At 37.5% G+C, this 72,089-nt stretch overlaps 3 protein-coding genes across 3 annotated transcripts in view; 2 read left to right on the forward strand and 1 right to left on the reverse strand.

Moving 5' to 3' along the window:
- The first annotated feature begins 13,350 nt into the window (after nt 1-13,350).
- LOC110606612 (bifunctional aspartokinase/homoserine dehydrogenase 1, chloroplastic) lies at nt 13,351-40,390 on the forward strand. Its single transcript, XM_021745502.2, has 18 exons — nt 13,351-13,539; nt 15,261-15,328; nt 15,439-15,813; nt 15,994-16,082; nt 16,174-16,477; nt 16,666-16,718; nt 16,812-17,026; nt 17,112-17,199; nt 17,291-17,404; nt 17,936-18,034; nt 18,180-18,374; nt 18,900-18,982; nt 28,993-29,218; nt 37,139-37,284; nt 37,443-37,578; nt 39,422-39,505; nt 39,595-39,687; nt 39,810-40,390. The coding sequence occupies exons 1-18, from the start codon at nt 13,400-13,402 to the stop codon at nt 40,053-40,055; spliced, it is 2,754 nt and encodes a 917-aa protein (XP_021601194.1). The 5' UTR covers nt 13,351-13,399; the 3' UTR covers nt 40,056-40,390.
- A 3,751-nt stretch (nt 40,391-44,141) lies between these two features.
- LOC110608768 (protein PARTING DANCERS) lies at nt 44,142-56,760 on the reverse strand. The gene is made up of 8 exons (XM_021748059.2): nt 56,619-56,760; nt 56,193-56,317; nt 55,754-55,842; nt 55,572-55,667; nt 55,372-55,466; nt 55,253-55,293; nt 55,065-55,145; nt 44,142-44,591 (listed from the first exon to the last, which is right to left on the reverse strand). Exons 1-8 carry the CDS (start codon nt 56,677-56,679, stop codon nt 44,442-44,444), a joined length of 738 nt encoding a protein of 245 aa, XP_021603751.1. The 5' UTR covers nt 56,680-56,760; the 3' UTR covers nt 44,142-44,441.
- Nucleotides 56,761-70,193: 13,433 nt separating this feature from the next.
- LOC110608525 overlaps nt 70,194-72,089 on the forward strand; it is a 2,715-nt gene continuing 819 nt past the window's right edge. Inside the window, exons 1-3 of the mRNA XM_021747771.2 lie at nt 70,194-70,333; nt 70,422-70,475; nt 70,550-70,601. Of these exons, the coding sequence (XP_021603463.1) occupies nt 70,245-70,333; nt 70,422-70,475; nt 70,550-70,601 (195 nt within the window). The 5' untranslated portion in view covers nt 70,194-70,244. The remainder of the gene's footprint in view (nt 70,334-70,421; nt 70,476-70,549; nt 70,602-72,089) is intronic.

Below are 72,089 nucleotides of genomic sequence, written 5' to 3' on the forward strand. Positions count from 1 at the left end.
GGTGTACCTCTCCTATCTCCTTTGAAGACACACTCCGACCCATCCTGGTCTCTGAGACTAACTATCTTGTCTCTGCAGTCCAAGGTAGCACCATATGTAGATAACCAATCCATCCCTAGAATGACGTCAAAATCTGTCAAATCTAGAACCACAAGGTCAGCTGGAAGGTATCTACCCTCTATAAACACTGGACTGAAACGACAGACTGACACTGCCACTGATGGGTCGCATTTGGGTCCACTGACCCAGAGAGGATACTCTAACTCAGAACTGATCAAACCCAATCTCTCTATGGCTCTCGAAGCAATAAAGGAATGAGAAGCACCGAGGTCCATCAAAGCATACACATCTGAACACCCAATGATGAGATTACCTGACACCACTGTGTTCGATGTATTAGCCTCCTCCTGAGTCACAGTGAAAATCCGTGCTGGGGCTACAGGATTTCCACCTCGGGAACCTGCTGCTGAAGTAGAGGCTGCCTCTCTCCCTCTACCTCTGCCACTACCCTGAGGCAACACCGAAGCTGCTGGCCGTACCACTGGCTGTGCCACACTGCCTGAACTCATTTGCTGGGATGGTGCAAAAGTCACCTGAGGACACTCTCTAGGAAAATGTCCTTCCTGTCCACATCTAAAACAAGCTGAAGATCCCAACTGACAAGCTCCTCTGTGTGATTTACCACATCTCCTACATGCTGGAATAGTTGTGCCAGAGCTTGAGCCACTACCCATTCCCAGACCAGACTTAACTTTACTCCAGAACCTATTCTTTGTTCCCTTCGCTCTATCCCACCTCTTACTACCTGAGGTTCCTGCACTAGGGGCCTTAGAACCTGAAGCCTGTGCCTTTGACTGTTTCTGAATGTTGGCACTAGCTTCCATCTTCCTGGCTGCATCCACAATAGAGTGAAAACTCTCCTTTTCTGCTGGAAGGATCAAAGAAGAATACCTGGGATGAAGTCTCATGGTATATCTCCTTGCCTTCTTCTGATCAGTATCATAGGCCTGACCCACGTACTGAAGCAAATCAGGAACTTATCCGTAAACTCATCAACACTCATTTCTTCTGTTTGTCTCAACTGTTCAAACTCTATTATCTTCATCTCCCTGGAGCTATCAGGAAAAGCCCATCCTGCAAACTCATTAGCAAACTCTCCCCACGACATACTAGCCATTCTAGGCTCTATATAGTTTTTAAACCATTCCCGAGCCTTCCTACACTTTAGTGTAAACCCCGCCATCTCAATGGCTCTACTTTCATCTGCACCCAACTCTTCAGTAATCATCTTCACAGTTCTCAAGTACTCAAATGGATCATCTCCTGTATTGAACTTAGGAGCATCCAATTTCAGGTATTCAGTCATCTTCACCTTACTTCCAGATGAACTAGGTTGCTGTGTTTGGGCAACAGGGGCTACTGGTTCTGTTTGTGGTGGTAGAGGTACTGGTTCATTTATTTCTGGGTGTGCTGCACTTGGATGAATAGGGGAGGATGGATACATGGGATATGGTGGGTAATAGTAAGGATAAGGCATATATGGCATGTATGAAGGATATGGGTCAACTCGAGAGTACTCCGACATACCCTCCATCGGATACTCTAGATACTGGGAAACAGCTGGATAGTCAAAACCTGAGGCCTGAATACCTCCCTGGGATTCTCCCATACCTTCATCCATAGATGGATCAGTCTCCATGGCCTCCCTCACTTCCTCTAATCTGCCTCCTCTAACTATCCCTCTTCTGCTCTCGTCTACAGACCTTCTAGGGTCTATTGACATGCCTTCCCTGCTAGATCTCTGAGACCTTGCCCTCAGCAATGCAGGAGGACGAGCAGCTAATTCCTCACTATCTGATGGGACTCCAGTCAATCGAGCTGATCGACGAGTTCCTCGCATCTTAACTCTCTGAAAAACAACACATACCATAGCATATCAGCACATAAACATATATCTCAATCATAATGCACAGACATATACATAATATCAAAAAGACAGGACTCCACATCCTATCCTAGTGGACATGATTTCCCATTGTGCTTGACCAACAGTAACCTCTATGAGCCCGACACTCTCTCTATAGGTCCGATCATATGAACCTTGGGCTCTGATACCAATCTGTAACGACCCCAAACGGACCGTCAGCGGCGCTAGGATTCAGGTCGGCTTAAGGCCGCCAGAACCCGTAGCAAGCCTGCTATACTCTCTGTGTACCTGTAAATCTCATACATGATCATACATTTTCTGTGAAAATAAAAACTCTTTTTTTCTGTACCAAGGCTTAACCTGTGCATGCACTGTCTCTGTACCCTGTACTCTGTGCCCCTGACTAGAGTTTGCTCTAGATGGGTTGTTTCATACCTGTTAAGCCTGGTTTTCACATATTCTATAAAACATATACATATACAGATCATGTACATAAACCAAAGATTTACAACACTAACATTACTAAGTCAAGCACAATTCTAACTTTAAACGCAACTGGTACATCTCTTTAATATTACATGTCCACTCTAAGCTATTACAAGTCTCTTTTCTCTTCCTGCACTCTTCTGGACTTCCCCTGTACACTGTACAATGAACCTGCAAGACTGGGGTTAAGGGAGTGGGATGAGCTTTATAGCCCAGTGAGTAGAATAGTAAAGTAATTTATTAAAATATGATCCGATGGTATGCATCATAACACAGACAATCCACATCAAGAGTAAACCTGTCACCACATAGTTCCAGTAACTCTGTGCCAGGGCGTAGAATCGAGCACCTGGTCTTCCTGTAATATATATATATGTGTATAACACCTCTGTACTTACCATTGCCAGGGCGTAGTCAAAGGCTCCTGGTCTTTACTATACTTGCCAGGGCGTAGTCAAAGGCTCCTGGACTTCCTGTCTGGAACTACTGGATCATTCAACATTTACTCACACCAACAATATAATTATGCAATGCAACATCTTTGTGTGTTCTAATGCAAACAACCTATTGCATAATTATGATGCATGAAAGATGCTAAAAGTAGTTAATGTCTTAATTAAAACGAGTAATCAGTTTAGTTCCACTCACCTCTGGCTGTCTGGACTGACTCTGCAGGTTCAGTAAACTCTAGAGCAGTACTCACTGCTGCTCTCTCTGGTTCCTCTGATCTGTGTAAGCACAGAAAGACTCAAATGAGGGACCAAACTTACTTAAGAATAACTCTATTAAACTCCCCAAGAATCCCCTTAAACTCCATCTAAAACTCATGCAAAACATGCAAAAGAAAAGCTGGACAGAACACTTTCGGCAGCAGGTTTGGCGGCCGAAAGTCCTCTCCAGAGACGAAACTCAAGCACCTTCGGCGGCCGAATCTTAATCTTCGACAGCCGAACCCTTTCGGGGGCAAGTTTCGGGGGCCAAAACACACTCCAGAGACGAAAGTCTCTAACCTTCGGCGGCACCTTCGGCGGCCGAATCCCCCAGACAGAGCCGAACCTCAAAACTCTCAGGGGTAAGCTGTGGCAGCCAAAGCCACCATGTAAGGGGTTCGGCGGCCGAATGCTTCTTCGGCGGCCGAATGCTTCTTCGGCTGCTGAACCTGAGTTCTTCAAGAACTCAGCCCCGATGATCACCTAGCTCCTCCTTCCCCTCAACTTCTCAAAACATGCATATATCAATTCCTCAACACACATATACTTAAGTATATGAACATAGGGGTCCAAAACTACCTAACAACCCCAACAAACAAATCAAACATAACACATAATCATGTTTACATGCATAAATCATCAAAAATATCCTTTATAACCTAAGCATGCATCTCTAACCAAACCTCCACAAAACTTCTATAAAACCTTAAAATAAGTTCAAGATCTTCACTTACCTCCTGTAAACAAGAAGATGAACGATCTGAACAAAGAAAATGGATAAACTCTTCTTCAAACTCATAAAACCTCAAAACTTGCTTTTAAACTTCAAAACCTTCAAAACCTTTGAAAAAGCAATAAACCATAGCATGAACAGCTAAAAGCTTCCAGATAAGTCATAGGAGACGTAGCCAACTTCTGGACATGATCTGGTGATAACACCTGTCCAAAATGCTGACTAAGGGTGCACAAAAGCTGGCTGAGCAACTCAGCTTTGGCTGCCGAATCGCATGCAAAACCATGCAACATTCGGGGGCCGAATCTGAACTTCGGAAGCCGAACATTGGGCACTTTCGGCGGCCAAACTTGGCTCATCTGCCTTGGTTCATTTTAACTCAAAATTCAGTTCCATTTAACTTTAACACATCATAACACTTTAGTAAAACATAAATCCTACCCTTTTATAGAATTTCGACACCCCGGATTCCACCAGACGACAGGAATTCCGGTGCCGGATTCTAGCCGGGTATTACACCTCTGTTGGGAACTTTAACGCTAGATATCTGATACTGGTGACGGCCTCGAAGTCAAACAGTGCAGGTCTCCCTAGGATTGCGTTGTAGCTCAACGGGAGTTTGACCACTAAGAACACCGCATAATGGGTGCGAGTTCTTGGCACTTCGCCTAAGGTGAGAGCCAGCTGCACTTTCCCCTCTACAGGCACTGGTATTCCTCCAATCCCCTTGACCGGTGCCTGATCCCGGACTAGCTATTCCTCGGGGATTCCCATCTGTTGGAAAACCCGGTAGGGTAATAGGTTCACCTTGCTCCCATCATCTACCAAAATCTTCTTAACTCGGTAGTTGTGAATGACAGCTTCAACCACAAGGGCGTCGTCATGGGGCATCTGAACACCCTGGGCGTCTTCCGGAGAGAAGGTGATGGCCATTGGAGAGTGCTTGACGACCTGCATGACCTCAGCGCTGCTGCTTTCCCCTTCTCGACTCCTTTTCTTCCCCCTACGGCTCATCCGACCTCTAATTCCCCCAACAATCATGTTGATGGTTCCGCTGGACCCATCATTCACTGGTCTAGCTCCCGCTCTTCCTAGCAAATGGGCTACCGGATTGGGCTGAGGCCTCTATCCCTCCGGTTTCTTCACGAAGTTCTTGAGGTGCCCTCTTTTTATCAGCCTCTCAATCTCCGTCATCAACTGGAAGCAGTTATTGGTGTCATGGCCGTGCGTGCGGTGGTACTGACAATATTTATCGGGATCTCGCTGGCTTGCCTCCGTTTTCATAGGCCTGGGCCATTGGAGGAACTCCTTGTCTTGGATAGCCATGAGCACTTCGGCTCTAGAGGCATTGAGTGAGGTCGGCTTCTCGGGGACCCACGGAGGGAGTGGCCTTTGGTCTCTTCGTTCCCAGGGTTGTCTGTAAGGCTCTGGCCTCTTGCCAGGCTTTTTCTCGTGCCTTTCCGACCTCCCTTCCTCTGGTGTTTTCCCCTTATCTGTCGCTCCCCTGGCGAACCTGCTTGTCACCAAAGTATCGTCCTGCCTTATGTATTTTTTAGCCCGTTTCATCAGCTCAGCCAGTGAGGTCGGAGGCTTCCTGCTCAATGAGCCAAAGAATTCGGTCGAGGTCGTCCCCTTCTGCATGGCTTCTACAGCCCTTCCCTCATCGAGCTAGGGAATTTGCAGGGCCTCCGTATTGAAACGAGTGACGTATTCCCTGAGCAATTCGTCTCTCCTCTACCTTATCGTCTCCAGGTAGCTCATCTTCCTATCTGCGGGGACTCCGGCGATAAACCGGCAAGGAAGCGAGTGGCCAGATCTCCAAAGCTGCTGATACTTCCGGCCTCGAGGTTGTTGAACCACGCCCGTGTTGGCCCCGAGAGCGTCGTAGGGAATACCTTGCACATCAAGGCATCAGAAAGAGTTTGCAGCTCCATGAAAGTCTTATAGTTCAAGACGTGCTCCCGGGGATTCCCAGCTCCGTCGTATGCGGCCATAGGCAACATCATAAATTTCTTGGGAACGGTCTCCTGTTGTACCCACTTTGAGAAGGGTGAAGAGGTGGGCAAGATAGTTTGGTTCTGATCCTTCGTCCCCAGCTCGGCCAAGAGCTGCTCTCTCATCTTTTGCAGCTTTTGGTCTACGCTCTCCTCCTCTTGCCTGAGTTTCTTCTCCTGACGGTACTCCTCCTCCCATGTCTCGCTCCCCATTCTTTCAGTTGTTCCAACAGAATAGCTGTCGGCCCCATCGTTCTCAATCACCTCTCTCATCCTCCTTCCATAAACCCTGGCCTCCGGTTCTTCCTCTTCCCCAGCTCTTCTCTCCCTTTATCCGGTTTCACGGCTAACTGTTTGGGGATGGTTGTGGGTAGGTTGAGGTTCATTGGTCTGGGGCTCTTCTACCACTGGCAATACGTTTGCTGGGATGCTAAGGCCCCGTTGTTGCATTATCTGCCCCAACCAGTGGGCGGTGTTTTGTAGTTGGAGAGCCATGGTTTGGAGGTCCTGGTTGGACAAGGTGGCGGCGGAAGCATTCCCTGCCAAGCTCGGCGAGGAGTTGAAAGGGATGGGTGTTTGGTTGTTTGGTGTTGTGGGGCTAGAAAAGGAGAACTGCTGCCCCTCTTGGGCAGAGCTCAGGTCATTTGGAGTGACGTTGTTTTCGTTGTGGTTAGCCATTGTGGATCTCAGTAGGTATTTGTGAGAGTGGAACTCCGGTGATGAAAAGATCTCCTTCGTTCCCACAGACGGCGCCAATTGATGATCTGAGATCCAGAAAATAGGGTTTTACAATGGGTTCTGTAAAACTGAGAAAAAGCCCCTTTCTAGAGGAGAATATTTCTCCTTTTATATGTTTCCTTTTATCCGCTAGTGACGTGTAACAGAACGTATATTTTTGGGCCACCTGTCCCTGCTATGTTGATACGGACGTACGAGGGAATCAGATCTCTGCCCAATGCGTAACGACCCCGGATTCTCCCCGGGCGCGCATGCGGATGGTCCCACAAAGCGAATGGGCTGAATTCCTTCTGGGTTCCGAGCTGGGCTGGAAGATAAGGTTAAGATTAGGCCCAGAGGGAATCTGTTTATTGGGTTAGAAGAGCTGGCCCGGCCTGTTTAAAGGAACTGATTGGAGCTCGGTCTTTGAGCTAAGTGGGCTGGACCAGTTCTTGGAGGAGACTTAGAAACTTTTAGATTATGGGTCGCCCTAATGGGCCTGACCTTAGACCGGGGCCAATAAATCCAGCGGTCATCAGTTTAAAATAAATTTAAAATGAAATATAAAATTTAATGATTTTAACGATTTAAAATTTGATTTTTATTTTTTTAAATTATTATTTAATTACTATAATATATAAAAATTTATTTATTAATCACTTAATTTTAAAAATATAATAAAATATTTTAAATTTTTAAAAAGTCTTAAAAGCCGTTACTCTTTGTATTTTATAATTTTTATTAAATTTTTTATTATACTAAAATTATTATTTAATTTTTTTAATATTATAATAATATATAAATCGATTATTATAATTTTATTTTATTTTATTTTATTTTATTTTAAAGAAATTTTTTTAATTTTTTTAATATTTTAATAAAATTTAATATATTTAATATAAATATAATTAAAAAATTAATAACAAAATTATATTTTTTTAATATGTAGGCTAAAATATCTCTATCTAAAAGAATAGTTGAAAAAAAAAAAATCTTCTTCGCCATAAACTTTCTTTGCGTTTTCTTCTTCGCCACGGCAACTCGTCCTCCTCCGGCGCCGGCCTTGGCAGGTCCGGAAATCCGATCTTACGCTGCGGTTTTGAAAGATGAAAATTTCACTCCTATTGATCGGTCTTTTGAATCGGTGAAATCCGTTTCACTAACTTCTAAAAAACCATCTCGGTTTAAAGGTGCTCCTTCAATTTCATTCTCTCCTGATGAGATTGATTTCTTGGTGGAAGATTTTAAATATGCTTTGATTGGTTATTTTGATTCTGGTCGTCCTAATATGAAAACCTTGCAAAAGTGTTTCGATTCTGTTGGTTTTTCAGGACCTTTTAAATTGGGTCTCTTGGATTCTAAACATATTCTTATTCACTTTGTTAGAGAAGATGATTATCATCGCTGTTGGCTTTGACAGACTTGGTATTTTTTGGGATTCTCGATGCGGGTCTCTAAATGGACTCCAAACTTTCGCCCTAATATGGATTGCCCAATAATTCCTATTTGGATTACTCTTGAGGGGCTTCCCATTCATTTCTTTAAGAAGGAAGCTTTGTTTCCTATAGCTAATCTTATTGGGAATCCTTTAAAGGTGGATGCTGCCACATCAACAAGATGTCGTCCTTCGGCGGCTCGAGTATGTGTTGAACTTGATTTGTCTAAAGATTTAGAACCCATAATTTGGATTGATGATTGTTATGGGGGTTTTTTCCAGCACATTCTATATGAAAACTTGCCGGATTATTGTTTGTCATGCTGTAGGTTGGGGCATAAAACACAATCTTATATTTCGGTGCATAATCATCCAGAGGACATCATAAAGGTCGATGAGGCTCAGGTTAAACCACCAGCAAAAATTTGGGTTCCTAAAGGAAAAATCAATGTTGAGTCTAATCCTGCAGAAAATGAACTGAAACATGCTGCAGTAGATACAACCGAGGGTAATATTGTGGACAATAAAGATGGTTCTCAGATTGCATCCCCATTACTTGTTGCGGGAATTAATTCATTGGCTTCTGTTCATAATGATCCTATTGTCATCTCTAATACTTTGAACACCTCTATGAAATATCGGACTGGTTTGACGAATGAAGCTCCTTTGCCTTCTAGCTCTGAGATTGACTCTTTAATTGCAGCGAGGAAAATGATTGCTGATTCTATAGAGACACTTTCTGATCATGCCGACTACACTTCGGAGGTTGAGTTGACTGCGTATCATTCGGATAACAATTTGCCCATCAGGTTTGAGAACCATAGCTGTGAAGAGTGGCAGGAGATTAGCAATAATTTAACTAAGAGGATTAACTTGCTAACTATTCCAACAAATTCAGAGAGACCCATAGAAGCGGGCTTCACCATTGTCCGTAAGAAGAAGTCTAAATAGAAAAAGCTTCCATCATCTGCTGGTCTTCGACGATCAACTCGCACTTCAACTGTCCCAAAAAAGTTTTCTCAATGAATGTTCTGAGTTGGAATTTGCGAGGTATAAATTCTTCCTTTTCTCGTCTTCATAAGCTGTGTATTAATAATGAAATTGTTATTCTTATTATCTTAGAGCCTATGGTTGATCAGAACACTAAGATTTCTTGGGCTTCAAAGTTGGGTTTTTCTGATGTTTTTTCCTCTTTGGATAATAAGATATGAATTATGTGGAGAGCTTCTTTTGTTTCTCTGTCTAGCTTTCATGATGTGTCACAAATGCTTACTTGCACTGTTCGCTACCTTTCGCTTTCCATCTCACTTATGCTGGTAGCTGTTTATGGTTACCACACTCGAGAGGCTCGCTTGTCTCTTTGGAGAAATCTTTGTGATTTGGCAGAGCAAATTTCTGGGCTTTGGTTGGTAGGCGGAGATTTTAATGTGATAAAAAATTTATCTGAATATAAAGGGAATGGTACTCCTAATTTAAATGGCATGCAAGATTTTAGTACCTGCTCTGATAATTGTGAACTGATTGATATTCCCTTTACTGGATGCTCTTTTACTTGGACTGGAGTTCGCAGAAATGGGCGTGTCTGGAAGAGGCTTGATCGTTTTCTTGCAAATGTTTCTTTTTATGACTTTTTTGATGACATTGCTTTGAGACATTTGGGAAAATCTACTTCAGACCATTCACCGTTATTATTAAAATGCAAGGCTACATCATTCAATGCGCCAAAAACTTTTAAATTTCAGCATATGTGGTTGTCACATGAGTCCTTTATTCCGCTAGTTAAGGATAACTGGTCTTCTTCTTTTCATGGAGGTGGCATGAGAGCTTTATTCATTAAATTAAAAAAATTAAAATCTGCCATTCGTACTTGGAACTCGGAGGTGTTTGGTAACATTTTTGATAACATCTCCAAGGCAGAAAAATATGCGGAGGAGGCTGAAAATGCTTTTCATAAGGATTCTTCATCGATAAATAGGACTACTTGGAATAAAAGACAAGCTGATTTAATTCAAAAATTGAATTTCGAGGAGACATTTTGGAGGCAAAAATCGCGTATTAAGTGGCTCAGCGAATGGGATGCTAGTACAAAATTTTTTCATAACTATGTGAAAGTCACTCGGAGGATGCATAGGATTGCTGAAATTAAAAATTCTCATGGGATCTGGATCTCTGAGCAAGCAAAAATTGGTCAAGAGGCAGTGAACTTTTACTCGGCTCTTTTTGATTGTGAACCTTCAAGGAATATTGATAGAATGACTGACTTTCTTCCAACACTTGTTTCCGTTGAGCAAAATTCTATGTTGGAGCAGGTTCCTACAGATTCTGAAATTAAGTCGGCAGTTTGGCAGCTAGATCCAAACAGCTCTCCAGGTCCGGACGGGTTTGATGGTGCTTTCTTTCGGGCATGTTGGGATATAGTAGGATGGGATGTTTGTAGTGCAATTAAAGAGTTTTATTTGGGTGTTCCTATTCCGAAGGCTCTTAGCAGTGCTCGTATTGTTCTTATCCCTAAGGTGGACAATCCGGATTCGTTCAGCAAATTTAGGCCAATTTGTCTTGCTACCTTCATTAGTAAGGTTTGTACCAGAATTCTAGCTAACAGGTTATCTTCTTTCTTAGGTGAGCTTATTTCGCCTGAACAAGCTGGATTTATGAAGGGAAGGTCCATTCATTCTCATATTCTTTTAGCTAATGAGATGGTTCATGAGATTGATAGGACGACAAGAGGTCACAATTTGGCGATTAAATTAGATATGGCAAAGGCATTTGATCGAGTCTCTTGGGAGTATATCAAAGCTGTGCTACTTAAATTCGGTTTCTCTAATCAGGTGGTGGAATTAATCATGTCTAATTTGGCAGCTACTCGGTTATCGGTAATGGTTAATGGCATCAATTATGGATTCTTTCAACCATTGCGCGGAGTGAAACAAGGTGACCCGCTTTCTCCTCTTCTCTTTATCCTAGCCTCAGAATGCTTTACTAGAGGTCTTAAACAGCTTATTCATCAAGGGAAAATATTGCCTTATAAGCTTGGTAGGAATAGTCCAATTGTGTCTCAGCTATCTTTTGCTGATGATCTTCTTATCTTTATAAATGGAGATGTCAAAAGCATTCGTAATTTCAGGAACTTTTTGCTTGATTATCAAACAGCTTCGGGCCAATTAATTAATTTTGAAAAGTGTTCCTTTTATTGTACCAAAAAGGCGACTCCAGCCACTGTTTCAAAATTTGAACAATTGTTGGGTATCAAGAGAAAATCGTTACCTTTAATATACCTTGGGGCTCCTATTTACCAAGGGATAAATCGGGCAATTTATTGCAAGGAGCTGCTTCAGAAAGTTGATGCTAAATTGATGGGGTGGACAAAAAAATTTCTTTCTCCTGGGGGTCGATTAATTTTGATCAAGCATGTTTTAAACTCTATCCCTATACACACCATGGGATCTATGCTCTTGCCGAAATCTATTAGGAACTCTCTGGAGGGCAAATTTGCAGATTTTTTCTGGAACTCAACATCGGCGCAACCAAAGCATCATTGGGTAAGGTACTCGGAATTCTGCCTGCCTAAGGAGGAGGGGGGTCTTGGATTACGCTCCCTACTCTCTCTACAAGAAGCTTATTCTCTGAAAATGTGGTGGTTGTACCTTTCGAAAGATTCTCTTTGGTCTGTTTATATGCACAGTAAGTATCATCGGCAAGGAGAGATGATATATAAATCACCGGATTCTTGTTCTTGGAAGTGCATCTGCCATGCAAGTTCAATTGGTGCTGAGTTAATTGAAATTGAAAATGGAACGGTGAGATGGAAAAATAGTCATATGGGTAATTTCACGTTAGCTGCAGCATATAGCGAAGTTCGACAGCGTCGAGGAGCTTCTTTATCTCATCGAATGATTTGGGACAATAGTATACCACTGAAGTTCTCAATCCTGGTTTGGAAAATATTGAGAAATGCCATTCCTTTGCCATCTCAACTGCAAAAACTTGGTATACAGACCGCATCAGCTTGCCCCTTTTGTCAATCGGCAGAAGCTTCGGTCAACCATGTTTTTTATCTCTGTAACCCTGTTCAGCAGATTTGGAAAGTGTTTGGTTCTTATGTGCTGCCTGATATATCGACTAAAGGTACCTTGAGCCAGGGGCTCATGACTTGGTGGCTATCTTTTTCACAAATTTCTTTTGCAGGCCGAATTTGTAGATTGGTACCAGTGGTAATTTTGTTCTATATTTGGCAAGCTTACTGCGACATAACCTGGGGAGATACTGCTATTTTCTTTCCAGCAATTAAGCATCAGATTGCCACTTTTATACTTAATTGGGGAATAGCTAATTCAACGAAGAAGTTTGCTCGACCATTTCCACAATTGTCAGATATTCTTCCTGATGGATTCGGTTTGCAGAATTTGAAGCCCATGCTGGTTTATTGGAAAAAACCAGCAACTGGTTTTTTGAAACTTAATATCGATGCTTCCTTCACTCCATCTTTCTCGTCAGGAGGTGCAATTATAAGAGATGAATTTGGTTCCTTTGTTGCAGCTATCTCCTTTCCTTTAGAGGCAACTAACGCTCTTGCTGCAGAGATGTGTGCTTTGAAAGTTAGTTTGGAGTGGTGTCATAGCCAACAATTATTTAATTTGCAAGTGGAAACGGACTCAATGGCCTTAATATCAGCTCTGAACTGCTCATCCTTAACAACGAACAAGACGATTGAAGATATTAAACTGCTTATTAATTCTTCTTCGGTTCATCATAATTTCAGAGAGGGCAACAAGGCGGCTCATTATTTGGCTCTTTTGAGCAGATTATCCAGGAGATCTATTTGTTTTTTTTCCTTTCAATCTCTGCCTCAGTTGTTGAAAGGTATTGTACTTTTTGACTGTATGGGTACGCCCTACATTCATTTCAAATAAATAAAAAATAATGGTGGTCTGCCCACCTTCACACAAAAAATATTTTTTAATATGTATAAAAATGAAGTGAATAAAAATTGTGTGATGAGGAAAATATATAAAAATAAAAATAATTTTAATATGAAGAAATTAATTAGTAAATATTTTTTTAAAATTAAATAATTAATCAATGAGTTTTTAATATTATAAAATTAAATAATAAAATATTTAATAATTAAAATTTTAAAAATAATTAATTAATATTTTCTTTAAAATTTTAATAACATTTTAATATATTTTTTAAAATCAATAAATCAATTAAGATTTCTCTGATAATCAAATAGTAAATTTTTATTTTAATATTATTTAACTAATTTTTTTTTTCATAATAATCAGTGCTTTTTTAATTGAACCGCTGCTGCACAACAGCAAACGAAAACCGCCAAATAAAAGGAGCTTTATATTAAACACAGTACGAAATCCACTGCAAAGAGTTCCTCTCTCTTTCATGGCGTTTGCTGCTTCGATTTGTAACACATTGCACATTCTCCCTTCAAACGCATTGCCTCGAGCCACCAAGCACAAGAAGAAGATCTCTCCTTCTCCATTCTCTGCTTTATCTTTACTTTCTCATTCTCCTCGTTTCAGGTATATGTTAGTTCGTAGTATTTTGTACTTTTGTTTTCTGTTTGCTTCCCGAGAAAATGGAGGATTCTATACGCAAAGGAAATGCATGAATTTTTGAACACTAGTGGATGTTTTATAAAGCAAAGAAAAATTAAACTAGAACTATGGAAGTCAATATATCAAAATTTTCATTTATCCTGTATTAAAATTTTCATTTTATGTTTGGAAGAGTATATGATTTTTTCAAAGTAATATTTTTATCATTAAAACCTTTAAATACCTTAAATTATTTTCTCTCTATTTCAAACCAAAAAAGAGTTGTGAAATATTAAAACATTGAGTTTTTAGAGTTTTTCAAATCTCCGACAATTTTACAAGAACCAAGTCTTAATAAAAAACTAGTTTGGGTCGACCGTACAGATCCTTTGTGGCTATTCAGCTCACCTCCAAAAAACTTCTAACTCCTTTAAAAAATAAAAATTAAAAACTTTGCTTCAGAATAATGTTACCTTACCTTCAAAAACTTCCTTCTAAAGCTAATGGAGATGGCCAATGCCAAAGGATGCTTACTTCAGCTCAGATTGGGTAGACGTGTAATTTGTTTTAGATTTGGTTTCTATGAAAATGGAAAAAAGGACCAATGGAACTACAATTTTGTTTCCAAATTTTAGATTAATATTTTGTTTAGCATTTTTCCATTAATAGCTTTTCTCAGTCATGGAAAGTGTAGACGGGGATTTCTATGTGGTGAGGGCGTTGCTGATAACCATGAATTGAAACCCGGAAAAGTTCATAACTCATAAAATTATTAAAATGTCCAAGGGAATATTGCGCCGAAGAAATGGAAGAGAAAAAGGAAATGAGGAAGAAATTAGAGTTGAATTGGCTACTACCAAAGCGATATTCATTGCTTGTTTATGTAAGAGTTCTTTTATAATTGATGGGTTTTGATATCCTTGTAATTAAAGTGATAATTCAAATGTATGTTTAAACTCGATATGCCGGTCAATGTTAAGTATAAAGCGAAATGCATGAAGATATGAACGATATATTGTTGTATTGAAATGCAGCAGCTTATTTATAGGATTAATACACTGCCATTTACCAACAAATTGGCAGTTTATTGAAACGTATCATTGTGATTGTCTATAGGAAAGTGGCAAAAATGGCTAGATGGTCATCAGATTGTTGGTTACAATGAAGCATTAATACCAGATGATGTTTAGAAATGTTTCAGTGTAGGTTGGTGGAAGAAGCTAATCTGTGGGGAAAAATTATAAAGCACTTGTTATTGTTTATAAATTTGGAAGGATGAACTTTAACTTTCTTTTTTTTATGCCATAGTAAATTCTCTGCATTATTTCTTCGAAATATAACTGGTCTCTTGTTAACATGGGAAGTTCTACTAGTCGTCATTTTTTTTAATACTTTATATTCTCTCTTTATGAGTCAAGGACCAGTCTAGAAGTGTGTGTTTTATTCTTTCTTGTCAAAGAAATCTTTTTGTTTATTGTAATTAGTTCTCCTCATTTTCCTGCACACTTTTTGGAGCTAATGGATAATGACATATTCCTTACCCTGAGCTCTTTTAAGTTTTAACAATACAATTATCAAGGGGCAATAATGCTGGCTTTGGAAAAATACGATATTCAGTTTTGAACTGTCCTCTTAAGGTAGAAGCTCAGTTCTTTTCTATTGTTAGGAACAAAGATTTTGAAGATTTTGTCTGGCAATTGTTTCAGGACAGGTTTTGTTTCCCATTGGGGAAGAAAGGAGCCAGCATTTGGTAATGTCTCTTCTTCAGTTAAAGGTACTTCACCTAATCTGTTTCTCTAGTTTAGTTTAAACTCATGTGCACAAGGTGGTAATTGATAACTGCAGAATAATTTTACGTGTATGAATTTCCTCCATTGTTTTCAGCTGTTTTACTGGATGAATCAAAGGAAAAGGTTCGCCTTCCAAAAGGCGATGTGTGGTCAATCCATAAGTTTGGCGGTACTTGTGTGGGAACCTCTGAGAGAATCAAGAATGTAGCTGAGATAATAATCAATGATGCTTCAGAGGCAAAGTTGGTGGTTGTGTCAGCAATGTCAAAAGTGACAGATATGATGTATGATCTCATCTACAAGGCACGGTCAAGGGATGATTCCTATGTTGCTGCCATTGATGCTGTTTTTGAAAAGCATAGATTAACAGCAAAGGATCTACTTGACGGGGATGATCTTGCAAGTTTTTTGTCCCGGTTATATCATGATGTTAATAATCTTAAAGCCATGCTGCGTGCAATATATATTGGTATCGGACCTCTCTCTCTTTCTTTCTATCTGCATTCATTGTTGGTTAAATGGATAAATATGCATGCTTATATAGGCAAGCATATGTGCATATGCATAAGCAGAGATTCAACATAAGTAGGTTCTTTTATTCTTGTCTTTTTGGGTTTTCTACTGCCTAACAACTTGTTATCTATTGCAGCTGGTCATGCAACAGAATCGTTTTCTGATTTTGTTGTAGGACATGGAGAGTTATGGTCTGCTCAAATGTTGTCATATGTTGTCGGAAAGGTCCATTGTGCATTTCTTTTAAATGAAGAGTACTTGTCGATTACAGCTTGTGCAAGTTATAGTAGTATTATTAAATCGTTTTCTCTTGCAGAGTGAGCTAGATTGCAAATGGATGGATACAAGAGAAGTGCTTATTGTTAACCCTAGCAGCTCTAATCAAGTCGATCCTGATTTTCTGCAATCTGAAAAAAGACTTGAAGAATGGTTCTCTAGGAATCCATGCAAGATAATAGTTGCAACTGGTTTCATTGCCAGTACACCTCAGAATATACCCACAACTTTGAAGCGGGATGGAAGCGATTTCTCTGCAACTATAATGGGTGCTCTGTTGAGGGCTCAACAAGTCACCATTTGGACAGATGTTGATGGGGTTTACAGTGCAGATCCAAGAAAAGGTTTATGCTAGGTCTTATGCAAGTTCTTTCTGAACATGGGACTCTTTGCATGTGCTGTTTGCAGAACTACTGCAATTCTAGATACTATGCTCTGAGCATTATTAAGAAAACACGATCTGAGTTTAGATGGAGTGCTAAAGGGTCTTGCTTTTCTTATTCTCTTCTTTTTTTAATCGTTTTTCTTGCAGTTAGCGAGGCTGTGATACTAAGGACATTATCTTATCAAGAGGCCTGGGAAATGGTAAAATTGATCACTCTTCTTATGCTTGTAAAAGTTGTTTTTAATGGCTAACTGCCTGTTTGATGTTTTTAAAGTTATCATGTGTTTATGCAGTCATATTTTGGAGCAAATGTTTTACATCCACGCACTATTATTCCTGTTATGCAATATGATATTCCAATCAAGATTAGGAATATTTTTAACCTGTCTTCACCTGGAACAATTATCTGTCGGGGTACTGTGACTGAGAATGAAGATGGCCAGAAGTTGGATTCCCCTGTAAAAGGTTTTGCTACAATAGACAATGTAGCCTTAGTGAATGTTGAGGGGTGAGCTACTCGTCGAATTTTGTCCATGTATTTGCTGTAGCTGCAAATTTTTCTCTTCACTTACATTATTTTTCTCATCTTGCAGAACTGGGTTGGCTGGTGTCCCTGGTACTGCTAGTGCCATTTTTAGTGCTGTGAAAGATGCGGGAGCTAATGCCATTATGATATCTCAGGTACTTCTGTCCTCTAAATTCAGTTTTGACAGTTTTCTTAGTTGACAATTGACATGGAAGCTTAATTTGATTTAAATTTAATTTAATGAAGGCTAGTAGTGAGCATTCTGTATGCTTTGCTGTGCCTGAAAAAGAAGTAGAAGCTGTTGCAGAGGCTTTGCAGTCTAGATTTCATCAAGCTTTGGATGCTGGACGCCTTTCCCAGGTTTCTCTCTTTAGATTTAATTTCATCGCTTCATTCAAAGATTGACTATTAATAAAGATCATTTTAATTTTACCATCTCACATTTTGAGTCTTTGGTTTTGCCGTAGGGGTGCAGAAAGTTAAGGTTTCTGGTATTTTCATTCCTAGGGAAACTGTTAGTTTTCAATTGGCAGAGGAACCTCAGAAGAAAAGAAACATTCTTTATTTTTTTCTTTCAAGATTCAAAATTTTCTCTCCATGAAGTTTTAAGTGTTTACTTGCATACCTCTCAGTTTCACGTATGAAATACTTGCTTAGTTCCTGATTCATCACTATATGCTAAGTTCTTAGTTCATTCCTTATGTAGAATGTAAGTCTTACAGCTCTTTTAATGTCTTTACATGTTTGGGAACATATGCTATCGTGTTCTTTTCTGAGACGTATGTCTTTACATTTTTGGGAACATATGCTATTGTGTTCTTTCCTGAACCTAACTTCTCAGAATCTCATTTGCTGATATTAATTTTGTCATAATAACTCTGTCCTTCTCAGATTGCCATCATTCCAAATTGCAGCATTTTAGCAACTGTAGGTCAGAAAATGGCTAGTACTCCAGGAGTCAGTGCTACTCTATTCAATGCTCTAGCTAAGGTTGAAGAAAGTTATATTTTCTTTTTCAAGAAAGGGTTGCTTAACTTTGATAATCCTCCTAACCTTAGTCTTATTCAAGTTATCTTTGCTACTTTTTTTTCATCAGTATTTATGTGATTGAATTTTGAAATATGTTGCAATGCAGGCTAATATAAATGTCCGCGCCATAGCTCAAGGTTGCTCAGAGTATAATGTTACTGTGGTGGTCAAGCGTGAAGACTGTACAAGGGCTTTAAGAGCTGTCCACTCAAGGTTTTATCTCTCACAAACCACAATAGCAATGGGGATTATTGGACCTGGTCTGATTGGTGGCACATTAATTGACCAGCTCAGGGATCAGGTGCATTATTAGTTATTATATATTCTATTAATTAGTTCATTTACCTGTTGACAACTATGCAATAATTTATCTTGGAGATTGAATGTGAAACTGTTTATATTATATTCATATATATAATATTTAGTTTTCTAAAGATAATTAAAATTTTAGAATGTTGTTAAATTTAACATGATAACTAAAATTTTAGAATGTTGTTAAATTTAACATGGGGTTGTATCATTACTTATTTATTATGTTAACCAACCTCTTTCTGTATAAGATTATGGCGCTTACTCCATAAATTGAAGTAAGTCATATAACTTTTTCTTGTTTCTGCTCCTTATTTAGAAAGTACCCTTAATGCATTGTGCTGTGTAGCTCCTTATTTGATATGGCAGCCATGCTAAAGCTCTTCTAATTGTAAATCATGAGCAGAAATGTTATCCAATAGTATATTGTCTTCAATTTGGCAACATTTGTTTATTTTAAGTTATATTTTTAAATGTTGCAATTCAATCTAAGCAAATTTTGCAATTCCTTTTGCAGGCAGGAGTCCTTAAGAAAGACTTTAACATTGATTTACGTGTTATGGGAATTATTGGCTCAAGGAGAATGCTTTTGAATGAAGTGTAAGCCTTAAGCTCCGAACTTCCATATTAAGTTTTCGCCTGTGTGATATTGTGTGTGGATAATTTCATTACAATATGACTACTTTGCTTTGGTTGAGGATAAACTTAACCACTTTCGGTCGAGAGTAAACTTAACCACCATTTCCATTGATAAAACTTTTCATGGAGCCAATGGATGTCAAGGGTTCTGATAGTGCAGAAAATTTGGGGAAGGCTAAAGGGACACCTCACCCATTTAGGGTGTATTCTAGAAAGGAGAAAAGACAAGGCAAAAGGAGAAGAATATATAAAGAATGGGAATTGGCTGATACTGATTTGGGTACAGAGTACACCTGTCCAGAATTAGTTATAAGGGAAGAATATTCGGATTCTTAAAAGAATAGGGTAAAAGGGAGGAGCGAGGAGGAGGGGAGTTTATGGAGAATATTGTTTGTGTGGGCAGGAGGGTTATTGAAGAATTTTGGGAGAAATTTTTTAATCTATTTCAATTGAATTGATCTTTATAAGGTTTGAGTATTTATATATAAAGAATTAATCTAAATTAGAAATATTTATAATAAGAATAAAATCTCTTAAATCAAGCCTAATTAGAATCCAAAAGATTTGAATCTTTCTAATTAGGAACCTTCTGGTCAACACTCCCCCTCAAGTTGGTATATAGATATCACACATGCCCAACTTGCAAATCAAGGTGTGATAGGTCTTGTTGCTGAACCCTTTGATAAACACATCAGCTACCTATTCATTGGAAGTCACATGATCTAACCTCAAGACACCATTTATTAACTTCTCTTTAATGAAGTGTCGACTAATCTCTATGTGTTTCGTTCGGTCATGTTGAACTGGATTGTGAGCTATACTGATGGCAGCTTTATTGTCACAGTACAAGAGGAGTTTGTATCTCTCCAATAGCTTCAATTCCTCCAACAATCTCTCCAACCATAGGAGTTCACAAACACCTTGTGCCATCGCTCTATATTCCGCCTCAGCACTTGATCGAGCAACAACACTTTGCTTTTTATTTCTCTAACAAGGTTTCCTTTCACAAGTGTATAGTAACCACTAGTCGACCTTCTATCATTAAGGGATCCAGCCCAATCTGTATATGTGAATGAATGAATGTGAAGATGATAATATTTAGAGAATAGGAGACCTTTTCTAGGAGTAGACTTCAAGTATCGTAAAATGTGAAAAACAGCTTGCATGTGAGACTCATGAGGATCATGCATAAACGGACTAACTAAGCTGACTGTATATGCTATATCTAGTTGAATATGCAAAAGATAAATCAGACTGCCTACCAACCTTTGATATTTACCCATATCCACTGATTCACCAATTCGTGCTTGTAACTTGTGATTGCTCTCAATGGGAGTCTCAATTGGAGTTTCTGTTGGTTTGCAACCTAACATATCAGTTTCTTCTAAAAGATCCAGAATGTATTTTCTCTGAAAAATAAAGATTCCCTTCTTTGACCTGACAATCTCGATTCCCATGAAATATTGCAGTTTTCCTAGATTTTTAATTTCGAAATCCTGAGCCAAAAGTTTTTTCAGCCGAGTCATCTCTTCAGTGTCATCCCTGTCATTACTATGTCATCAACATAAACTATAAGAAAAATAATTTTATCCTTGTGATGTTTGATAAATAGGGTATGGTCAGCATTACTCTGTTAATAGCCAAAGGAAATCATACCTCTACTGAATCGATCAAGCCAAGCTTTGGGTGACTGCTTCAATCCATACAAAGCCTTCTTTAGCCTGCACACCTTTCCTTGTGTTTTTTCATCAGCAAATCCAAGAGGGATTTCCATATACACTTCCTCCTCTAAGTCTCCATGGAGGAATGCATTTTTCACATCAAATTATTGTAGATCCCAATCAAGGTTGACAACGCAATATAACAATACTCTAATTGAGTTCATTTTGGCAACAGGGGCAAATGTCTCATGATAATCCACTCCATAGGTTTGAGTGTATCCCTTGGCCACTAGTCTAGCCTTGAATCTTTCAATTGATCCATTTGCTTTGTGTTTTACAGTGAACACTCATTTGCAGCCAATAAGTTTCTTCCCAGGTGGGAGAGTGACAAGCTCCAAGGTCTTATTTTTGGCTAGTGCTTTCATCTCTTCAATCATTGCTCCCTTCTATTTAGGATTTGCAAGAGCTTCCTTTCAATCCTGTGGAATAGATACAAAGGAAATAGACAAGGCAAAGGCTCTATAGGATGGAGACAAATAATCATAAGAGAGAAAGTTAGAAATATAGTGTTTTGTGCAAGATCTAACTCCTTTTCTTTGAGCAATTAGTTTATTTAAATCATCAAAGGGCTCAAGGTTTAGGGATGATTTACCAGATGGAGAAGAGAAAGATTCATAACACTGAGTAGGCTACACAATGGCTTTTTCTGCTTCTGTTTTGTCTCTTCTTGAGTATCTCCTTAAATCTGGTTTATCCAAATACCAAATTTGGTCACCAGTAGTCTCCCCCTGTATAATAGTCTTCTGATCACCAATAGTCTCCTCTTGTATAGTTGTTTTCTCTAGAATAAAACATTCTAGAGTTATAAGACTAGGAATCATCTCTTCTCTCTCATTGTCCTCCCCCTGAAGAGGTGATGGGGTAGTATTGAAGTAAGGTTTAGTTTCTCTAAATGTAACATCTATACTGACAAAGTATTTTCTAGATAGAGGGTGGTAACACTTGTAACCCTTCTGTGTAGGAGAGCATCCAATAAACACACATTTAATAGCTCTCGGATCGAGCTTCCCACCTGTCCTAATATGAACAAAACATGTGCATTCAAATACCTTTGGTAGAATAATATAAGCATTTTTTCCTTGTAGCACCTCTAAAGGGCTTTTAAAGGCAAGAACTTTGAGAGGCATTCTATTAATGAGATAAGCTACGGCTAAGACTGCATCTCCCTAATAGGTTTTTGAAAGGTTCATGGTCAAAAGGAGAGATTGGGATACTTCCAATAGGTATTTTTTCTCTCAGCAACACCGTTTTGGGCACTAGCGTAAGGGAAACTAGTTTGATGCAGTATCTCATTAAACTCCAGATAAGCAGAAAAAGCCCATTCATGTACTCTGTACCATTATCAGTTCTCAAAACTTTTATGTTAGCATCAAATTGAGTACAAATCATCTTGTGAAAAGATTGAAAGCAAGAAACCACATCACTCTTTGCCTTTATCAAATAAACTCAAGTTATGCGAGTGCAATAATTAATAAAAGTAATAAACTAATAATTACCAGATAGTGAGACCATTTGAGTAGGTCCCCAAACGTCAGAATGGATGGTCACAAAAGGGATCGTACTCCTATTATTACTGGAGGGATAAGAGGTTTTTATATACTTAGCATACTCACAAGCATCACAAACTAAAGAACCACATTGAGCCTTTGAAAATAAATCAGGATAAAGTTTCTCTAAAACAAAGAAGGATGGGTGTCCCAACTGTTGATGCCACTATATGATTTCCTAGTTGACATCCTGATTTCTTCCAAAAAGAGCTCGAGGTGAATTCAAACTCAGATTCCCTTCCAACATATATAAGCCATGGTGTAGTCTACCATTGCCGATCCTCTTCCCAGTTTGAAGGTCCTGAATAACACAACGGTCAGGAAAAAAAATTCAATTTTACAGTTAAGTGTCTTGGTGAGAGCACTAACAGATAAAAGATTAACAGGAAAACAAGGAACATGAAGAATAGAGGATAACTTGATATTTGGAGTACAAACCATAGAACTGGTTCCAGATATAGGAGTAGAAGAACCATCTGCGATTCTGCTAGTGTCTTTTTGTAGACATGGAAAATAATTAAGGAAGCCTTTAGAGGAGCCCGTCATATGTCTATTTGCACTAGAATCAATAATCTATGTAGCAGAATCAAGAGACAAAATAAAAGCATTATCAGAAGTCCTTACATTACCTACACAAGTCACTGTCATTTAAAAAAAAAAACTACCCTTTTTCTGTAAAAAATAATGAAAAATATTATTACTGAAGAAAGAATTACTATCCACCGGCAAAAAAGGCACGGGTCCAGCAGATTAGAAGTGCGACTTGAAGGCAAGTCTACTGGAAAAACCATCGGAAAATGTCTCCCACGCCGAAAAAAGGTGAACCAAGTCACGGGTCCACGCAGGGCAGAGGTGCGACTTGAAGGCGAGTCTGCCGGAAAGGATCACCGTCAAGAAAGACCACCGGAAAAGGTCACATTCGCCGGCGCATGGGAAAGACGCAGAATCTTGCAAGGGCGCGTGAGCCTTAGGCACGTGAACAATCCGGCGACCCTGCTGCTGGCGGCGATAAAATAAAAAAAAATTCCTGGATAGGGTAGTACCAAAAAGGTAGATCTCTTTATCAAATAAACTCAAGTTATGCGAGTGCAATAATTAATAAAAGTAATAAACTAATAATTACCAGATAGTGAGACCATTTGAGTAAGTCCCCAAATGTCAGAATGGATGGTTACAAAAGGGATCGTACTCCTATTATTACTGGAGGGATAAGGGGTTTTTATATACTTAGCATACTCACAAGCATCACAAACTAAAGAACCACATTGAGCCTTTGAAAATAAATCAGGATAAAGTTTTTCTAAAACAAAGAAGGATGGGTGTCCCAACTGTTGATGCCACTGTATGATTTCCTAGTTGACATCCTGATTTCTTTCAAAAAGAGCTCGAGGTGAATTCAAACTCAGATTCCCTTCCAACATATATAAGCCATGGTGTAGTCTACCATTGCCGATCCTCTTTCCAGTTTGAAGGTCCTGAATAACACAACGGTCAGGAAAAAAAATTCAATTTTATAGTTAAATGTCTTGGTGAGAGCACAACAGATAAAAGATTAACAGGAAAACAAGGAACATGAAGAATAGAGGATAACTTGATATTTGGAGTACAAACCATAGAACTGGTTCCAGATATAGGAGTAGAAGAACCATCTGCGATTCTGCCAGTGTCTTTTTGTAGATATGGAAAATAATTAAGGAAGCCTTTAGAGGAGCCCGTCATATGTCTATTTGCACTAGAATCAATAATCTATGTAGCAGAATCAAGAGACAAAATAAAAGCATTATCAGAAGTCCTTACATTACCTACACAAGTCACTGTCATTTAAAAAAAAAAAACTACCTTTTTTCTGTCAAAAATAATGAAAAATATTATTACTGAAGAAAGAATTACTGTTCACCGGCAAAAAAGGCACGGGTCCAGCAGATTAGAAGTGCGACTTGAAGGCAAGTCTACTGGAAAAACCATCGGAAAACGTCTCCCACGCCGAAAAAAGGTGAACCAAGTCACGGGTCCACGCAGGGCAGAGGTGCGACTTGAAGGCGAGTCTGCTGGAAAGGATCACCGTCAAGAAAGACCACCGGAAAAGGTCACATTCGCCGGCGCGTGGGAAAGACGCAGAATCTTGCAAGAGCGCGTGAGCCTTAGGCACGTGAACGATCCGGCGACCCTGCTGCTGGCGACGATAAGATAAAAAAAAATTCCTGGATAGGGTAGTACCAAAAAGGTAGATCTAGGGTTTTAGAAACCTTAAAAAAAAATTAAATTTAAACTCTAAAATCAGGAAAAAAGCTTTGATACCACGAAGAATTTTGGGAGAAAGTTTTTATTCTATTCCAATTGAATTGATCTTTATAAGGTTTGAGTATTTATACATAAAGAATCAACCTAAATTAGGAATATTTATGTAGAATGGCAAATTTGTTGTATATTACAATAGAGATTACAACCTATTTATACATGAGAAACTGTATCTAAATAGGAAGGAAAATCAATCCTATGATCATGCAATCCCTAAGATTAAGCAACTGACACATCTATCAATATTTACTTCCTATATTAACATATTTACTTCCTATAACCTATAACACTCCCCCTCAAGTTGGAGCATAAATGTTAATCATGCTCAACTTGTTACATATATAATCAACTCGAGTCTCATTTAGAGTTTTAGTAAAGATATCTCCTAGTTGTTCTCCAGTTTGGATATGTCCTGTTGAGCTTATTTTTTGTTGGACATTCTCACGAATAAAATGACAATCAATCTCGATGTGTTTAGTCCTCTCATGAAATACTAGATTGGAGGCAATGTGCTGCTTGATTATCACACCACAGCTTAGCAGGAACCGAATTTGTGAACCCAACTTCTTTCAATAGTTGACGTATCCACAAGACTTCACAAACGGCTTGTGCCATGGCTCGATATTCAGATTCGGCACTAGCACGGGAGACCATATTTTGCTTCTTACTTTTCCATGATACCATATTACCTCCCACAAAAACACAATATCCAGTAGTTGACCTCTTTTCAACCTTCGAGCCTGCCTAATTAGCATCAGAAAAACATTCAATATTTGAGTGCCTATGGTTACCATAGAATAGGCCTCGTCCTGGGGCCCCTTTCAAGTAACAAAGAACCTGTTCCAGTGGGATACAACAGTAAGGGAGGACATAAACTGACTTACCACACTAAATATGCAATATCAGGACGAGTCACCGTCAAATAATTCAGCTTGCCAACTAATCTTCTATATATTTTAGGATCTGCAAATAGCTCACCGTCTTCTGTGGTAAGTTGAAGGTTAGGGGTCATTGGGGCACTACAAGGCTTAGCACCCAATTTTTCTGTTTCTGCCAACAAATCAAGAACATATTTTCTTTGAGATAAGAAGATGCCTTTCTTACACTGCATAACTTCGATTCCTAAGAAATATTTCAAGGAGCCCAAATCCTTTATATGAAATTGTATTTTAAGAAATTCTTTTAGGGATGTGATGCAAGCAGCGTCACTTCCTGTGATCATCCACATAGACTACAAGCAGAATTACTCCACTATCAGAATTTCTATAAAACACTGAGTGATCACACTTACTCATATTCATTCCAAACTGTTGGACCACCTCACTAAACCTGCCAAACCATGCCCGAGGACTCTGTTTCAAGCCATAGAGGGATTTTCGAAGTCTACAAACCTTGCCTGACTCCCCCTGAGCAACAAAACCATGTGGTTACTCAATATAAACCTCCTCCTGAAAGTCACCATGGAGAAAAGTAGTTTTAATATCCAGTTGATGCAAAGGCCAATCATGTGTAGCTGCCAAGGAAATAAACAATCGAATAGATGCGAGCTTGGCAACTGGAGATAATGTATCAGAATAGTCAACTCCATAAGTTTAAGCATAACCTTTAGCCACTAAACAGGCCTTGAAGCGAGCAACAGATCCATCAGGGTTTACTTTCACGGCAAACACCCATTTACACCCAATAGCCTGCTTTCCTGGGGGCAATGACATCAACTCCATAAGTATCATTAGTGTCGAGGGCCATCATTTCTTTTTCTATTGCAGCACGCCAACTAAGATGGGACAAAGCCTTAATAACAGTTTTGTGGATTGAAATAGAATCTAAAGCAGTAGCAAAACAACGAGAAGAAGAGGATAATTGACCATAAGAGACACAAGACGAAATAGGATGAGTGCAAGTATGCTTACCTTTGCGAAGAGCAATGGGCAAATCCAAATCAGACAGTGAAGGATCAGTGGGAACAGGATCTGTCGATAAGAAGCGGGTAGCGGAGCAGAGTCAGAGTCCTCTAAGCGTTTAGAATACACATGAAAGATGGGAGGGCGACCTAGCACATGAGCGAAAGGTGTAGGAGTAGTCTGAGGAGATAAAGAGCGAACAGTGTATAACAAGAGGTCATCTTCCTCCCCCTGGGTATTATAAACAGATAATGGCAGAAAAAATGGAGTGGACTCAAAGAATGTTACGTCAGCAGACACAAGATACCGATTAAAATCAGGAGAAAAATAACGATAGCCTTTCTGATGTCGAGAGTAGCCAAAGAAGACACATTTGAGTGATTTGGGATCCAATTTAGTAACCTGTGGGCGAACATCACGAACAAAACAAACACAACCAAAGATACGTGGCTCAATAGGAAACAAAGATTTAGTGGGAAACAAAATGTTATAAGGGATATCACCATGAAAGATGGAGGAAGGCATGCGATTGATCAAAAAGCAAGCAGTCGATACAACATCAGCCCAAAAGCATTTAGGTACTTTCATTTGGAATAAGAGGGCTCTGGCTACTTCAAGAAGATGTCGATTTTTTCTTTCGGTAACTCCATTTTGTAAAGGAGTGTTAACACAAGAGGACTGATGAAGAATCCATTTTTGTAACAAATAATATTAAAATTCTCCAGAGAGATACTCTTTAAAATTATCACTTTGCAATATACGAATGGAAATATTGAATTGAGTTTGGATTTCAGCATAAAATGCACAAAAGATAGAGAATAATTCTGAACGACTCTTCATTAAAAATAACAAAGTAGTACGAGAGAAATCATCAACAAAAGTAACAAAGTACCTAAAGCCAGACTTAGGCACAATAGGACAAAGACCCCAAACATCTGAATGTACTAACTCAAAGGGGGACGAAGCCCGTTTATTTACTCGAGACACTGTAGGTAAACTATGATGTTTGGCAAATTGACAAGACTCACAATCTAAAATAGACAAAGAATGAAACTGTGGATATAACTTCTTCAAAGCTGAGAGAGAAGGATGCCCCAAACGACAATGAACATCAAAAGGTGTTAAACGCGTGGAACATGCAAGAGATCTAGGTAGTTGCTGATCCAAGACATAAAGACCGTTTGACTCACACCCTCTACCAATAATCTACTTCGTCAAAAGATCCTGAAAAATACAGTGATCAGGAAAGAATGAGACACAACAATTTAGTGCACGAGTGAGTTTACTAACGGAAAACAAATTAAATGCAAACTTAGGGAGACATAGCACAGAGGATACAAAAAGAGAAGGGGTTAAGTTGACATGACCAGAACCCATGACAGAAGATTTAGTGCCATCAGCAAGAGTAACATAAGAAGATGATGCATGAGACTTAAGATTGGACAAAAGGGTAGAATTACCTGACATCATGGTTTTAAATCGCGGTCGTGGCCACGTTCGCGGTCGTGGTCACGGGTAACGGCCGTAACGTAACGGTAACGGCCTAGCGCTACGCAAAATTTTTAAAAAAATTTACAAAGTTCATAAATAAAATGATATTGATTAGATTTAATTTAGAACGATGTATACAAATGCATAATAAACATAAATATATAAAATATAGATTATTTAACTTAAGTTAAACATCATATAGTTTAAAATAAGAAAAATCAACATAATCTTTCTAGATCGAGTGCACTTGAGTGTTTTTCTGAGATTATAGACATACTGCACTTGAGTATTTTTCTGATGCTGAGTGAGCGGGATCTAAAAGTGATAGAAGGTCGACTACAGACTACTGTGTATTTGTTGGAGGAAACCTAGTGTCTTGGAAAAGTAAGAAGCAAAATATGGTATCCAGATCCAGTGCCGAGTCAGAATATAGAGCCATGGCTCAATCGACTTGCGAGATTCTGTGGATAAATTATCTACTAAAGGAAGTTGGTATGGATGTGGCATCACCCGCAAAACTTTGGTGTGATAATAAGGTTGGTATTCACATTGCTTCCAATCCAGTATACCATGAACGGACTAAGCATATTGAAGTTGATTGTCATTTCATCTGTGAGAAGATTCAAGAAAATTTAATCTCCACCAATTATGTGAAGATAGGAGAGCAACTGGGTGATCTACTCACCAAAGCTTTAAATGGGCCTCGAATAGAATATCTTTCTAACAAGTTGGGCATGATAAATATCTATGATCCAACTTGAGGGGGAGTGTTAGAATGTAAACATAATCTGTACATAATTATAGGAGATTACATAATCATAGGCTAATTGATTGATAGAGGATTATTAGAAGTTGCCTTAACAAGGCCTTGTAATCTGTATATACACCCACTTACTTCAATAGAGAAATATACTGAAATTTTCCAATTATTTCTTATCTTATTACAATTGTAAACATGCTAAAGTTACTTGCATTTGAGTAAGTTTCCTAATTATGTTTATCTTTGGTTGTAGTGGAATTGACTTGTCAAGATGGAGAGAACTTATGGAGGAGAATGGTGAAGTGGCTGACATGGAGAAATTCACACACCATGTACATGGAAATCATTTTATTCCAAATACTGTTTTGGTAGATTGCACAGCAGACTCTAATGTCGCTAGCTGTTACCATGATTGGTTAAGAAGAGGAATTCACGTGATTACCCCTAACAAAAAGGCAAATTCAGGACCACTTGATCAGGTAAAATCAATTGTACTTTTGTGTTAGCAAATGCACGGTCCATCAAGAAAAAAAAATGAAGATAAAATGTTAAATTTGGAAAGAGTGTCAAGATATTAATTATTAATTCATTTTATATGAGCTTATATAAGCAATGGAGTTATTTTGTATATCAAAATGACTAGCCAATTTAATATTACAATCTAATCACTTTGATGTGGGATTCTCAACACTCCCTCCTCAAGTGCAATCACATGGTTAGCACTTGACAATTAATTTTTAATAACTCAACATGGGCTTTAATTGTATTGCCTTATGGGTGATTGAATTGTTTTGTATATCAAAATGTAATAAGATAAGGAATAATTGAGCAATTTCTATATATTTCTCCATTGAAGTAAGTATGTGTATATACAGATTACAAGATCTTGTTAAGGCAACTCCTAATAATCCTCTGTTAATCAATTAGCCTATGATTATGTAATCTCCTATGATTATACACAGATTATATTCACACTCTATCACTCCCCCTCAAGTTGGATCATAGATATTTATCATGTCCAACTTGTTATAAAGATATTCTATTCGAGGCCCATTTAAAGATTTGGTGAGTAGATCACCCAGTTGCTCTCCTTTCTTCACATAACTGGTGGAGATTAAATTTTCTTAAATCTTCTCACGGATGAAATGACAATCAACTTTAATATGCTTAGTCCGTTCGTGGTATACTGGATTGAAACTAATGTGAAGAGCAACCTGATTATCATACCAAAGTTTCGCGGGTAACGCAACATCCATATCAACTTCTTTTAGCAGATGATTTATCCACAGAATCTCACAAGTGGATTGAGACATGGCCCTGTATTCTGACTCGGCACTGGATCTGGATACCACATTTTGCTTCTTACTTTTTCAAGACACTATGTTTCCTCCAAGAAATACACAGTAGCCTGTAGTCGACCTTCTATCACTTTTGGATCCTGCTCAGTCAGTATCAGAAAAATACTCAAGTGCAGTATGCCCATGATCACTGTAAAGTATACCGAGTCTAGGAGTCCCTTTTAGATAACATAGATTTGTTTCTAGAGCGGCCCAATGTTTCACCGTAGATGTAGACATGAACTGGCTTATAACGCTTATTGCAAAAGCAATATCTGGCTAAGTCATCACCATAAGGTAGTTCAGCTTTCCAACCAACCTCCTGTACCTCTCTGGATCATCATAAGGGTCTCCGTCATCTTTTGTAAGACATATATTAGGAATCATTGGTGTGCTACATGGTTTAGCTCCCATCTTCCCAGTTTCTACAAGTAAGTCAAGGACATACTTCCTTTGAGACAGGACAATTCCCCTTTTACTCCTCAAGACTTCGACTCCTAAGAAATACTTAAACTGACCCAAGCCTTTGGTATGAAAACTCGCATGCAAGTAGTTTTTGAGAGAAGAGATCCCTGTACTATCATTCCCTATAATTACAATATCATCAACATATACAACAAGGAGAATAATACCAGTATCTGAATTTCTATAGAAGACTGAATGGTCACACTTACTTTTTTCAACCCAAATTTTTGAACAACTTCACTGAACTTGCCAAACCATGCACATGGACTCTGCTTCAAACCATATAAAGATTTCTTCAAATGGCAGACTTTTCCATACTCCCCTTGAACAACAAACCTTGGTGGTTGCTTCATATACACCTCCTCTTAGAGGTCACCATGTAAAAATGCATTCTTGATATCTAACTGGTGTAAAGGCCAATGTTGAGAAGCAGCTAGGGAGATGAACAAGTGAACTAAGGTCATTTTTGCCACAGGAGAAAAAGTGTCAAAATAGTAAACGCTATAGGTTTGGGCATAATCTTTGGCGACAAGACAGGCCTTAAGCCTTGCTATGGAATCATCTGGATTGACTTTGATGGCAAAAATCCATTTACAGCTCACAGCCTTCTAGCCAGAGGGTAAATCAACTAGTTCCCAAGTATGATTTTCATCTAGAGCCTTGATCTCCTCAAGCATTGCATCACGTCATCCAGAATGAGCTAGAGCCTCTTTAACTGTCTTAGGTAAAGAAATGGAATTTAGAGAGACAATTAAGGAGGTAGAAGGAGACAGGTGATCATAAAACAGAAAGTTAGCAACAAAATAGATAGATTTACAGTGTCGTTTACCTTTACGAAGACTAATGGGGAGGTCAAGGTCACTCGGTGGTAGATCTGATGGCGAAAAAGATTCTGGTGCAGGATATGTATCATCAGATACTGGTCTCCGAGAGTAAACTTGAACAACTGACGGTTTAACAGGAGGTTGAGTATTAGGAGAAATGTTACCATCAGATTGTACAGCAGAAGGCATACTCGAAAAGGTCCCACCATCAGATATGAGTCTATAGATGAGCCACTCGTCATCCTCCTCTTGATTAGGAGAGGTTTGTGCAACAGGATAAAAAGGAACTTGCTCGGAAAAGACTACATCCGTTGAGACCAGATATTTGTTGAGGTTTGGAGAGTAACACCGATACCCCTTCTGAAGGCGAGAATACCCAAAAAAACACACTTCAAAGCTTTAAGATCAAGTTTAGTCACATGAGGTCTAACATCCTGAACATAGCAAGTACTGTCAAACAGTCGTGGTTCGAGAGGAAATAATAGCTTATTAGGAAAGAGGACATTATAAGGAGTATTACCGTTTAGTACTGCGGTGGGCATGCGATTAATGAGAAAGCATGCAGTAGAGACAGTATCGGCCCAAAATTGCTTAGGAATTTGCATTTGAAACAACAGAGTTCTAGCAGTCTCAAGGAGATGTCGATTCTTCCTTTTAGATACCCTATTTTGAGCGGGTGTATCAACACATGACGATTGGTGAAGAATGTCATGTTGAGTCATATAAGCTTGAAATGATTCTGACATATATTCTTTAGCATTGTCGCTCTGCAAAATTGGCACAGAAATATTAAATTGAGTCTTGATTTCAGCATAGAAGGCAGAAAAATGAGAAAACACTTCCGAACGTTGCTTCATAAAATAAATCCAAGTCATTCTAGAGTAATCATCCACAAAAGTGATAAAATATTTGAATCCAGTTTTAGATCCAACCAGGCATGGGCTTCAATCTGAATGAACTAATTCAAAAGCAGACTGTTACCAAACCACTGCAAGTCTATACCCAATTCAGTCATGGACCCAAGTCAAAGCAGCCACATATTGAGCCTCTAAATTAGTCAAATAATTCAGTTATTTTTTTAAATATCTTTTAGTTAAATTGTTCCCTGTTTGTAGGAGGGTATTCCTCCACTTTCTATTTCATGTTGTTAGTTGAGGAGGGTGTTTTCTCTATGTTGAAGTAGTGCTCCTTTGATGTAGGAAGCACTTTCTATTTCATGTTGTTAGTTGAGGAGAGTGTTCCTCCATGTTGAAGTAGTGCTCCTTTAATGTAGGAAGCAGTTATACTTCCTTTCTGTATTTAAGCAATAACATTAATGAAGAGTACAAGCTTCCAAAATCAATTAAGTCTTGAGCGCTTTAAGTCTCAGAGGTTCCAGGCTCCCTCTTTTAGAGCCTGAATTGTTAATGACCAGAAGTCATAAAAAGACTCTTAACCCAAACACTCAAACTCCTGCCATACCCTTAACCCACCGACCCATAACTAGATCCACAACCCGGGACCATAACAGTTTGGTATCAGAGCCAGCAGTTATGGGGAACTCTGTTCAAGATCAACTCGCCAAGCTCTTTGAATTGTTGTTGGCTGAGCAGCAAGCAAACGAAGACCGAAATGAGAAAGTTGAGCAATTGCACGCCAAATTGGATGCAATGTCTCAAGAATTGGAATTGACTAAGAAAGGGTTGCAATCTAGCAGCACTGGCAGTCAAGCAAAATCAAGGAGAGATAAGGGAATTTCGGGTGCTTCGGTTTCTGAAAGTTCGGGAGGAAGTTCGGTAGTACCGAAATTCACAAAGCTTGATTTTCCACGTTATGATGGGCTGGAAGACCCTTTGGGGTGGCTTGCCCGATGCCAGCATTTTTTTAGGCACCAACAAACACCCGAAGAGGAGAAGGTGAGTTTAGCTTCGTACCATTTGGAGGGAATTGCTCAGCTATGGTATATGCAGCTGCTGGATGACATTCCAGATCCCAATTGGGATGAGTTCACACATCAGTGTAATCTTCGTTTTGGACCTCCAATCCGCAGCAACAAATTAAGCGAATTGGCGAAGCTAAAGCAAACTGGTTCTGTTGCAGAATATCAGAACCGTTTCGAAGCCTTGGTGTCACGGGCTGGCACCCTCACTCAGGATCAAAAGGTCCAGTTGTACCTCAGTGGATTGCAGGACTCCATTGTTGTTGAGGTCGAGCTGCATCATCCAAAAGATTTGGTGAATGCAATGAGCATCTCCCGGCTGTATGAACGGAAACTTTTCCCAAGTTCTCCGGCTGTGAGAGACACTCGTTGTGCTGCCTTCACATCTGCACCTCGTGCCAACAGATTGGTGAAGCGACTGAACCGTGAGGAGATGGAAGAAAGACGGAAAAAGGGATTGTGTTTTAACTATGATGAACAGTTTGTTCGCGGCCACCAATGTAAAAAGCTTTTCTGGATAGACTTGGAGATCGAAAAAATAGAGCACACAAATTTTGATCCGGAGTTAGAACAACTAGAGTTTTCATTGAACGCCATCACTGGAATTCGAAATCCTCAATCCATGCGACTACAGGAATATTGGAAGGGGGGACAAGTCTTAATTCTAATTGATTCTGGCAGCACTCACAGTTTTGTGTCTGCAACAAAAGTCGAGGAACTTTGTGCTGAAGTAAACGGGCAGGATGGCTTGAAAGTTAATGTCGCCCACGGTGAGCAGCTGGACAGCCCAGGTATATGCAAGGGAATCCCAATTCTACTGGATTCCCACTCTTTTTCCGTGGACTTATTTGTTCTGCCACTAACCGGTTTTGATGTGGTTTTGGGAGTTAACTGGCTTCGAACTTTGGGACCCATTCTGTGGGATTTTGCTGTCATGAGAATGTATTTCTTTCAACAGGGAACCTTGATCGAATTGCAGGGCATGACTTCAATTCCTTATACAAAGCAGTCTGATCTCTACATTTTGCTGCATTCCCCAGATTCCGAAATTCAACTACAGAAATTGTTGGCAGAATTTGCCTCTTTATTCAGTGCACCAACCGGATTACCTCCTAGCAGGGCCTGTGACCATCGTATTCCTTTGGAACCAGGAGCAAAACTGGTGGTTGTTCGACTATACCGCTATCCACATGGACAGAAGGATGAAATCGAAAAGCAGTGTGCGGCCATGTTGCAACATGGCATAATCCGCCCAAGCCGATCACCATTCTCTTCTCCGGTGATCCTAGTACCAAAGGCAGACGGTTCTTGGCGTTTATGTGTCGATTACAGAGAATTAAACGCCAAAACCATTAAAGACAAATTTCCAATTCCTGTGATAGATGAGTTATTAGAAGAACTAGGTGGTGCTAGATACTTCACAAAATTGGATTTACATTCTGGTTATTTTCAAGTGGGTATGCATCCTTTTGATGTTGAGAAAACAGCTTTTCGGACGCATTACAGCCACTTTGAATTCCTGTCTTGGGCCATTCTAGACCACTGTATTTAAAGGAGGAAGTCAGGAGGTTCTCATCCACTGGAGTCATTCTTCTCCTGCCGATACTTCATGGAGAAGGTGCAGGCATTCTCCGCCAAATATCCAGATTTTCAGCTTGAGGACAAGCTTCCTTTGGGGGCGGGAAGTAATGTTACCAAACCACTGCAAGTCTATACCCAATTCAGTCATGGACCCAAGTCAAAGCAGCCACATATTGAGCCTCTAAATTAGTCAAATAATTTAGTTATTTTTTTAAATATCTTTTAGTTAAATTGTTCCCTGTTTGTAGGAGGGTATTCCTCCACTTTCTATTTCATGTTGTTAGTTGAGGAGAGTGTTTTCTCCATGTTGAAGTAGTGCTCCTTTGATGTAGGAAGCACTTTCTATTTCATGTTGTTAGTTGAGGAGAGTATTCCTCCATGTTGAAGTAGTGCTCCTTTAATGTAGGAAGCAGTTATACTTCTTTTCTGTATTTAAGCAATAACATTAATGAAGAGTACAAGCTTCCAAAATCAATTAAGTCTTGAGCGCTTTAAGTCTCAGAGGTTCCAGGCTCTCTCTTTTAGAGCCTGAATTCTTAATGACCAGAAGTCATAAAAACTCTTAACCCAAACACTCAAACTCCTGCCATACCCTTAACCCACCGACCCATAACTAGATCCACAACCCGAGACCATAACACGGACTCAGCTCATTTATTGACTCTAGGACTTAAAGAGTTTCGATAATGTTTTGCAAAATGACATGACTCACATTCCAGTAAATATAGCTTATGAAATTGAGGGCATAACTTCTTCAAAATTTGTAAAGAAGGGTGTTCCAACCGACAATGTGCTTCAAACGGAGACACGACACTGGAGCAAGCAACAGACTAAGGCACCCATGCATCCAAAATGTAGAGACCCCCAGATACATGTCCTTTACCAATAATCTACTTCATCACAAGATCCTGAATGTGACAATGATCAGGAAAAAAGGAAATACCACAATTTAGGTCTTTGGTAAGTTTACTCACAGATATTAAATTAAAGGCAAGATTAGGTAAACTTAGCACAGATGATAGGATAATAGAAGGAGTAGGTTTAACAGTCCCGGAATCATCAACATTATAGGTTGACCAATCAGCTATAATAACAGGAGAAGGTGCTTTATGAGATCGAAAGCTAGTAAAAATATGAGAATTACCTGTCATGTGATCCGTGACACCAAAATCAATGACCCATTTATATGAAGAGGAAATAAGACACGTTTTATCTGTCTCAGCCGCTACTGAAGACGTTGGGATAATTTTAATAATATAGATCTTACTGTCAGAAACTATTTCAACCAAAACCTTATACTCCTATACCTTCAAACGAATTAAAGGAAGATAACAAAACCTAACCCAATGAACAGTAGCCGTCGTAAACAGTACCCGTCGTGAATAATACTCGACGTGAACAGTATAACAAACGCCTTCACCTAATACTCAAGCGGCAAACGAACTACAGATTTGACAAGGGGGCTGCAAGGCGACTTTGGCGTCCTCTCTAGGTGGACGGTGAGAGACAAATATTACCCTAGATGGGTAGCCGAAAAGAATAGGAGTCCTAAGTCTTCAAAAATTTAAAACTCGATGGGAGAGAAAAAAAAATTAAATCCCTACAGGAATGGCTCTGATACCATGTAATAAGATAAGGAATAATTGAGCAATTTATGTATATTTCTCCATTGAAGTAAGCGTGTATATATACAGATTTATTAAGGCAACTCCTAAAAATCCTTTATTAATCAATTGACCTATAATTATGTAATCTTTTATGATTATGTATAGATTATGTTCACACTCTAACACAAAATGACTAGGCAATTTGATATTATAACTCAATCACTTATATTCACCTTTATATTCTTATGTGTTTTCGATGTGGGATTCTCAACAGATGTATTTTAGGTTTAAGTTATCCCAAACTAATGAAAGTAATTATAACATTTAAGAAGTGAGAAGAAACAAATCAATGGAACAATGATAATAATGACATTCCAGTTAGAGGTAAAATATGGCTTGAATGCCAGTGTTCCATGACTAATGAAGTTGTTGGATCTTATGTCTGAAGAATCTTATATTGAATTAGCCAATAATTATGGATGGAAGCAGTTTTCTTCATTATTGAACAGGGTATCTAGAGGTGTTTCACCTGATATACAGAAATGATACTGAAAACCTTGTAGTTGAACTGATACTGATACTGAAAACTGTTGCACCTACACCCTTTGTTATGCCTTACTTTTGGGTATCAATTATCTTTCTTTTTTCTTTTGGTGTGTAAATTCAGTATTTAAAGTTGAGAGCTCTTCAGCGCGAATCCTATACACATTACTTTTATGAAGCAACTGTTGGAGCTGGTCTTCCAATTATTAGTACTTTACGGGGTCTCCTTGAAACTGGAGATAAGATATTGCAAATTGAAGGAATTTTCAGGTAAAAACCTTTTTGCTTGTTCATTGGCCAGAAAACCATCATGAGAACCACTTTACTTGCTAAACATATTATTTGAGTTTCTAAATGGTTGTACATTATTCAATTCCAAAATATGCATCTTTTGATGCTAGTGTTCTTTTCATTATTTGTTGTCACAGTGGAACTTTGAGTTACATTTTCAACAACTTCATAAGCGCACAATCATTCAGTGAAGTAGTGGCACAGGCAAAGCAGGCAGGTTATACTGAACCAGATCCAAGGGATGATCTATCTGGAACAGATGTTGCAAGGAAGGTATTGTCTGCCTAATACATACTGAAATTTATTATTATTATTTTTTTGATAAGTTCACTAGTTGCCTGTCTGTGCAACTGCCTTTCCATGCTAGTCCTATTATATTACTAAATAGGTAGGCCTGTGCACGGTTCTTGGATTTCAAACCGAACTGAAACTATACCGAAAAATCGATTTATATATATATTTAAATAATTTATAGTATAGTTTTAATTTTAATAAAATTATACATATAATCACAATATTATTTAATTATTAAATATTTCTTACCATTTTATTTAGCTAATTTAGATAATTGATAATAATTTATTCTATTTAAATAGATTACATATATATAATATATATACTAATAGAATTATACTATTAGAATATAAATTACTAAAATAATTATATATATATATATACTTATAATTGTTATTATTATCTATATATATAATAATAATATAAAATTATTATACCTTTTAGTCATTAATCAATTATTAAATATTTATAATATTATAATTTAACTAATTTAATTAATTAATTAAAGTTTGTCCTATCTAAATAGATTATATATATACACTACCTCGGTATTAATAAAATTAATAGTATTAATAAAATTATACTAATAGAATATAAATTACTAAAATAATTATATATAGATTGATATGTGTGTATATGTACTTATAATTGTTATTAGTAACTATATATATAATTATTATATATTTTAGTCACTAATCAATTATTAAAGGTTTATAAGAGTATAATTCAACTAATTTAATCCGTTAATTATACCGTTCTATTTAAATAGATTATATTATATATTATTTCCATATTAATATAATTTATACTAATAGAATATAAATTATTAAAATCAATTTTATATATATATATATACTTGTAATTGTTATTATTATTCCTATATATATATATAACTGGTAACTAGATTATATAATAATAAAATATAATTTGATAAAATTAAAAATACATTAAATTAAATTAAAATAATTGTGACTATTTAAAAAAAATACTGTTAAGCTAAACTATATAATTTTAGATACTATATAATTTCATTTTAAATTACATAATTTTGCTATAAAAAGATAAAGAAAACTAAATACATTTATAATATATCATAGGAATGATAAAAACTCGTCTAATTGGAGTTTATTTCTTGTGAAAACGTTGCAACAAAGTTTTTAGAAGCTCTATTAGAAAATTTTGTCTTTTTTTTTTTCTTTTTCTTTTAAGAGTTGAAAATTGTAATAGTAACTCTATATTATATTTGGTTATTTAATGCCTTCATATATTTTAGATGAAAATATTATATAATATTGTGGATATTTGATATTATTTTGAAATTAGAATGTGAGACTTGTTAGTTTGATATAAATAATATTAGTACTATATTATAAGTATTTAATTATTTCGTTCAAATTTAAATTTTATTATAGAAACTAAAAATTATACCGAAACTAGAATCGAAAAAGATTTAAGAAATCGACTTCCGATTCCAGTTCCTGCAAGGAACCGTCCCGAAACCGCACACCCTTGTTACTGAGTGTGTGTTAGTCAAAAGATTTCCTAATTGATGGGTGATGGAGTGGGACTTTGTCCAAGTCTAAACTGTTTTTGAACTTAAAAAATGCTTAGTGTAACGCACACCACTGTTCCTTGCCAAGCTGATTTGACTGGATTTGATGGTTAAGAGTTCTTTCAATGGCCGATTTTATTAGCATCCCAAAAGTATTGATATGAAGGCAGGCTGTGTAATAAAATTATGCATGATGCCTCACTACAATCTTATTGATTCCGCACTTTTCTTGTTTACATTTTTCCTCGCTAAATACAATTGCATATGCAGGTAATTATTCTTGCCAGAGAATCTGGTTTAAAGTTGGAACTTTCTGATATCCCTGTTCAAAGTCTTGTGCCAGAACCATTGAGAGTAAGTTTTTTATTTTTTTATTTTAATTGTTGCTATTATCTCATACAGTACATGTTTTTATTGACACGATGGTTTTGTTATTGCTTCAGGCCAGTGCATCTGCTGAAGAATTTATGGAGCAGCTACCTCAATTTGACCAAGACATGGCGAAGGAAAGACAAGAGGCCGAGGACTCTGGGGATGTATGTACATGCTCCTGCTGGTCACACATTCTTTAAGTTTCGAAATTCTACAACTTTAGTAGCAATTTCTTTTGAATTATTTTATCTATCCTAATTCCATTTTTCATCTCTGTAACCCAAAGGTCTTGAGATATGTTGGGGTGGTGGATGTGGTGAGGCATGAAGGGCGTGTTGAGTTGCGAAGGTATAAGAAAGATCATCCATTTGCACAGCTCTCAGGTTCTGATAACATCATAGCTTTCACTACTACAAGGTACAAGGAACAGCCTTTAATAGTCCGTGGACCCGGTGCTGGGGCTCAGGTGACAGCTGGAGGAATATTCAGTGATATCTTACAGCTTGCTTCATACCTTGGTGCTCCGTCATAATAATGTCAATTTTCTATCTGTGATTCCATCTTACATAGTTTCTCTTTGTTCACCTAGACCTATGCTTGTGCTTTTGTCAACATAGTTCTAGCAGTGTTGTTTGTTGTAGTTTTGTATGCTAGTGAGTGCCTTGCAAATAGAGTTGCTTGTATGACTTGAACAGCTTTTGGGGCTAGAGTAGTGTTGCAACCATTTATTCGGCCTTCGATTTCTTTTTCTTGCCCAAGGCCCTGGGCTCTTACAATTGTTTAATGTATCGCTATCAGAAATGCTTCTTCAGAATTCAGTAAGAGGCTCGGATTGATTGATAATCTAAAGCTTATTTTACATTTTAAGCTCTCAGTTTGCAATATCTGATTAGCATGCGTCCACTTTGAACTCTTTTGCATTATTACTCGTTGCATTATTACTCTCAGTTCAAAGGATAAGGAGTTTTAATTTGTAAAACTCTAAAAGCCTAAGCCTAAGCCAATCCAATTTCTTATTTATGTTTCTAGGCAAAGTTCTTTTTCAAGGATGTCGCTTGATGCGTTCTAGATGTTAGATTCTGTACTTTTCTGGGTTCATGCTATGATACTAATTATCCTGGCTTAATCTAAACCATCATCTCAATTTCACCTTTCAAGATTTTGCTATCCATCATGGATTTGAAGACACTATGGGATATAAAAGTATCCCCCGTCTCAGTGGTCTCTGTGTTTTTTTTAATCTTTCCTAAAATTCAAGGTTCTGACTGTTGAATGGAGAATAATGTAGGTTCAATAACTCATCATGGTTTGCCATGTGGTTTTTCTTGTGGTCAAATATCACCTTTTTGCATTTTGAAGTCAATTCAATGTTTGAGATTTTTAGATTCTATTCATTAGTACCTCAGTCACACATCCCTTTACAAGTTCCTTGTCGATTAGATTACTATCATCATGTTCTTTTTCTTTAGCAAAATCTTATAATACATTTGGATGGAGTAAAGTTTTTTCTTTTTTGTAATATATTTTTTTTTATCAAAAGGGGTAAATAGGAAAAGAATTATTCAATAGGGGTGGAGAAAAACTCATTTGCCAAAGGGGTTAATTTTTTCCACCTTGGCAAAAATCCATCCCCTGCCACTAGACATATTAGCAGCACAGAAGTTTAAAAAAAATAAAATCAAATACTAGCAGAGAATTTTCTCTTCCCTATCAATGGCAAGGCGTATAGTCTAAAATGAGTCTATATATGATGAAGATGTTGTTCGAACTTTCTAGTTTGAAAGACTACCATGATGAGGAGGTCAAACAATCATGATGAGCCTATGGAAAGTTTGGATTCCATTGAAATCCAAGTTGTTGAAATTGTTGAAAAAACAACTATTATAGAGACATGTACTTTGATTTTTTTCTTGCTATTATAGTTATCGATTCGTGGACAAGTCATCTTAAAGAGAGAGAAATTGACACATGTACAAGTATAACAATATTTTTCAATAACATGAAGCATAAAAGAGTAGAAATATTCTTCATGCGCTCTAATTTCGAAATTCAAAATCAGTATCTGAATCATGAGAAATCAATTTATCTTCGACTGATTCAAGATCTTCGAAATGATAATTATATTTGGGAAGCATGTCAATCATGAAAATTAAAGGCCATAATTTTCTTAAAATTTATAGGTCCAATTTTAACCAACATTTATTCATTTTTGAAAACTCATATACAAGATATTTTAGTATTTTTTAAAGTATTTTATGATTCTATATAGATTGGGAGTCAATTTGATATTATTAACTAATAAAATTCTCCTACCCGAAGAGATATTTTAGCTTGCTAAAAGATGAATGAATTTTTTAGTAAAGTAGAAGACTACCAATATTTTTTTATCCTTTCATAAGTGTTAATTATGAAAGAAGTCAACTTTTATTTGTATTTTAGCTAGGTTATGATTTATGTTTCCTTATTTTACTAGCATTAGTAATGTTATTCTTAGATTAGGAAGATTTTAGATTTAGTTTTCCTAATTTAAATAGGATTACCTTATATTTTACTATTTCAACAAGTATTAGGATTAGAAATATCATAAATAGGTGTATTGTAACCTTTTGGAGGCTATGCTAATAATGCTAATAATACTAGTATTATTCATAATTCTCCCGTTTGGCATGAATGATTTTATAAAAAAAAAATTCAAATAATTTTTTGTAAATATTATTCATGATTTCGTCTCTATAGATAATAAAAAAATTTTAAGTTAAAAATTTTTGAAATTCTTCTATCCCGAATAAGAATTTTGCAAGAAAAAAATTTAATTGAATTTTTTTCCAAACAAAATCCTTGAGAGAATAAAAATTTGAATTCTTAGAACTTTAGTTCTATTTTTAATGCAAAGATAAATTTCTTTATATATTTCCATGTTTAGTTACTTATCAAAAATATTTTCTTATGGCATTTCTAATGTGAAATTATCTCTCCATTATTTTTATTTCTAATTATAATAGTTAATTAGAAATATGCTCCTAAAAATTATCTTAGCATTTTTCGTTGTTGTTGATAGAGTTCTTAATCATAAGATGATTATGTATTTCGTATCGATTTCAAGCAAAAAAAAAATAATAGTAGCAGGAAAACTGAGAGAAAGAAGCTTACATGCTTTCCCTCTCGAAAAGAAGCATCAAGAATTATCTTGAAGAGATAAGGTTCTCTCTCCATAATAATGAATTACTTTTTTTTTTTTTATAATGCTTTATAGCATTTTACAACGCTCGTAGAAGGGCAACCACCGGAGAAGTGGTTGGAATACTCGATTCTGACCCTGAACAATGTCCACGAGATACCTTAACTATCTGGACTAGACAATTTGGTATAATAATGAATGAATTACCTGTATATCTTTGCTTTGAGAGATTCCATGCATAGTGAACAGGAACACAATTTACAAAGTAAGCAAAATACTGTAGCCTGCAAAACTATTTGATTGCAATTTTATTCTTTTATTGGTTAGTGAGTTTTTAGATGGCTACGATAAGCCTTTTTCTTGGTTTAAAATGGCAGGTTTCGAATCGATTTTAGACTAGTATAGTTATATCCAAAAGTTCTTAAGACTGGAGGTATGGCTGTGGGCATTCGCTCAAGTAAACAAAAAATTCAATTAATAGAAATTTCATCCATTTATAAAACATTAACCCAAATGAATTGAAGTTAAAAAAAAATCAAAATATTTGATTGGTTATAAGTTGTAATTGAATTAATCAAAATAAAATAAATAATTATATCTTATATTATTAATTAATTAATTATAAAAATAGTAATAATATTTAAGTAAATTTTACTATACTTGTATATTATAAATATAAATCCTATAAATATTATTAAAAACTTTTAATACATATATATATATATATATATTATCATAAAAATATATTTAACATTATATTTGATAATTTCAAAAATAAAATTATACGGCTTGCTAATGGTACATCATGCAGGCTGAGAATATTCTCAGCCAACATTTGATATACTCTTATTTTTTTAAAAACACTCGTGTTCTGTTAGCCATACCAGCATTAGGGGTTAGATTTTTTCCATGGTAGTAAATATCACCCCTTTGGCAAGTAAACTTTTTCAAACCCCATTTACTAAATTTTATTCCATTTATTTCCAATGTAAAAATTGAAGTCAGTGTCGAATTTAAACGAAATTAAGTATTAACTCATAATATATAACTCTCAGTTAACCCATACAAAATATACCTTTAATAATAAAAAATATATAAAATTAAATTAGTTAATGAGTTAATAATTTAAGAAAAAATTTACTACTTGGAGTATATGAAAAGTAAAATTTTTGAATTGAAAAATAATAGAGAATGAGAAGAATTAAATAGTATAATATGTATAGCTAAAGATACATGAACTAAATAGTATAAATATTAAAGTTTACTAAAAAATTATTTAATAGATGATCTAAAGAGTTTGATTTAATAAAGTACCAAATATTTTAATCAGACAATTTTCAAATAAGAACTAATTAATAGATTTGTTAAATATATAAAGACTTAATTGTAATTTTTCTCAAATTATATAAAACCACGTAAACCACTGTTCGTCCTCAAGGTTTTGTAAAATAAAGTAAAATAATAGAAAGTAAGATGTCACTTCCCCAACTTACCAGTTTGTAGGATTAAAGAAGTGTAAGATAGGTCCAGTACTTCAAAATTCAGTCAACAGTTTCAAAGGAATATGTATTCACTCGAGAATAATCGACAGTACTGACTCAAAGAACCATCACCAGGCTCAAGACTTTTATCTACTAATTGAAATACTTGTAGGCTTTTATCATATGGACTTACAGTAAAGCTTGAGCAATCAAATCAATTAACCGAGGGTTTCACCGAGTTACTATTTGTTTCTTTATATCAATTAATTTTTGGACTGAGGTAAAACTTTGGATCTCTGAAAAACCTGGTAATAATGTCTGCCTTGTCAGCTGAAAGATCTGTATTCTCTAGGATATGCTCTTTTGATGCCTTAGCAATTGCTTCAATTGAACCAATAGCTTGATTGAGCTGAAACAAGGTAGGTTAAATTTCGAAGGATTTAACTTCAATACACCTAATCAATCACACAACTGCATAGCTGAAACCTTATTATTTTCGAAGTACAATCACCTTAGCTATTTCAAAAAATGTCCTTTTTGTGAAATAAGAATTTGTTGCTTCGTTTACAAACTCTTGGACATTACTCTCCATTTGAAATTAAGATTTTCACAAAAATTCAATTCAATTGATTTCTTTTATAATAATTTTTTTATTTGGAATGTAAAAAAATTTAATAATTGTTGACTTAAAAAATTTTTCATTTTAAAAGAAATTGAAATCTTGCATGATTGTAGTTACCATGTCAAACGTAGAGTTATAATACTACTACTCTTTATAGTTACCAATTCCTATCAACAACTAGGGCTTAATCTTAAACTAGATGGATTGATTATAGTAATTCTTTTTCATTATTTAATTTTGTTGAAAACCGATTCAGCATTAAACTTTAATATTTTTCACTTCATTTTAGTTACCCCTTCTTATAAATCAGACAAATGAACCACTAATACTCTTACCCTTTGTTTAGGAGGTGATTTTTTAAGGTAACGGGAGGTTTTACAAAGTTGTTAAACCATCTATGCACTTAAAAACCCTTTAAAATATCAATATTATGTGTTAGAGTGTCAACATATATAATTATGAGCTAATTGATACTAATTGATTGATAGAGAACTTTTAAGAATTGTCTTAATAAGATCTTGTAATATGTATATAAACACACTTACTTCAATAGAGAATACACATAGAAATTGCCCAATTGTTCTTTATCTTGTTATATGGTATCAGAGCCTTTCGGCTTGTTCTGAAAATCTGAGTTTCCTCTTTAGGAAACTATTTGCGTGGGTCACATTCTTCGGTGATTGTTTCGTCTCACCACCACCGTAGGGAAGAGTACAGGTGAGTTTCTAGCCGATCCTTAAAGACCGGTGACCGGGCGACATGAGAGTGAGCTCCACGCGCCATCTGAAATTTCTGTGGCAACTTTCAAGCACCGGCGTGTGAGGGAGCGTGACACCTCCGGCGAGCCTCCGATTCCTGTTCTGAGGTCGCGTAGTGGTTTTCGGCAGCTTTCCAATGTCGGGTTTGTCATCCGACATTGCTGCAGTTGGGCTTCTCCTTCCGTGTTCACAGATCATGTTTTGTTTTTGGGATTTAAGTCGGTTTTTGGCCTTTTAATTTTGGGTGCAGCTTTTTTGTGGCCTGGTTTTGTCGTCTTAAATCATTAGGAGAAGGTTTTATGAAGTGATTAATTTTGGCTAGTATTGATTGAAATGGCGTCCAATAATCTCATGTCACTGAAAATTGTAAGAAATTACAAAACAAGAAGCGAAGGACTGCTAATGTTACTACAACCAGTTCTTCCTCTAAGAATAATTTTCTCATTTCAATTGAAGAATATACTTGGTATCAGGATTTGTTGAGAGGGTCCATTCCAGTAACAGCTAATACTAAATCTGGTAAAACTCGCCTTATCTCCTCCTCATACAAGTGGGTCATTGATTCTGGTGCCACGGTCACATTACATTACAGGTAATCCTCATTTTTTGCCAACTTTTGATCTCATAAAGCACCTTCTCCTGTTACAATAACTCATGAGTCAATCTATAATGTTGAGAGTTCTAGGACTATTAAACCTACTCCTATTACCTTATCATCTGTACTAAGTTTACCTAATCTTGCTTTTAATTTAATCTCTATGAGTAAACTTATCAAAGATCTAAGTTGTTGTTTCTCTTTTTTTTCCTCATTCTTATCTCATTCAAGATCTTGTGACAAAACAGATTGTTATAAGTTATAGAAAGTAAATATGTTAATATAGGAAGTAAATATTGATAGATGGGTCAGTTACTTAATCTTAGGGATTGTATAAACATAGGCTTGATTTTCCTGCCTGTTTAGTTACCGTCTCTCATGTATAAATAGGTTGTAATCTCTATTGTGATAAACAACAAATATTATCTTTCTACATGGTATCAGAGCCTTTCTCGTAGAGATTTTTTTTCTCTTTTCTCTCTCGAAAAGTTTTAAAATTTTTTTGGAGACTTAGGGCTCCGTTCATTTAGGTTATCCATAAAGGGTAATATTTGGATCTCACTATCGCTGGAGTCGCCACACCGACCCTTTGTCAAATTTGAGGTTTGTTTGCCGTTCGGGTGTTGGGTGGAGGTGTTTTATTTGGTACTGTTCATCAGCACTGTTCATCGACACTGTTTATGGTACTGTTCATCGGCACTGTTCACAGGTACTGTTCATCGGGGGTACTGTTCACGTGGTACTGTTCATCGGTACTGTTCACGCAGGGTACTGTTTTCTGATTCTGTGTTTCTTTTGTTGCTATCGTTTTGGGTTGGTTGTCCTTATGGCTGAAATTAAAACTACCACCGTAACTGATGTGATTCCTATGATGACTAAAATCACGGAACACAAATTGAATGGATCTTCCGATCAGGGAATTTTGATATCTGCAGATGAGTATGCACAATTCATCCAATACCAGGCATCTATAAAATCCTCTAATTCCTCCTCTATCACTGCAATTGCCGAGTCAGGTAACTCTACTGCATGTCTTGTGTCTTCATCCTCCAAATGGGTTATTGATTCTGGTGCTACCGATCATATGTCAGGTAATTCTACCCTTTTGTCCAATCTTGAGTCTCATACATCGCCTTCTTATGTTACTCTTGCTGATGGCACTAAATCGTACGTCATGGGTTCTGGTCATGTCAACTTAACCCCTTCTCTTTCTGTATCCTCTGTGTTATGTCTCCCTAAGTTCGCATTTAATTTGCTTTCCGTGAGTAAACTCACTCGTGCATTGAATTGTTGTGTCTCATTCTTTTCTGATCACTGTGTTTTTCAGGATCTGTCGACGAAGCAGATTATTGGTAGAGAAAGTGAGTCAAAGGGTCTTTACGTCTTGGATCAGCAACTACCTCGATCTCCTCGATCTCTAGTATGCTCCACGCGTTTAACACCTTTTGATGTTCATTGTCGTTTAGGGCATCCTTCTCTCTCGGCTTTGAAGAAGTTATATCCACAGTTTCATTCTTTGTCTATTCTAGATTGTGAGTCTTGTCAATTTGCCAAACATCATCGTTTACCTACACTGTCTCGAGTCAATAAACGGGTTTCGTCTCCCTTTGAGTTAGTCCATTTCGATGTTTGGGGTCCTTGTCCTGTTGTGTCTAAGTCTGGCTTTAAGTATTTTGTTACTTTTGTTGATGATTTCTCTCGTACTACTTGGTTATTTTTAATGAAGAGTCGTTTAGAATTATTTTCTATTTTTTGTGCATTTTATGCTGAAATCCAAACCCAATTCAATACTTCCATCCGTATATTGCAAAGTGATAATGCTAAAGAGTATCTCTTTGGGGAATTTCAATCTTATTTGTTACAAAAAGGGATTTTTCATCAATCCTCTTGTGTTGCCACTCCTTCACAAAATGGAGTTGCTGAAAGAAAAAATCGACATCTTCTTGAAGTAGCCAGAGCCCTCTTATTCCAAATGAAGGTACCTAAATGTTTTTGGGCTGATACTGTATCCACTGCTTGTTTTTTGATCAATCGCATGCCTTCCTCCGTCCTTCATGGTGATATCCCTTATAACATTTTATTTCCCACTAAATCTTTGTTTCCTATTGAGCCACGTATCTTTAGTTGTACTTGTTTTGTTCGTGATATTCGTCCACAGGTTACTAAATTGGATCCCAAATCACTCAAATGTGTCTTCCTTGGCTACTCTCGACGTCAGAAAGGGTATCGTTGATTTTCTCCTGATCTGAATCGGTATCTTGTGTCTGCGGATGTAACATTCTTTGAGTCCACTCCATTTTTTTCGCCATCATCTGTTTATAACACCCAGGAGGAGGAAGATGACCTCTTGTTATACACTGTTCACTCTTCGTCTCCTCAGACTACTCCTACACCTTTCGCTCATGTGCCAGGTCGCCCTTCCATCTTTCATGTGTATTCCAGACACTTAGAGGACTCTAACTCCGTTCTGCTACCCGCTTCTTCGTCGATCGATCCTGCTCCTACTGATCCTTCATTGTCTGATTTGGATTTGCCCATTGCTCTTCGCAAAGGTAAACGTACTTGCATTTATCCTATTTCATCTTGTGTCTCTTATGATCAGTTATCCTTCTCTTCTCGTTGTTTTGTCACTGCTTTAGATTCTATTTCAATTTCCAAAACTGTTATTGAGGCTTTGTCCCATCCTGGTTGGCGTGCTGCAATGGAAGAGGAAATGATGGCCCTTGACACTAATGGTACTTGAGAGTTGATGCCCTTGCCCCCAGGAAAGCGGGCTATTGGGTGCAAATGGGTGTTTGCAGTGAAAGTAAATCCTGATGGATCTATTGCTCGCCTCAAGGCCCGTTTAGTGGCCAAAGGTTATGCACAAACTTATAGAGTTGACTATTCTGATACATTCTCTCCAGTTGCTAAGCTCGCATCTGTCCGATTGTTTATTTCCTTGGCGGCTACTCATGATTGGCCTTTGCATCAACTGGATATTAAAAATGCTTTTCTTCATGGTGATCTTCAGGAGGAGGTTTATATTGAGCAACCACCTGGTTTTGTTGCTCAGGGGGAGTCAAGTAAGGTTTGTAGACTTTGAAAATCGCTTTATGGCTTGAAACAGAGTCCTCGGGCATGGTTTGGCAGGTTTAGTGAGGTGGTCCAACAGTTTGGAATGAAGATGAGTAAGTGTGATCACTCAGTGTTTTATAGAAATTCTGATAGTGGAGTAATTCTACTTGTAGTATATGTGGATGATATCGTTATCACAAGAAGTGACATTGCTAGCATCACATCCCTAAAAGAATTTCTTAAAACACAGTTTCATACAAAGGATTTGGGTTCCTTGAAATATTTCTTGGGAATCGAAGTTATGCGGTGTAAGAAAGGCATCTTCTTGTCTCAAAGAAAATATGTTCTTGATTTATTGGTAGAAACAGGAAAATTGGGTGCTAAGCCTTGTAGTGCCCCAATGACCCCTAACCTTCAACTTACCACAGAAGATAGTGAGCCGTTTGCAGATCCTGGAAGGTATAGAAGATTAGTTGGCAAGCTGAATTATTTGACGGTGACTCGTCTTGATATTGCATATTCAGTAAGTGTGGTAAGTCAGTTTATGTCTTCTCCTACTGTTGCCCAGTGGGATGCTCTGGGACAGATTCTTTGTTACCTTAAAGGGGCCCCAGGGCGAGGCCTATTCTATGGTAACCATGGGCACTCGAATATTGAATACTTTTGTGATGCTGATTGGGCAGACTCGAAAGTTGATAGGAGGTCAATTACTGGGTATTGTGTTTTTGTGGGAGGTAACTTGGTCTTATGGAAAAGTAAGAAGTAAAATGTGGTCTCCCGTTCTAGTGCTGAATCTGAATATCGAGCTATGGCACATGCCGTTTGTGAAATCTTGTGGGTACGTCAACTGTTGGAAGAAGTTGGGTCCATAAATTCGGTGCCTGCTAAGTTGTGGTGTGATAATCAAGCAGCTATCCACATTGCCTCCAATCCAGTTTTCACGAGAGGACTAAACACATTGAGATTGATTGTCATTGTGTTCGTGAAAACAAAAGATAATATCAACAGGACATATCCGAACTAGAGAACAATTAGGAGATATTTTCACTAAAGCTCTAAATGGGACTCGAGTTGATTATATATGTAACAAGTTGGGCATGATTAACATTTATGATCCAACTTGAAGGGGAGTGTTATAAGTTATAGAAAGTAAATATGTTAATATAGGAAGTAAATATTGATAGATGGGTCAGTTACTTAATCTTAGGGATTGTATAATCATAGGCTTGATTTTCCTTCCTGTTTAGTTACCGTCTCTCATGTATAAATAGGTTGTAATCTCTATTGTGATAAACAATAAATATTATCTTTCTACACAGATTATTGGTAAAGGATATGTATCTGAGGATCTCAACATTTTAGATGCATGGGTGCCTTAGTCTATTGCCTGCTCCAGTGTCTTGTCTCCATTCAAAGCACATTGTCAGTTGATACATCCTTTTTTACTTGTTTTGAAGAAGTTATCCCCTCAATTTCATGAGATATCTTCGTTAGAGTGTGAGTCATGTCATTTTGCCAAATATCATCGAAGCTCTTTAAATCCTAGAGTCAATAAACGAGTTGAGTCTGCTTTTGAATTAGTTTATTCAGATGTTTGGGGACCATATCCAGTTGGGTCTAAGACTGGATTCAGATATTTTATCATTTTTGTGGATGATTTTTCTAAAATGACTTGGAGTTATTTTATGAAGCATCGTTCAGAAGTGTTTTCTCAGTTCTTTGCCTTTTGTGCTGAAATCAAGACTCAATTTAGCGTTTTTGTACAAATTTTGCGAAGCGACAATGCTAAAGAATATATGTCAGAATCATTCCAGGTTTATATGACTCAATATGTTATTCTTCAGTAATCATCATGTGTTGATACATCCGCCCAAAATAGGATAGCTGAAAGAAAGAATTGACATCTCCTTGAGACTACTCGAGCTCTGTTGTTTCAAATGTAAGTTTCTAAGCAATTCTGGGCCGATGTTGTCTCTACTGCATGCTTCCTCATATGTCAGAATCATTCTAGGTTTATACGACTCAATATGGTATTCTTCACTAATCATCATGTGTTGATACATCCGCCCAAAATAGGATAGCTGAAAGAAAGAATTGACATCTCCTTGAGGCTACTCGAGCTCTGTTGTTTCAAATGTAAGTTCCTAAGCAATTCTAGACCGATGTTGTCTCTACTGCATGCTTCCTCATTAACTGCATGCCTCCTCATTAACTGCATGCCTCTCCCGGTAATACTCCCTATAATGTCCTTTTTCTTAAGAAGTCATTATTTCCTCTAGAATCACAAGTTTTTAGCAACACTTGCTATGTTCGAAATGTCAGACCTCATGTGACTAAACTTAATCCTCAAGTTTTTAGGTGTGTCTTTTTAGAATGTTCTTGCTTTCAAAAGGGGTATCGATATTACTCTTCAGAGTTCAATAAATATCTGATCTCAACAGATGTAGCATTTTCCAAGCAAATTCCTTTTTATTCTGTTGTATAAATGTCTACTGGTCAGGAGGAGGACGATGAGTGACTCATCTATAGAATCACCTTTGATGGTGGAAACTCCTCAAATGTGCCTTATGTTGCACCATCTGATGGTAGCATTTCTCCTAGTACTCAGCCTCCTGTTAAATCGTCAATTGTTCAAGTTTACTCTCGGAGACTAGTACTTGATGATACATGTCCTGCACCAAAATCTTCTTCGCCATCGGATCCACCACCGAGTGACCTTGACCTCCCATTAGTCTTCATTAAGGTAAACAACAGTGTAAGTCTACCTATTCTCTTGCTAACTTTCTTTCTTATGATCACCTGTCTCCTTCTACCTCCTTAATTGTCTCTCTAAATTTCATTTATTTATCTAAGACAGTTAAAGAGACCCTAACCCATTCTGGATGGTGTAATGCAATGTTGCAGGAGATAAAAGGTCTAGATGAAAATCATACTTGGGAACTAGTTGATTTACTCTCTGACAAGAAGGTTGTGGGCTGTAAATGGGTTTTTGTTATCAAAGTCAATCCAGATAGTTCCATACCGAGGCTTAAGGCTCGTCTTGTCGCCAAATGCTATGAACAAACCTATGGCGTTGACTATTCTGACACTTTTTCTCCTGTGGTCAAAATAACCTTAGTTCGCTTGTTCATCTCCCTAATTGCTTCTCAGTATTGGCCTTTACACCAGTTAGATATCAAAAATACATTTTTACATGGTAACATCTAAGAGAAGGTATATATGGAGCAACCACCTGGGTTTGTTGCTCAGGGGAGTATGGAAAAGTCTATCATTTGAAAAAATCTTTTTTATGTTTTGAAGCAGTCCCCGTGGATGGTTTGATAAGTTCAGTGAAGTTGTTCATAAATTTGGATTAAAAAAGCAAGTGGGACCACTCAGTCTTCTATAGAAATTCAAATACTGGTATTATTCTCCTTATTGTATATGTTGATGACATTGTCATTATAGTGCAGGGATTTCTTCTCTCAAATCTTTCTTGCATGCGAGTTTTCATACTAAAGAATTGAGTCAGCTTAAGTATTTCTTGAGAGTCGAAGTGTTAAGGAGTAAAAAGAAAATTGATCCTGTCTTAAAAGAAGTATATCCTTAACTTACTTGCAAAAACTAGGAAGTTAGGAGCTAAACCATGTAGCACACTAATGATTCCTAATATATATTTTATAAAGGATGACGGAGACGCTTATGATGATCCAGAGAGGTATAGGAGGTTGATTGGAAAACTGAACTACTATATAGTGATGATTCGGCCAGATATTGTTTTTGCAATAAGCGTTGTAAGGCGGTTCATATCTGCTCCTATGGTGAAATATTGGACGGCTCTAAAACTATTGAGATTATTTCTGTAAATAGCCTAGATTTGTAGTGATAACTAGGGATATGATTGTGTGATATGATTGAAATATGATTAGGCTATAATTAGAGAATTAATTTATTATATGTACTCTTGTAAGTAGTATATATATCCCAATTGGCTTGAGGGGAATAATCAAGTATTTTCTCTCAAATCTTCTGCTCTATTTTTTTTTTTTCATTATAGATTTCATGGTATCAGAGCAAAGGTGGGCTTCCGCATGGCACGCATTGCCATCTCGCTTGAAGATCCTGGAAGAATAGAGGAGGAGAGGAGTTGTCTTTCCTAGTGTGGGGATCCAATAGAGTGACTGTGCGTAGTTAAGTTGAGCTTCCTTGGTGGAGGGGAGCAAGGATTGACGCTGCGGGCACCAAGATGTTATATGGGACTCACTAAGTGAAGGTGGTGTCCAGAGCAAGTATTGCGGGGCAAATTTATGAGTGAGGATAGGGTTCCTCGGGTGCCTTAGAGGGTGGGGCAAGGCAAGATGAAACCTGCGTTCCGACGGGGCTGGGATAACCCCTTTGGCTCGGACGTCCCCTTTGGCTCAATGCGCTTGTAGCTTGAGTGGAGGAGAGTCACTTCGGAGAAACGATGCTGGGATCAAAGTGCTTTATTACAGACATGCTCGAGGGCGAGCATAGTTTGAGTGGAGGAGAGTTGTCACATCCATAAATCCTAGGGATGTGCAACACCATGCTGAGGAAGATGTTGCCGTGAAGATTGGGTGGGGAGTTGCTCGAAGGCCCGTTGTGTGTGGGATCACCATTCATGCATACACTGGTCAGGGGGCTGGAGCCGCTCCCTTGATGAGCCTAAGGCAGGGCGAAACCAGTCAACTTGGCAAGACTTCTCGATAGGCTGAACTTGGCAGGCTGTAACCTCGTTGGGGCCTGTCCAAGTGCCGCATAGGCGCAGTGCTCAAGAGCGCCTGTGACACATGGTATTCTATCTTATCTAAAAGAGACCTCTAAACTCGGTATACTCTACAGTAATCATGGGTATACTGGAGTTGAGTGTTTTTTCAAATGCTGATTGGGCAGTATCGAAAAGTGATAGAAGGTCAACTACAGGCTGCTGTGTGTTTGTTAGAGGAAACCTAGTGTCTTGGAAAAGTAAGAAGCAAAATGTGGTATTCAGGTCCAGTGCTGAGTTATGACTCAATCCACTTGTGACATTCTATGGATAAATCATTTGCTGAAAGAAGTTGGTTTGGATGTTGTATCGCCCGCAAAACTTTAGTATGATAATCAGGCTACTATTTACATCGCTTTCAACCCGGTATACCATGAATGGACTAAGTATATTGAAGTTGATTACCATTTCATCCGTGAAAAGATTCAAGAAAAATTAATTTATACCAGTTATGTGAAGACAAAAGAGAAACTAGGGTATCTACTCACCAAAGTATTAAATGGGCCTCAAACAAAATATCTTTCTAACAAGTTGGGCATGATAAACATCCTTGCTCCAACTTGAGGGGAAATATTGAGGGGAAATATTAAAGTGTGAACATAATTTATACATAATTAAAGAAGATTATATAATCATAGACTAATTGATAGAAGATTCTTAAGAGTTGTATTAACAAGATCTTGTAATCTGTATATAAACACACTTACTTCAATAGAGGATATACACAAAAATTGTCCAATAGTTTCTTATCTTATTACAATTTAAAATAATTTTCCTTGGTTTAAAATGTCGGTGACAATTTGGCTAGGACATAAGTCAAATTCATATTTCTTACAAGAGATCATTCTAAGATCTTAGTAATTATTCAAAGAACTATATTTCAGGATTTTACAGGATCAATACAAGTTTATATACAAGCAAACAGGCAGAGATTACAATGTCAGGGGATAATTTAACCCATTAGTTAATGTTACACCTAATATATTGATGCTATTAGAGGAACTGTTAGAGAAGAAAATTTGAACTGATTGGTTGAATCAATAAGGATTTTTTTTTTCTCAAAGAATCAATAAGGATTGAATTACCGAATTCGCGTCATGATTATCAATGCCTGGTATGGATGTGATCACTCTAAAATTGTCCATCCCATGCATAGCTTGCTTCCTCTTCACATGGGAAGGAAACAGAAATGCAACCCGAAGAAATTAATTATTCTGGAATATCAGATAACTAGCAGATAATATTGGCAAGAGGATAAATTCCAGAAACTAACCTCAGCCTTCAACTTCGATGTAACATCCTGCCGCTTGCATGCTGAATTAAACAGAGTACATTAAGGGATTTGCAAGGAATAATGCAAGCGATTAAAGCTTTTGCACACTAAGAGGTTACCCCCACGAGAGAGAGCTATTTTAACAATCTTTTCAAATCCCATCTCTCTGTCTTGGACTGGCACAAACGTTGGCTTGCCAAGCTCCATCCCATACCTTGAATATATTCAAGCAGACATCAGAAGTTCTTTAGACTCAGACTCAAGAGTTGCAAACAAATCAACTTGAAAATACATTAGTTCCTCCGCATGACCAACTCACTTGAAGTAAGAGCGAACAAAAGAATCGTTCTGCTCCTTGGTTGAAAGGGATACAACAACATAAAAATTAGCAAACTGTCCCTTTAGCTTCTGAACTCTGTGCGTATATATCAGATCATATCAACTGAACAAGGCTGCTATAACACACAGCAGGAGATCCCATAAGAACAATTTATAGGTTACCTGCTGAAGATTGGCATGATATTGTCACAATCCCAGTTAGTCACAAAGATGAATGCCACTGACAAGCCCCCACAGTTGAAAATGCAATCCTATATTTTGAAATTGGAGAGATTGATTTTAGATTAGATGAAAAAGAAAGAATTTATACAAAGAACTAAAGATAAAAAAGGATGAGCATGTTTGTTTTGCCTTAAAAATGAATGTATATAATTCAAACTCTATTCTTATTTTATTTTTAGAATTACAGATAAAATATTACAGAAATTTCAATAATTATAGTAAGAATTAAATCTTAATATCATCCAACTTCAAGTTGTTGAAATACATAAACATCATAAAATAAAATACCAAATAAAAAACTAAAGAGAAATCATAGTCCAAAAATTCCATTTTGTTCCTATTTCTATAGCAAGGAGAATGTGGCCAGAAAGGTATTTACGGGAGAAATCGGAACAAAGTTGAGACGAAAGGAATTCGCAGCTAGGAAGGAAGAGATGAAATTGATAAAAGAAGGGTGTTGTTCATCTCTCCATTTGCTATTCATCATACAAACTCCTGCACTACCTGCAGTAATTAAAGCAAACAGTACTGGCTCAATCACATCAATTCAAAAAAAGGCTTCCAAATCACCACGCAAGAAGAAATGCCTCTAAATTTTCTCAGCCAGCAAACAAACGGCGATGCTGTCATATAGTTGCAGAGAAAATGCAGGAAATAAAAAAGAAATGAAGATGAAATATAAACATGTTCCTTCATTTTCCCTCAGCTTCCTGCGATTTCTCACGAACCAAACATATAGGAACTAAATCAGATTGAACGTTTCAAGAGACAGAGTGCAGAGAATCCTGATGAGAAGGCAACTAACTTGTGAGAGTTGACGTATTTTGAACCGTTGGATCTCTGTGGATTGATTTTAAATTCGCCATAGCTGAGCTTCAAGAGGAGAAGTTTTGGAGGAACAGCGTGTACTACGATCAGCGGGTGCAAGGCAAGGGAGAGAATTTGAATAGGCGCAACGCTACCGGAAAATACTACGAGACACCGTAATTAAAGTTCAATTGGGCTGGACTGGACCACCCAGCCAAGCCCATTTTCTAAATAAGTTGCTGCAATTCTGCCGGTCCACAAAGTGTTAAGCTTAATTTATAAAATTAATTTATAAGTATTAGATATTTATAAATTAATTTGAATTTTTAAGTATTTAAAACTTTCGACAGTTCCATTTTAAAAAAAAAAAAAATTCAACAGTTACGCATTTAAGTAGAATTCTTCTAAGTTAATAAAAAGATGACTTGTACTTTTCATCATGGCTCAAAAAAGCTAAAGTTTGACTTTTTTTTTCCAAATAATCCATTATTTCACGTTAAAAACTAAATAAATCTATTTTTTGAATAAAAAATTAAAATATATTTTCTTTTATACTTCTATTAATAAAATATTAATTTTTTATTTTAAAATATTAAAAATTATTTATTATTAATTAAAAATAAAAATTTAATAAATTCATTTAAAATTATATAAGAGTTAAGTGTGAGAGATTTTATATTTTATTTCTTCCCTTTTTAACTTTTATATAAAAAACATGTAGCACGGAGAACCGCAAATGGAGGTGCAGTAGGTATGACTTGGGATGACGAAATGCAACTGTGACTGAGGATGAGTAGAGTGCAGTTTTGACTTAAGGATAAGTTGCATGCGAGACTAAGGATGAGCGAGCAGAGTGGCGAGACGAAGGATGAGCGACTAGTGACAGCTATGGGTTTGCTGAGAATGATGGCCAAGGAGCTGTGGCTGTGGTTGAGGATGAGTCGCGTGTGTTGTGCAGCAAGACTGAGGATGAACAAGCAACGATGTGAGACGAAGGATGAGCGGGCATGTGGCAGCTGCAGGTGCATTAAGAATGATGGCCAAAGACCTGTGACAAGGATTAGAATGGCCAAGGGCCTTGGGTGGGTGAAAGATGAGAAGAAATTAATCTGTAAATGTGAGACGTGAGTTTGTCTGTGAATTAGGTCAAGGAGATGGATGAGTTGGTGGAAGATAATTTATCTGGATTATTGTTGGGTTTAAATTTGCACTTTCTGTGATTTAAACAAGAAGTTTATAAAATTATTATAGATTTTGTTCTTCAATTTGATTTTTACTGACTTAAAAAAGGTACTTCTGGATATGGGATTTAAAAAAGGAATTTCTAGGCTGTGATTCTTCTTTTTATTCTTTATTTTTATTAAAAAATAGTTTATGTTTTAATATTTAAAAATTAGAATATCTTATTATTAAATTAAATTTTAGTAAATTAGGATTTAGGCTTAAATCTAAAGTTAGGTTTACTAAGCATAAAAAGTCAAAATGAGCTTATTTCACCCTTGATTTTTGGACATAAACATATTTAAACTTATTTTTAAAATAGATTTAATAGTAAAAAAAAAGTAACAAAAATTCTTAAAGAAATATAGTTTTTAGAAAAAAAAAATACTGATGGCTTAAGTCAACTCAAAAATAAATAAAATAATAATGATCTCATATCATTTTTATTCCCTTATTTTGATATAACTATACTATTTGCATTATTAAATACATTTGAGTAAAATGTTGTTTGTTATATTGTGATATAAAATGTGTCTCCATAGACATTAACTTTTAAGTGCAACAATTGTAATTATTTGAAGCTCTGTCTAAGTCTCACATGAGTCTCTCCCTCTAAGGTTTTTATCTCTCTTATTGTATGGCTAGAGTGTTTTCTAATTCTTTACTTTATGATTGCAAGATGAATGACATGAATGAGTTGTTTTAATCTACTAGATTAATCAAAGTTGAAGAAGTGATTGGCGTTGTAAAACTATATGATGTTGATGCGCTAAATACTCTTTGAAAATTTCTTTGTATTTAGTGGGCAAAGTGTTAAACTAATAAAATTTTCAATATTCATGCCCAGAGCAAGTAGCTCTAAAAGGGTTTTGATTTTTTCTACTTATTCCAGAACTTGTTTATCTTCTAATTCTTCTGTATAGAAAATCAATACTATATTTTAGTTGAAGGTCCATGGTGTTTTGATAATTATTTAATGGTGTTAAAAAAGATGAGGGATATGAATACCCTAGAGACCCTGGTTTTTTATGAATGTAGTTTTTATGTCTATACTTATGGAGTGCCATTCAATTACTTCTCCTCACATATAGTGTTGATGATTATAGCTAAATTACAGCTATAGTAGGTAAATTACTTTTACTTGACCAAAATAATTAATCCTCTTGCTTGCTTTTTAAGATTGTTATACCTTTAGACAAACTCTTGCACTGTGGTGTCTTGCTCAAAAAATTTTTGGATAAAGTAAAATGGTTCTAATTAAAGTATAAATAATTGCCAAATTTTTTGTATATGGGTGCATGGGACACATATCTAGTGAATGCAGTCTTCCGCTAGAGGACCCTACTTTGTAGTATGGAGAATTATTAAGAATTAGAGTTAAAAAAAATTATTCAAATGTTCAACAAAACTAAAATTGATAAGGATGCTCGTCTTCCATCTAAGATGCTTGAGAACACAATTAAGATTGTCCCTAAGGGTCGGTGTAATTTTTATGAGATATGTATGATTCTAGCACTATACTTATATGGTGAATAAATAGTTATAGTTGTAGGCTTTAGAAAAATCAACTTAGGTAACCTTGCTCATACCATGGACGCTTCGGTCTCGAGGTGGTAGCGTAAGGAGTGGGATCAGTTTAATAATCATTATTGTGCTTAAAGGGCATAAAAATATACCTACATCACCATGTGATAATGAGATAGCCTCAGAGTCTATCTTAATTAGCTCGATTACTTGTATTGCTTTTAAACGAAGACATAGGGCTTGTGTAGTTGGTCAACAAGACAAAAATGTGAAGCTAGTTGTGTTGGAAGAACATTCTAATGTTTTGAATAATGTTTATTCTTTAGTTGGGGTGGAAGTAAATAAGCATATTCATAGATTTTTAACTTCACTAGAGACGACTTCAAATGATCATCGAGGTTGCTTGCAATAATGAATTAAGGTTGCTTGCAACAATGAAGCTCGTTATTTACAACTGTAGGGGGCTTAGGAACTAGCTTTCACTTTGAGATTATGTCGATTTTGTGTTGACAAAGCTCTTAATATTCTCCTTCTCATGGAGATATGAAAGTGAGTATCGAATGTGCTTCTATTAAATTCTTTTTAGGTTTTAAAAAGTTATTTGTGGTTTATGACATAAATGGTTCTAGTCTTGCTTGTTTTTGGGATGAATCTGTGGTACTTCTTTTACAGTCTTACTCCATGTATTATATTGATTTCTATATTCAGCTTCTAATCGAAGTGGGTTAATAAACACTATTTGTGGTAGTTGTTGAGATCCTTGCAAGTCTAATATTCTTTGCCTTGATAGTGATTGGGGATTTTATGAAATTCTTAAATCCTTTAAAGAAGTTGGGGGCATCATGTTAATTCATTTCATGCATACTTTTACGAATGTTATTATTGATGCTAGACATAATTTCATGGATTATGAGCTTTACTCATTTACTTGAGATAATGATAAGGAAGCTCAGGCTTTTATGGAGATGAGATTGGACAGAGCTCTAATTATAGCTAACTAGTATTCTATGTTTCCATATGTTGCTCTCCCTCTCACTGCTTACATATAGGTTTTGATCACTATCGGATTCTTTTGAATTTGAATGGTAGTGCCATAACTTGTTCCTTAAGAAGGAAAGTCTTTCATTTTGAAGCTATACGGATTAGGCATGAGGTCTATGATGCTCTTGTGAAATATAGCTAGACAAATGGAGATAGTTTAAATGTAGGGTCAATTTGGAATCATAATTAGCAAAGGTGGTGGATAGCTTCTACTTTCTCAGGATTGGGCTCAATGTCTTTTCCACTCACCATATACCCTAGGAACTTTCCTCCCCTGATGAAGAAGGCACATTTCGCTGGGTTCAGCCTCATTCTGTACTGTTCGAGCACCTCGAATACCTCCCTCAGATCTACCATGTGCTGTTGGAAGGTTGGGCTTTTGACCACCATATCATCTATATATACTTCTACATTTCTGCCGATCTGATTTTTGAAAATCTTGTTCATCAGTCTTTGGTATGTTGCCCCGGCATTTTTCAGCCCGAAGGGCATGGCCTTATAGCAGTAGGTCCCATCTTCCGTTATGAACAAGGTTTTTTCTTCATCCGACCTGTCCATTGGAATTTGGTGATACCCAGACATAGCATCCAAAGACGACATGTAATCAAAACCGGCCGTAGAATCGACCATTTTATTAATATCAGGGAGGGGATAACAATCTTTAGGACAGGCCTGATTCAGGTCAGTAAAATCTATGCACATCCTATATTTGCCATTGGCTTTTTTGACTAATACAAGATTTGCTAACCACTGCGGGTACATGACTTCCCTGATAAAGCATGCATCTTCTAACTTTCGTACCTCCTCCCTGGTGGCCTGTTGCTTCTCCCTTCCTACCACCCTTTTCTTCTGCTTCACCGGTCTAGCTTCAGGGAGGACATTCAACTTGTGCGTCATCACCTTGGGGTCAATCCCGGGCATGTCAGAAGGCTTCCAGGCGAAGCTTGACGCGTGACCTCAGATCAGGGCCATGACTTCAATTTTCTGTTCTTCAGTGAGGCCGGTGTTGAGACTGAAGACCTTATTTGTCTCTGCTTCTGATAAGGGAAAAGTCTTCAGCTCTCCGACCGGCTTTGTTCTAGCCTCCTTCTTCTCGTCCCTAACCTCTAGGACTTCTGAGTCTAGCCTTTCTGCTGTCGAGCTCGGCTCTGATACCATGGCCAGATATACTGCTCTCGCCTCCTCTTGACTTCCTCTAACTACGCCCGCTCCTGCCTCTGTTGGGAACTTCATAGCCAGATATCTAATACTGGTTACTGCCTCAAAGTCAAATAGCGCAAGTCTCCCCAGGATTGCATTGTAGCTTAATGGGAGTTTGACCACTAAGAACACCGCATAGTGAGTGCGAGTCCTTGGTGCCTCTCTTAAAGTGAGAGCTAGCTTTACCTTCCCCTCTACCGGCACCGGGATTCCTCCGATCCCTTTCACTGGGGCCTGGTCCCGGACTAATTGCTCCTCAGGAATTCCCATCTGCTGGAAGACCCGGTACGGCAGCAGATTCACCTTGCTTCCGTCATCCACTAAGATTTTCTTCACCCAGTAATTGTGGATGACGGCTTCAATTACCAAAGTGTAATATCCGGCTAGATTCTGGCATCGGAATTCCTGTCGTCCGGTGGAATCCAGGATGTCGGAAGTCTCTAGAAGGGTTAAATTTATGTTTTTCTTCAATGTTTTGGTATATTTTATAGTTTTAAAATATAAGGAAATGAGTTTTTGAAAGAAAAGAACCAAGGCAGAAAAGCCAGGTTCGGCCACCGAAGGTGAGGTTTGGCCGCTGAACATGCATGGCTTTCGGTTTCACGTGTGGCCACCGAAGGTGGTCTGGCCAGCCACCTATAAAAGGCCCACAGTCGGTTGAAACGATAAGGATTGCCTTTTCTTTCACTTTCTGAGGTGAGACCCTGTCCTTTTTTATATTTCTTCATATGTTCATTAACTTTTGCAAAGATTTGATTGATTTTTATGTTATTTTGAAGGTTTTGAGTTATAAACTTGAATTTTGAAGTGTGGAGAGTTTGAAGGAAGGTTGTTCCAAAACTCCACGTTAGGATCATTCATCTTCTTGGTGTCAAGAGGTAAGTGAAGATCCTGAGCTTGTTTTAATGTTTTCTGAAGGTTTTATGGGGTTTTGGGGGAGAGTTGCATGGATAGGGTTTTGTGTGAAGTTTTGGTGATTATGTGAGAAAGGCTTGTATATGTGTTGTATGTGTTGTGTGGTTGGGGTTTTTAGGTAGTTTTTGACCCCTTTGAGCATATACCCTGGTGTATGCAAGTTGAGGAATTGAAGTGTTTGAGTTTGGGGGAGTTTTATGCATTTGGCGAGAGGCAGGGCAAGTTTCTGCCCTGCTGATGAACTCAGGTTCGGCAGTCGAACGTACATTCGGCCGCCGAACCCCTGAGGAGATGAGAGGAGGTGGCTTCGGCTGCCCAAACTTGCCCCCGAGCCTTTGGACTTTCGGCTCTGGAGGGGAGTTTCGGCCGCCAAAGGTGCCGCTGAAGGTTAGAGACTTTCGTCTCTGGAGTGCCTTTCAGCCCCCGAAACTTGCCCCCGAAAGGGTTTGGCTGCCGAAAGTTGAGATTCGGCCGCCGAAGGTGCATGAGTTTCGTCTCTGGAGAGGACTTTCGGCCGCCGAACCTGCCGCCGAAAGTGCTCTGTCCAGCTTTCCTTTGCATGCTTTGCATGGGTGTTTGAGTGAGTTTAAGGGGATTCTTGGGGAGTTTAATAGAGTTGTTCATAAGCTAGTTTGATCCCTCATTTACATTATCTGTGTCTACACAGACCAGAGGAACCAGAGAGAGCAGCAGTGAGTACTGCTTCAGAACCTGCAGAGTCAATTCAGAGATAGCCAGAGGTGAGTGGAACTAAACTTAATATTTGATTTAAATGAGATAATAAATGTTTTAGCATATATCATGCATCATGTTTATGCAGTAGGTTGATTGCATTAGAATTCACAAAGATGTTGCATTGCATACCTATTTGTTGGTGTGGGTAAATGCTGAATGATCTAGTAGTTCCAGACAGGAAGTCCAGGACCCCATTCTACGGCCTGGCAAGTATAGGAAAGTCCAGGACCCCATTCTACGGCCTGGTAGGTATAGTAAGACCAGGTTTCCGGTCTATGCCTGGCAAATGGTAAGTACAGGTGTTATATACACATATACATATACAGGACAGGAAGACCAGGACCCCAGTCTACGGCCTGGCACGGTTTACTGGGACTATGTGGTGACGGGTTTACCCTTGATGTGGATTGTTTGTGATATGATACATTCCATAAGATCATGTTTTAATGATTTATTTTACTGTTCTACTCACTGGGCTATAGAGCTCATCCCACTCCCTTAACCCCAGTTTTGCAGGTTCAGTGTACAGTGTACAGGGGAAGTCCAGCAGAGTGCAGGAAAAGAAAAGAGTTTTGTAATAGAATTTAGTGGACATGTAATATTAAAGAGATATAGCAGTTGTGTATTAAGTTAGTATTGTGCTTGACTTAGTTATTTTGTATTGTAAATCTGTTGTATACATGGTCTGTTTAAATAACTGTTTTACAGAGTATGTGAAAAACCAGGCTTAACAGGTATGAGTTAACCCATCTAGAGCAAGCTCTAGTCAGGGGTACAGGGTACTGAGTACAGAGTACAGAGATAGTGCATGCACAGGTTAAGCCGTGATTCAGAAAAGAGTTTTTATTTTCACAGAAAATGTATGATCATGTATGAGATTTACAGGTACACAGAGAGTATAGCAGGCTTGCTACGGGTTCTGGCGGCCTTAAGCCGACCTGAATCCTAGCGCCGGTGACGGTCCATTTTGGGGTCGTTATACAAAGCGTCGTCGTGAGGCATCTGAACACCCTGAGCATCCTTCGGAGAGAAAGTGATGGCCAATGGAGAGTGCTCGACGACCTGCATGACCTCGGCATTGCTGCTTGACTCGCGATTGTCGAAGCTGGTCAAAAATAACCTTTCCGGTTATCAACAATCTTACAACTGCAGATAGTGGTAAAGGATCGAATCCACAGAGAATTGAATACTTATCTATTTTTCCCAACAAAATCAAGAGAATCAACTGAAAGCACAATTGAAAGCAAGGAACTGAAAGCGGAATAAAAGTGAAGTGCAATAAAGTAAAAATGGGGGTTTTGAGATTGATTTGACTAACAACCATTGAAAGCAATTAAATCAGCAAACAATTAAAATAAAAGAGGAAATCAATATGAGAAAAGTCTAGTTGAAGATATGGATCCACCTTGGTTGTTTGGATTGATCATTGAAACACATGTTCTCTTAATTCATTCAATATATTAGTTATGGAGATGGAAAACGCTTCTCACCACCATGTCTCTCTTTATGATTAAATCAATTAGGGAACGTCCTCTAATCAATTACTAATTAACAAATTGCCAAGGAATGTCCTTGGGCCTTAGGCATCAAAACAATTGTCAAATGCATAAAGAATTAGAGAGATCCAATTCTAGCTACTCCAAACGCATGAAGATGATGCTAGATCATACAATTCCTTAGTTTTACACCAAGTGTTCTTAGGTCAGAATATTTTTAGCAATTACGGACTAACAAATATCCCAACTAACAATCAATTAACTTTGCAATCAAGAATCAAGTGGCCAATTTGATCAAAACAACAAAGCAATCTTAGATTTAAGCACACAATTGCATGAATATTGAACTAATCAAAGACAAATAGTTTATGTTCAGATCTCACAATCCATGAAACAACCTTAGTTTCAACCAAACTTCAACTAGAATTAGGGGAGTGGCTGAACCAAAATAGAAAATCAAAGAGAAGAAGAACAAAGAGGAACCGGCGGTAGCAAAGGTGGAGGTTGAGCGGCGGCCGAACCTTGGAGAAGTTGGGAGATTGAAATCTGCCTCTTTTTGTCTTCATAAGGTCTTTAAATATGTCTTGAGAGGCTGCCTAGGATTTTTTGGATGTCCATGCATCTTTTGGAGGTTGCCCAAAGTGCCTTTGGTCTAATATGTGCCTTCTTTATGTGTGAAGTTGCAAGGGAGGGGCCTTTGGTCTTTTAATTGTTGTCCAAGGTCTTTGAGATACTGCCCTAGTGTGTCCAAGAAGTCTTCTTCACATTATTCTTGCCACCCATGCACTAAAGAGGAAGGTGGAGCTTCTTGTTGAATTTTGAATGTGCATGGCATAAAGTGGGAAACATGTGATCTTCAAGATTTGGCTTCTTGAATAAGGAAGAGGCAATTTGGGGAGTGTTTCGGCCGCCTAAGCTTGCTTCCGGAAGTGGAACTTTCGACTCTGGAGAAGACTTTCGGCCGCTGAAGGTGACGCCGAAAATGGTTGAGTTTCGGTTCTGGACGAGGCTTTCGGCCGCCGAAGGTGCTTCCGAAGGTGGCTTTTCCAGATTTGACATTTTTTGGCAGTTTTAAGAGCATTTTCTCCATATTGTCTCTTTACACCTAATATCTGCAAAACATGATTAAAACCACAAAATTAGGTAGAAAAGGTGTAAATAAACATCAATAAGATCATGATAATATGAACTAAAATATGCTCTATCACTGCTTTCCCCCTCTCGACTCCTCTTCTTGCTCCTCCGACTCATCCGACCTCCTGTGCCTCCAACAATCATGTTGATGGTCCCACTGGACCCATCATTCACTGGTCTTGCTCCCGCCCTCCTAGGGGTTTGCACCGCTGGGTTGGGCTGAGGTCTCTGTCCCTCCGGTTTCTTCACAAAGTTTCTGAGGTGTCCCCTTTTTATCAACCTCTCGATCTTAGCAACCAACTGGTAGCAGTTGTTGGTGTCATGGCTGTGTGTGCGATGATACTGACAGTATTTGTCAGGATCTCGCTGGTTTGCTTCAGCTTTCATAGGTCTGGGCCATTGAAGGAACTCCTTATCCTGTACTGCCATGAGCACCTCGGTTCTGGAGGCGTTGAGCGGGGTCAGACTCTCTAGAATCCACAGAGGGAGCGATTTCTATTCTAGGACCCTTGGAGGGTGGGGTCTTTGGTCTCTTCGTTCCCAGGGCTGTCTGTAGATTTTAGGTCTTCTGTCTTGTTTCTTCTCCTGCCTCTCCAACCTCTTTTCTTCGGGGGCTTTTCCTCTGTCTTCTGCCCCTTTGGCAAACCTTCTCGTCATTAAGGCATCATCCTGCCTTATGTATTTCTCCGCCCTCTTCATGAGCTTTGCCAGTGAGGTCGGGGGTTTCCTGCTCAATGAGCCGAAGAACTCGGGCGAGGTCGTCCCTTTCTGCATGGCCTCTACTGCCCGACTCTCATCTAGCTCGGGGATCTGTAGGGCCTCTGTGTTGAAACGGGCCACGTACTCCCTCAGCGATTCATCCTTCCTCTGCTTGACTGTCTCCAAGTAACTGGTCTTTCTCTATGCTGGCACTCCGGCTATGAACCGGCTGATGAAGGCATTGGCCAGATCCCCGAAACTCCTGATGCTTCCTGCCTCCAGGCTGTTAAACCACGCCTGTGCTGGGCCTGTCAGAGTTGTAGGGAATACCTTGCACATCAAGGCATCCGACAGAGTCTGCAACTCCATAAAAGTCTTGTAGTTGAGAACATGCTCCCTCGGGTTGCCAGCCCCGTCATATGCTGCCATAGGAAGCATCATAAACTTCTTAGGGACGATCTCCTGCTGCACCCACTTCGAGAAGGGTGAAGAGGTGGGCAAGAGAGTTTGATTCTGATCCTTCGTTCCCAACTCGGTCAAGAGCTGCTCTCTCATCTTTTGCAGCTTTTGGTCTACACTTTCCTCCTCCTGCCTGGGTTTTTTCTCTCGATGATACTCCTCTTCCTCCGCTTCGTTTCTCGTCCATTTGGTTGTTCCGACAGAATAACTATCGGCCTCATCATTCTCAATCAACTCCCTCACCCTCCTTCCGTGAACCCTCGCTTCTGGCTCTACTTCTCCACCAGCTCTCCTGCTTCTCTCTCCTATTTCTTGGCTGGCTGTTTAGGGGGGATTGAGGGTAGGTTGGCGAGGTTCATTGGTTCTGGGTTCTTCTACTACTGGCAACACATTCACCGGGGTGTTAAGGCCCCTTTGTGGCATCATCTGCCCCAACCAGTAAGCGGTATTTTATAGTTGGAGGGCCATGGTTTAAAGGTCCTGGTTGGATAGAGCAGCTCCAGGCACGTTCCCTGCCAAGCTTGGTGAGGGGTTGAAGGGAATTGGTGTTTGGTTGTTTGGGGTTATGGGACTGGAAAAAGAGAACTGTTGTCCCTCCTGAGCGGAGCTCAGGTCATTAGGGGTGTTGACAAGATTGTTTTCATTGTGGTTAGCCATCGTGGATCTCAGTGGGTATTGTAAGAGTAGAACTCCGGGATGGAAAGATCTCCTTCGTTCCCACAGATGGCGCCAATTGATGATCTGAGATCCAGAAAATAGGGTTTTACAAGGGTTTTGTGAGCTTAGAAAAAACTTAGCCTTGGAGGAGAGTGTTTCCTCCCTTTTATCCTTTTCTCCCTCTCACGCGAGATGACCTCTCCACTATAAGACCACCTACCCCTTGGTGCAGGTCCATACGTGCAGGTAACCCCCGGACCATCCCTGTGTCAGACAAGCATTTAATTCCCTTCGGCGCGTGCGTAGACAGGGCTGCGAAATGACTGGACCCGCGGTCTTTTCTTCTTGTGACAGGGTTTGAGGGAAAAGGACCGGAACCTAGAAAAGGGCTGGCTTTAAGGCTGAGATGGGCTGGGCTGGTCTGATTGAGTGACTTAAATGGGAGTCTGATTAGGAGGATGAACGGATTGAGTCTAACTTATTCGGGGGCTTAGGAGCCTCCTGATTGTGGGCTGCTACTATCGGCCCGGCCTCGTAAGGGGATGGAGAAATCTAGCGGTCATCAGTAGTGTTTATGTTAAACATTCTCTGCTTAAGTTTACATATTCTAATATTTTTACTAATGTTGTTAAGTGCCCTTCTTCATTTAGCATAATCAAACTGAGTTGTTATGTTGCACAAAAGGATAAATTTTTTCAGACTACTATTGTTGTGATTGTTGTGAAGAGTAGGTTTAATAGTTCATGAGATAATAACACAGAACAACTACCTTTGGATTTTACGATAGATTTGAACCAGACCTACTTTTGTTGCCGACGTCCGATTGAGATCTACGATAGTTTTTTTTTTAAAAAAAATTCGAGACGCACGACTTTCAATAATGTGACGCAAGCCATAGACCTATTTAGAAAGTTCGAAGCGAAAATTTCACCATTTAGAGAGTCAATTTTATATTTTAATTGTTTTTTTAAATATTTTTATAATTTTACATATTAGAATTTTTTTACTATTATAAATAGTATTTCTTTAACTATTTGAAACTCACTTTTTAATTTTTGAAAAATTTCAATAAGACTTTTCGGTTTCTAATCTATTATTTCTTTTATATCATCTTAACCAAACGATATTAGTTAAAATGTTTAACAGAATCTAATCATTCATATATCAAATAACTAAGAAGATTTGGTGTTTTTCTACTGCTGCTAGAGTCTGCTGCTGCTAGAGGGGCTTGCACTGTACTGAAGGTAGTTAAATGGGCATCTTCTATTTATTGACTATGAAGAGTGAAATATATTCCTTACTATAATGCTTTATGTGGAGTGTCACCTCTTTTCTTTTGGATATCAACTCAATAGTAATAGTTATTCATCAATTTTGTTCGTGTTTTTGGTATATGATCGTCTTTTGAGTCCCATGCGAAGCCAATTATTTCGCTAATGTCGTAGCAAAGTTTTATTTTAAGAGCTCTCTTCCATTAGGTATTCAATTTTCACATTAGAGTAAACTTTTATAGCAGTTTCCTTGCATAGTTAAAAAAAATAAAAACTTTAAAGAAATGATATTTTATTACGATTCTAAATGGATTTTTAATGAAAATTCATAACAAAATTAAAATAATATAATAATTTCAGGATCATATCCTTTTCAACTCAATTTGAGACTTAAAATATCATAAATACTCTCATGATTTAAAAGTTACCGTTAACTTCTAAACTATTATTTTTAATTAAATAATTATTAAAATACATATACCGACATGAAATAAAAAAATACCAATTTTCTTAGTAATATTTATAAAATTTATTTATCAACAATATATGATATTTAATTATTAGTAATGTATCATTATATTACTTTTTAATAATTTATGTATTTTTTAATTTTAAAATTAATATTACGAAATTTACAAACATTCTTTTTCTATTAGTTCTGTTATAATCAATAACTAACTATTTATTAGAAATATAACTAGTTGATTAGATTCGATTTTCTATGAAATTTTCATTTTAATTTTATTAATATTATAAAAAAATTTACTATTTAGTTTTCTCATTATTTAGTTCATTAATTTTAAAAAATATATTAAAATATTTTTAATGTATTAATAAAAAAATTAATTAATTTTTTTATTAATTTTTATTATTAAATATTTTATTTTTTATTTTTTATAATTTAAAAAAAATTATTAATTAATCTCTTAATTTTTTAAAAAATTATACTAATTAATCTCTATTGAAAATATTTTAAATATTTTTATAATATATAATAAAAAAATTAATTAATAAATTTTTTAAAATATTAAAAAATTTTAATATATATATATATTTTTTTTTGAAATAGTTTTAATATATTTTCTAAAATTGAGAGGGCTAATGAATTTCGTTTTTTACTACAAAAATTAAATAATAATTTTACATATTAAAAAAAAAATAATAAGCATTTGTTTTTTTTTATTAACCGAATATCTCCTGGATTTCTCATTTTAGCCTCAATATAATTTTGGATATTCTAACAATGTGAAGGCGTGAAGCAACTAGGAGCTCATGGACTCCAAGGACTCCAAAATCTCCACTGCCACCTCCTTCAGGCGGCCGTCCAGTCGCCTTCTCTATGACCGCCGTTACGGTTGGGTGTAAGAATCTCTCTATTTCTAGGTTTTGGTGTCAGTGTGTACAGAACTACAATTGAGGATTATTCTATTGAATTACTTTTGATTGCAGGTTTGATGAATGGAAAGACCCCTCAGAGGAAGCCCTAGCTGGTGGCCGGGGAATGTAAGATTTTTTCACCCTTTTGCCCCACTCATTAATCTCGTGTTTTGGTCATTCTTTTGAATTGTTCTGGGCAGGTTCTGCATATTGCCTCTAACAAAAGCTTTCCTGAATACAGCTAAGAGCTCGGTATGTTGAGTTTGGGTTCTCTGTTATTTTAGTAAATTATAAGCGACTATTGATTGGCTATGATGATTATGTAATGTGAATTTCTATTTTCTATTGTGTATGACAGTAGAATTTTTTTGCACTAGCAACTTTTATGTCTTGGGGGAGAATTGAGTTGTTAGCACTTGTGCTAGAAATCCAAAAATCAAGTACTTCTACATGTACAAGTTTCAATGTATTTGTCAAAATTTACCAATAACCACTAAGGATTAATCTCAAACTAATTGAGGTTGGCTGGTTATGTTTGAAATCTTTCCTGATCAATCTCTAAAATCTTGTAAATATTTGACACTATCTCTCAATGTCTTGTTAGGTCTCCTGCTTTTCTTTCTTTCATTCCACCACTAACTTGTCACACTTCCATACTGGGGTATTCAATGCTCTATGTTGGACATGATCAAACCATCTTACTTGACTTTTTTCTCATTTTATCCCCAATTTTTGCTTTATACACTGTCTGGCAGATGGGTCATCCCACTAAAATAATATTTTAGGAGTGGCCCTTACAACCACATATTTAGTCTAGTTTTATTTTGTATTAATGGAAAAATGTTTGTGTGTTGGTATGTTAAGTGTGGCATTCTATAAAGTCCTGAGTTAGATGAGCTTTTGGTTTAATATTTTCCCTTCTCTTTCTCCTCAAAGGAAAAAAAAATGTTAGATCTGTAGATGGATGCTTTAGCCCATCTTTTTTTTTTTTCTCTTTATTTCTTCCTCTTTCTTATTTTTAATAGATTTTAGATGAGGATCTGTTTCAGACTCTGTATTCATTGCTTTCAGAATGTCTGTTGTTGTGCTGCTGAGGATAGAGTTGTCCTCTTAAAGCTTTGGATTCATCTGCATTGGCATATTTAGTTTTGCCTCTAACATGTTCAATATGTACGGGAGAAGATATTCTAAGGATAAAGAAAAACCATTTCAAGTGAGCAATAGAAGTGGGTGAATTATAACTTTTCTTGTAACATATTTTCCCTATAGTGCTTAGCTAGGGATGCTTCCATGCTTTAGGATATTTCCTTGAGAACTAGCAAACCTGGAACTCTAGAGTACCTATCTCAAGTAAATATATGACGATAAACATACATCTTTGATGAAAATATCTTCATAACTTCTCCATACATTTTCTGAATTACCTTCTACACTCTACAGTACTGCCTTCATCCTTGAGAACTATGAAGAATGCAGTTCCATAAGCAAAGAGTGCCTTCTGCTTTGTTTAAAGGCGTGGGTTACAATAGCTTTGGAGATTTCAAATAACTTTGTTCATCATAATCATGTGTGTTGCATATTGCTCAAGGTTGCCCCGGATTTATTGTGGAGCAATAATTGGACATGGTACATAATAAATGCAAGCGCACTACTAGGTTAAGTATGACATTTTATTTGATATCACAATTCAGGTAAGATTAGATTTTACTTACAGAGAGGACCTTGTGAAGGCTGAAAAGG

The sequence above is a fragment of the Manihot esculenta genome, chromosome 2 (genome assembly GCF_001659605.2).
Source record: "Manihot esculenta cultivar AM560-2 chromosome 2, M.esculenta_v8, whole genome shotgun sequence".
In the NCBI taxonomy this organism is placed as follows: Eukaryota; Viridiplantae; Streptophyta; class Magnoliopsida; order Malpighiales; family Euphorbiaceae; genus Manihot; species Manihot esculenta.

What these genes read in the sequence shown, in the direction of transcription:
- LOC110608768 (XM_021748059.2), bottom strand. Translation starts at nt 56,679, where the DNA reads ATGGCGAATTTAAAATCAATCCACAGAGATCCAACGGTTCAAAATACG. An exon ending in AAATACGTCAACTCTCACAA is followed by an intron (nt 56,318 to 56,618) that starts GTTAGTTGCCTT and finishes TAATTACTGCAG; the next exon opens with GTAGTGCAGGAGTTTGTATG. An exon ending in TTTGTTCGCTCTTACTTCAA is followed by an intron (nt 55,467 to 55,571) that starts GTGAGTTGGTCA and finishes AATATATTCAAG; the next exon opens with GTATGGGATGGAGCTTGGCA.
- LOC110606612 (XM_021745502.2), top strand. Translation starts at nt 13,400, where the DNA reads ATGGCGTTTGCTGCTTCGATTTGTAACACATTGCACATTCTCCCTTCA. An exon ending in CAGTGCAGATCCAAGAAAAG is followed by an intron (nt 16,478 to 16,665) that starts GTTTATGCTAGG and finishes TTTTTCTTGCAG; the next exon opens with TTAGCGAGGCTGTGATACTA. An exon ending in TATTCAATGCTCTAGCTAAG is followed by an intron (nt 18,035 to 18,179) that starts GTTGAAGAAAGT and finishes GTTGCAATGCAG; the next exon opens with GCTAATATAAATGTCCGCGC.